Source organism: Triticum aestivum, chromosome 6D, assembly GCF_018294505.1.
Source record: "Triticum aestivum cultivar Chinese Spring chromosome 6D, IWGSC CS RefSeq v2.1, whole genome shotgun sequence".
NCBI lineage: Eukaryota > Viridiplantae > Streptophyta > Magnoliopsida > Poales > Poaceae > Triticum > Triticum aestivum.
The window spans coordinates 375,940,440-376,012,528 of record NC_057811.1 but is presented as its reverse complement, the minus strand read 5'-3'; the positions used below and the strand labels follow the sequence as shown (position 1 = coordinate 376,012,528).

At 45.3% G+C, this 72,089-nt stretch overlaps 3 protein-coding genes across 13 annotated transcripts; 1 reads left to right on the top strand and 2 right to left on the bottom strand.

Moving 5' to 3' along the window:
- The first annotated feature begins 14,249 nt into the window (after window positions 1-14,249).
- Window positions 14,250-22,024, top strand: LOC123145197 (transcription termination factor MTEF18, mitochondrial). 10 transcript variants are annotated; one of them, XM_044564554.1, is made up of 4 exons: window positions 14,250-16,162; window positions 17,454-17,654; window positions 18,208-18,347; window positions 18,617-22,024. In XM_044564554.1, the coding sequence occupies exon 1, from the start codon at window positions 14,320-14,322 to the stop codon at window positions 16,072-16,074; it is 1,755 nt and encodes a 584-aa protein (XP_044420489.1). In that variant the 5' UTR covers window positions 14,250-14,319; the 3' UTR covers window positions 16,075-16,162; window positions 17,454-17,654; window positions 18,208-18,347; window positions 18,617-22,024. The 10 variants fall into 10 exon arrangements, with proteins under 10 accessions (XP_044420489.1, XP_044420480.1, XP_044420485.1 ...); XM_044564545.1 differs by adding an exon at window positions 16,649-16,701 and having other exon boundaries at window positions 14,250-16,564; window positions 17,454-18,347; XM_044564550.1 differs by having other exon boundaries at window positions 14,250-16,701; window positions 18,647-22,024.
- A 55-nt stretch (window positions 22,025-22,079) lies between these two features.
- Window positions 22,080-23,956, bottom strand: LOC123145198 (myricetin 3-O-rhamnoside 1,2-glucosyltransferase UGT709G2-like). Its single transcript, XM_044564555.1, has one exon. The coding sequence runs from the start codon at window positions 23,799-23,801 to the stop codon at window positions 22,362-22,364; it is 1,440 nt and encodes a 479-aa protein (XP_044420490.1). The 5' UTR covers window positions 23,802-23,956; the 3' UTR covers window positions 22,080-22,361.
- Window positions 23,957-25,395: 1,439 nt separating this feature from the next.
- On the bottom strand, window positions 25,396-28,614 carry LOC123145199 (pectin acetylesterase 8). 2 transcript variants are annotated; one of them, XM_044564556.1, is made up of 13 exons: window positions 28,390-28,614; window positions 28,128-28,259; window positions 27,969-28,051; window positions 27,742-27,871; window positions 27,512-27,591; window positions 27,329-27,415; window positions 27,112-27,236; window positions 26,899-26,959; window positions 26,493-26,546; window positions 26,332-26,409; window positions 26,121-26,220; window positions 25,868-26,013; window positions 25,396-25,735 (listed from the first exon to the last, which is right to left on the bottom strand). In XM_044564556.1, exons 2-13 carry the CDS (start codon window positions 28,249-28,251, stop codon window positions 25,619-25,621), a joined length of 1,185 nt encoding a protein of 394 aa, XP_044420491.1. In that variant the 5' UTR covers window positions 28,252-28,259; window positions 28,390-28,614; the 3' UTR covers window positions 25,396-25,618. The 2 variants fall into 2 exon arrangements, with proteins under 2 accessions (XP_044420491.1, XP_044420492.1); XM_044564557.1 differs by lacking the exon at window positions 26,493-26,546.
- Window positions 28,615-72,089: the final 43,475 nt, after the last annotated feature.

Here is a 72,089-nt window from a genome sequence, read left to right as displayed (position 1 = left end):
TGGGGGGCTGGATCAAAATGCGGGCGCAGCTGCCCACTTGGAGCCGCGGGGCTCGGTGATATAGAACCACCCCTGCTGCCATAAATCGGAAGATTTGGTGAAGGATCCTTTCAGCCAAACAGTGCTAGCAAGCTTGCTCACTGTAGCACCACCGCACTCAGCTTGCTCCCCCTCTATCACTTGCGGCTTCACATCGAAGGTCTTGAGCCACAAGCCGAAGCGCGGAGGAGTTCGGAGGAAGGCTTCGCACGTGACGATAAACGCCGAGATAAGAAGAATAGAGTCCGGGGCCAGATCGTGAAAATCTAGCCCGTAATAGAACATGAGCCCTCAGACGAAAGGATTAAGTGCAAACCCTAAGGAGGTGGGACACGAACACGACCCTCTCGCCGGATCTGGGGGTGGGAATAACCTGCCCCTCGACAGGAAGCCGATGATGGATTTCTGTGGTCAGATACCTCGTCGCCCGAAGCTTTGCAATATCTCCCTCCGTGACAGAAGAAGCTACCCACCAGCCTTGACGGCTGGATCCGGACATGATTGGGGCTTGTGGTGACTGAAACCCGGGTGTTGGAACTCGGGGTAGCAAGGGTTGAGGAAGAAGCAAGCGTGAAAGAAAAAGACGGGTCTGTACCCCTATATATGAAGGCTGCGAATATCAAACGTCTCCTCCTGGGCCTCAAAACTTGCCTATTCTGAAGGAGTTGTACCCCAGTGACGGTTGGGTTACCCACGTCCGGGTTGGCAAGAATCCCCTAAAAAAGGGGAGCCATGATCTCCGCTTGGACAAGACATGCCAATAAAACCGCGTCTCGAGACATGGGACGACAGGCCAGCTAACGGTTCAAAGATAATGGCCGAGCAGGCATGATGTCATATTACCAAAAGGTTGTCAGCGGATTGAACTCGTGAAATATTATATCCTGTGCAGTTGTGTATACAGGTCCGGATACAATCATTACACCTGAAGACTATCTTGGAGTTCGGAAGGGAGAACCCACCTTGCAATGCCGAAGACAATCTGCGCGCCGGACTCCTCGTCATTGAAGCCAGGTTCAGGGGCTACTGAGGGAGTCCTGGACTAAGGGGTCCTCGGGCGTCCGGCCTGTTATCCACGGGCGGGACTGATGGGTTGTGAAGACACGAAGGCCGAAGACTGCACCCGTGTCCGGATTGGACTCTCCTTGGCGTGGAAGGAAAGCTTGGTGACCAACGATGAAGATTCCTTCTTATGTAACCGACTCTATGTAACCCTAGATCCCTCCGGTGTCTATATAAACCGGAGGGCGTAGTCCGGATAATATATTCATTACCATAGTCATACAGGCTAGACTTCTAGAGTTTAGCCATTACGATCTCGTGGTAGATCAACTCTTGTAACACTCATATTCATCAAGATCAATCAAGCAGGAAGTAGGGTATTACCTCCATAGAGAGGGCCCGAACCTGGGTAAACATCGTGTCCCTCGTCTCCTGCAACCATCGATCCTAGACGCATAGTTCGGGACCCCCTACCTGAGATCTGTCGGTTTTGACACCGACAGATATTACCTCCATAGAGAGGGCCCGAACCCAGGTAAACATCGTGTCCCCTGTCTCCTATTACCATCGACCTTAGACGCACAGTTCGGGACCCCCTACCCGAGATCCGCCGGTTTTGACACCGACATTGGTGCTTTCATTGAGAGTTCCGCTGTGACGTCGAAGACAGGTTGATGGCTCGCCTTGTTATCAAGGACAGTATCACCGCCGGAGGTGCCCTGACCTCAGGCCAAACCCTCCGGCTGGGCGGCTTCACCTGACCGCCCCTACGGCCGTTAAGCCAACGATGACTTCTCGGGTCATCAAAAACCACCTCCGTGTTAGCTCCGAATACTCTAAGCAGATGGATCCGGCTGAGTTATCCTCTTTGAACGAGCTCCTAGATCGCATCGCCACCCTGGGGGTCTCCACGGACTACGATCGGATTGGGCTTAAACCCGTCCAGAGAGAAATTAAATCTCCGCCGATCACCCACCAGATAGCGGTAGTTGAGGAGCAAGACAACAAATCTTCCTCCATATTAAGGATGAACTGTGTTCGGATTTCCGAGTTCGAAGGGCCGTACACCTACCTTCGGAAAGACAACGCCCGCCCTCCGAACCTAGAATCGGACGACGGGCCTGAAAAATCCGTCAATATCCCGGAGCCCGAGCTATTAAGTTCGGGAATTCTTCAAACTCCGGATTACAAATTGGGTCAGGGTTCAGATTTAAAGCCACCCACCCACCCAGATAGACGCGATCTCACGAACATACGGCAGCAGTCTCAGGAAACAGTCCATCACTTTTGGGCCCGATTCCTCCTGGGCAAAGACAAGATTAAAGATTGCCGCGACGAAGACGCGATCTTAGCATTCTGCAATAATTGCACAGACGAAGGACTCCTCAACACCATCAATCGCCGTTGAGTAGTACACTTCGCTGACTTGGCAACCATCGTACAAAAGTACTGCGCAATGGAAAGCGCCTGGAAAACTCAGGCAGCTCTCTGGGAACCACCGGTTTTCACTCAACCCTTCATTCGGGCAAAAAGGGTGCACCCTCACGGTGCACCAGATCCAATAGTAAAGAAATTTAAGCATGCCACGGGGCGCGGAACCGTTCTGGAAGGATGTCTCGATAGGCCATGCAAAATACATGCAACGCCGGACACCATACCAACCCACAGCCTTAGAGCATGTTGGATACTCCGGCAGTTGGCCAAAAGCGGCCAGGATATCCTCACCAAAAATACACCAGTGCAACACCCCACGGAAGATGGCGACCCCAGCATATTAACAGTCATCGAGACTTTCGCTTTAAATAATCGGCGCAAAAGGGCTTCCCGCAACCTCGCCGAAGTCTGCCAAGTCACGGCAATAAACCCTTGGAACAACACGGCCATAACTTTCAACGCCAGTGACGAACCAAAATTCCGGATAGTCCGGGCACCAGCCGCCTTGGTCCTTAATCCAATTGTGGATGGATTCCGGCTCACCAAAGTGCTCATGGACGGCGGCAGCGGATTAAACCTCATCTACGAGGATACGCTCAACAAAATGGAAATTGACAGGAGCCGCATCGAGCAAAGTAGCACGACCTTCCGGGGAATCATTCCTAGTTGGGAGGCGTGATGCGCGGGAAAAATCACGCTCGACGTGGTATTCGGCACACTGGAGAATTATCGGTCCGAAGAGATAACCTTCCAAGTGGCTCCTTTCAACAGCAGATATCACGCCTTACTGGGGCGAGACACATTTACACGCTTCCAAGCTAGTACCTCATTACGGATACATGAAGCTCAAGATGCCCGGGCCAAACAGTATCATCACTCTTGCCAGTGATCCAGACATAGCACTTCGCGCCGAAAATAACCCCGCATCCCTGGCCCTCGAGGCATTGTCTGAAATACTCGCGGCCGAAGAGCTAACCGCGCTGCGCTCTACTGTGGATAGGGATGACGTAATCCTGGACAAACGACCCAAATCCACCTCCTTTAAACCAGCAGATGAAATAGTCAAATTTCAAGTCCACCCGACGAATCCCAAGAAAACAGCATCCATCGGAGCATAACTCGACCCAACGGTCGACACCGCACTACGAGAGTTCCTGCGTGAGAACTGGGACATATTCGCCTGGCACCCTTCTGAAATGCCAGGAATCCCATGCAGATTGGCCAAACACAACCTCAATATATTAAAGGGACATAAACCGGTCAAGCAAACACTGCGGCGTTTTTCCGAACCCAAAAGACAAGCCATGGGGGAGGAGCTAGCCAAGTTACTCGAGGCCGGATTCATCAGAGAAATAAAACACCCGGACTGGCTAGCAAACCTGGTGATGGTACCAAAGAAGTATAAATCCTGGCGCCTATGCGTCGATTTCAAAGACCTCAACAAGGCCTGCCCTAAGGATCCCTTCCCCCTCCCTCGCATCGATCAGATTATTGATGCGACCGCAGGACATGACTCACTGTGTTTCCTCGATGCATACTCTGGATACCATCAAATCAAGATGAAGGAGTCCGACCAAGCCGCAACGGCATTCATTACCCCATATGGGCCTTTCTGCTTCAACACTATGCCTTTCGGGCTCAAAAACGCTGGCGCCACCTACCAACGCATGATTCAAACATGCCTGGAGAAACAGATCGGCAGGACAGTTGAAGCATATGTGGATGACGTCGTCATCAAAACCAGGCACGTCGAGTCATTGATAGACGATTTGCGTCTCACATTTGACAACCTCCGTACATACGACATCAACCTCAATCCGGAAAAATGTGTTTTCGGCGTCCCCGCTGGAAAACTGCTGGGCTTCATCGTTTCCAATAGAGGAATTGAGGCAAATCCAACCAAAAGCCGAGCTTTGTCACAATTGGCTACGCCAACAGACCTTAAACAGGTCCAAAAACTCGCGGGATGCGTGGTAGCTTTAAGCCGCTTTATCTCCAGATTGGGAGAAAAAGCATTACCACTCTAGCGCCTTCTCCGACGCACCGACCACTTCGAGTGGACGGATGCCGCAACGGCCGGACTGGAGGAAATAAAGGCCTTTTTAGCAAGCAACCCAATCCTGGCCGCGCCAAACGTTGGTGAACCCATGTTATTATACATTTCGGCAACACACCAAGTGGTGAGCGTCGTGCTCGTCGTTGAGCGAGAGCAGGACGGACACAAATTCCTGCTCCAGAAACCGGTATACTACGTATCCACTGTCCTCACACCGTCTTCATGGCATCCCGGAAGCTGCGACACTACTTTCAAGAGTGCTCGATTATGGTGGCTTCCGATGTACCACTCAACGACATAATAAACAACCGCGATGCCATGGGCCGGATTTCTAAGTGGGCCATTGAGCTCCTTCCATTCGATATAACATACAAACCGCGCCGAGCCATTAAATCCCAAGTGCTAGCTGACTTCATCGCCGAATGGACAGAGGCCGAACTCCCTAAAGAGTACGACGCGTATTCCAACTGGGTTATGTACTTCGATGGTTCCAAAATGTTGGTGGGGTTAGGGGCGGGCGTGGTCTTAACGTCCCCAGACGTAGTTCAGTACGTACTCCAGATATTATACACAGACTCCAACAATGCAGCCGAATATGAGGCCTTATTACATGGACTTCGGATGGCCATCTCCATGGGCATACAACGCTTGGAAGTGCGCGGGGACTCAAAGCTTGCAATATCTCAAATAAATGGAGATTTCGATGCCAAAGATCCAAAGATGGTGGCTTATCGTAACGCCGTCCTGAAAATGTCGGCTCGGTTCGAGGGGCTCGAGTTTCATCATGTGGCTAGAGAAAGTAATCAAGCGGTGGACGTCCTCGCTCGCATCGGCGCCAAGCGCGACCCCGTCCCACCTAACATCTTTATGGAAAGGCTTTTTAAGCCGTCCGTGGTCTGGCAAGGGGAGAGCGGCAACACCAGTCCGGATCCAAACACAACCCTAGATTCCGAACACCCCGATATCACCGGGGGCTCAGCCACCGAAATAACACCGTTGGCCCATCTCATCATGGCAGTCATTGCCCCATGGACCGAACCCTTCTTGGCCTACCTTAATAGGAGAGAACTCCCTGAGGATCAGAATGAGGCTCGCCGCATTGTCCGGCGTTTGAAGGCCTACAAGGTTCACGATGGAGAACTCTACAAGAAAAGCGCTACCGGAGTACTTCAAAGATGTATCTCCGAGGAAGAGGGGCAGCAGCTCTTGGCTGAAATTCATGCCGGTCTCGGCGGTCACCACGCACGGCTCGGGCCCTTGTTAGCAAGGCCTTCCATACAGGTTTTAATTGGCCGACGGCCCGAGCAGATGCACAGGACCTTGTCCAACGTTGCGTCGGATGCCAGCTTTTCGCCAACCAAAGCCATATGCCACCCACTGCTCTACAAACAATCCCCATCACTTGGCCTTTCGCGGTCTGGGGGCTTGATATGGTCGAACCCCTTAAAGGAGGAAGCCATAAGAAAAAATATCTGTTGGTCATGGTGGACAAATTCACTAAGTGGATAGAGGCCAAACCAGTTAAAACGGCTGAAGCCGGGCTAGTGATAGAATTCATATCCTGTGTGGTGCACCATTATGGTGTTCCACACAGCATCATCACTGATAACGGCTCCAATTTCACATCCGATGAGGTAAAAAAACTGGTGTGCTAATCTGGGCATTAAGCTCGATTACGCCTCCGTCTATCACCCGCAAACAAACGGCCAAGTCGAACGGGCCAATGGTCTTATTATGAGCGGCATCAAACCCAGACTAGTGTGGTCTTTAAAATAATCAGACAAGCACTGGGTCGAGGAGCTCGACTCCGTACTCTGGGGGTTGCGGACCACACCCAACCGCACCACTGGATATACACCTTTCTTCATGGTGTACGTCGCGGAGGCTGTGTTGCCTTGCGACATTATTCATGACTCACCTCGAGTGCGCATGTATGAAGAGAGAGATGCCGAGCTTGATCGGTAGGACAGCCTAGATGCCCTGGAGGAGGAACGCGATGTCGCAAAAGCCCGTTCCGCATTTTATCAACAACAGGCCCGCAGATATCAAAGCAGAGAAGTACGGGCCAAGACTTATAAAGTTGGCGAACTCGTTCTACGCTTGCCGGAGAAGAAAAAGGACAAACTAATGCCCAAGTGGGAGGGTCCCTTCATCATTGACGAAGTTCTCACTGGAGGAGCGTACCGCCTGCGTGATGCATCTAACAATCGCCTAGAGCCGAACCCCTGGAACGCGGACAGTCTCCGAAGATTCTATGCCTAGCGCCGAACTCTTTGTTCGTGTCCTTCTCCCTATTGTTTCCATTACTTTTTCCTCTCTTTTCGCTTTTTTCCTTTTTAGCCTTAAAGCTCTTCATGCGGCTCAACCGTGCACCTGTGACATACACATACTCAAATATGTACGTCCATTATACCTGGGGGCTTCTTAGACAGAAGCTTATTATTGTTATTTTCGAGCATCAAGCTCATCACATATGCATGTTTTCCCCATATGTACCTTTTCTTCGCCATTATATGCATCGATATGACTTAAGTTTTGGCCAAGCTGGGTTGCCTGGCTCCTGTGCTTATGCCCTACGTTCCCGTTAGTTCGGCTAGGGCATAAAGGGAGCACCTCTGCGATTGTTACTGCCGGGTCATCCGGATGTGTACCTCAGACTGGGTGAAGCCGAAAGCTAGCGTTCTTAAGGGAATATTCGGTCGGCGGACTAAAGATGTTCTTTCATTCACCCCGTTGTGAACCCCCAGACGTTACGTATACTGCGATTTTTTCAATCACAGTTCGGACATGCACATTAACGCATGTATACCCAGGGAAAGGAACCCTTAACGGAACTATTCTCTCTGGAAAATGTTTCTTACAATCACAATGTAATATAACATAGCTAGCTGGATACAACTTGTCTGTTCAAGCAACTATGACCCCTACGCCTAGTTTCCACGCATACCCCGGTCTATTTTTGCCGCTCAGGTATTCGGAAACACTCCGCACCTTCGGGTCCAGAGGTCGAAGCGAAAAGGTCTGCCATGACAATCGTTTTACAATCCGGCTAGGGACAAATATGTCAAGGAAAGTACATAGTCACTTGGACTCAAAAATTTCCTCCTCTATACCGCCTAATAGGCTGTCTAACTTACAATCCTGTTGGGAATATTTGGCGGCTACTTCGACTTGGTCGTATACCAAATTAACGGGAATTTCTTTTCCATCTGACCCTAGAGGTCCGACCTGGGCCATATGATTCGGATCAAGCTTGGTATACCGTGTTTTCACCATGGCCCAGGCTTCTCGTGCACCTTCCCGGCAGGCCGATATCTTCCATAATCGAAAGCGCCGCCGCGCTCCCTTGAATAGTTGTATAAGCTCCTCCATCTTCCTGGAGGGGAGGCGGATGGCCATAAGGCCTTGGCAACACTCGCATCGCCTGACGAGCTTGCTCGTGCATTTGCGACAGCTCTTGTAGCAGATCGCCCGAGAATCCGGACATCTCCTCTTCGGGGCGGCCAGTCAGCACACCTGCAGACATAACTCTGTCAGTCCCCTTTATCTCCGAATTACACGGAGGTAAGTTTGATCACATACTAAATATGCCGCCTCAAAGCCTCTTATTTTCCTTCATGGAGTCAGCCAGCTGGGCCCGTACATCTTTCAGTTCTTCGCCCAGCTGGGTATTGGAATATTGGAGCTTGTTCTTCTCCTCCCTGACTCGTGTCAGCACACGCTCGCCCGCGGCTAGTAGTCTTTTGGTTTCTTGTTCTCCCCCTTGAGCGGCTTTCAGTTGCTCCTGCAGTTGATCTGATGATCCTATCATGAGATGAGCAACAGTGTTAGCATTGTTGGTATTTAATTATGTTTTCTCGATGGAGGGGAACATTACCATGTGACGCCTTCTTGGATTTCTCCAGTTCGGCGTTAGCAGCAGTTAGCTGAGTCTGATACTTTTCTAGTTCCCGAGACAACAGGCTGTTCTTCTCCGTAAGCACCTGGTTATACAATGATCCTTAAATCAGTTGTATCAACTGCTTCAAGTCTCGGGGGCTACTGGTATGTAACTATCAGATTGGTATAATATAAACTTACCCGCATATCTTTCAAATGTTGGTCTGCGGCTCTCGTAAGCCCATCTCGAGAAGCTCGGTTGTATGCATCCGCTGAGCTGAAGCCATCGAATGCATCTTTTGTAAAACCAGGGTCACGAAGAAGGGCCCTCCGACGCCTATGACCCATGGCGCTTCCCACTTCCGAGATGGTGACGGATACATCATCTGAATCCTTGGCCAAAGAACAATCCGACGTCACTCCCGTATCTGCCCTTGTCTTTTTGGCGTGGTCTGGAACCTGGCTGTTGGGAGTATGACCGGCAGTATCCCCGGATATAGTCCGGCGAATGCTTTTCCTAAGAGGGCGCAAGCGGAAAGTGTCACAGTTGGATGTGACTACCAGGGGGCATATTTACGAAACCATACTTCTTCGACGAAGGCTCGACCGGGCCTTCGTTTGCCTTCCTCTTCGAAGGATTGCCCGGCGTGGGTGCCGCTCTCTTCGGAGTGGCCTCTGGTGCGACATGGCGTGCCGAACGCCTCCCCTTTGGAGCACGAGACAGTGCGGTGGGTGAGGCAAAACGAGGAGGCTCTTTTGGAGGAGATGTCTCCTGATTACTTACGTGTGAGGCAGGGAGAAGACCGGGATAGTCGGCGGCAATGGCCACTTCTGTGCCGTCATAGCTCGCCTGGTAGAACACCCCATCCTCGAGCACCACGAATATGTCCGGATCCTCTTCGAATCCGGGATCAAGGTCCCGGTTGTGATCCTCTGGCTGTGGGGCGGGGCTGTATAGCCCCTCGGTGATCTTTCGCCACGTCTGTTACAAATGGATAGGATAATGTTCATTAAAATTGACTCGGGGAGTAGAATGAGTAGAGCGGCGGGGGTGGAACTCACCCAGCTAGGGGGATTGTACATGGAGAATCCATCTCTGCGCTTGATACGAATAAATTCCTCTTCCTCCCCTTTGAACAGCTTGGCCAATATTTTTGCCAAAGCGGCGGGGGTGTCCAGACCCTTCCGACCGCAACGAGAGGTGTCATCTTCTCCATTATAGTGCCACATGGGAAGCCCTCTGTATTGGAGTGGCTGCACCCCTCGCACTATGGAAGTCGCCATTACCTCGACTATTGATAATCCGGACTGGGCAAGCGTCTTTATCTTGCTCATCAGTTGACGGACTTCCGCACTATCTTCCTCCTCGAGGCTCCGAGGACGCCAGCTGTGGCGTTTCTTCAACGGAACACTTGTGAATTCGGGAAGACCCATTCGAACTGGGTCAGGAAGGGCGACATCCTCAATATAGAACCATCCGGAGGGCCACTCTTCGGATGCCTTCTTTGGTGTGCCGGACAGGTATCCGGTCTCGGCGATACGCCATATCTCGGCTCCGCCCACTTCGAATATTGATCCATCTTGGTTGCGAGGGACGAGGCAGAATAGCTTCCTCCACAATTCAAAATGGGCCTCGCACCCCAGAAATAGCTCGCAAAGAGCGACGTAACCCGCAATGTGCAGGATGGAGGCAGGAGTGAAGTTGTGCAATTGAAGACCATAATACTCCAGCAGCCCTCGGAGGCACGGATGGATTGGAAATCCGACGCCTCTTAGCAAGTAGGGGACGAAACACACTCGCTCCCCCGGATGGATTGGGGAAATTCTCGGCCTGAGCCCCGCCGTTGAAGGAAGTCAATCCTGCTCGAACGGGGACTAGATCCGCGGGAGGGAGAAATCCCTGTGTTTGCAGCTTCACCAGCTGACCGTGGGATACGGAGCATCTCTCCCAATCGCCTTTTTCTGGACCATGGGGATGGGAGGAAGAGCTGGGAGCGCTAGCCATGTTGGAGTGGTTTTTCCTAGCAAGCTCTGAGGATTTTTCGCGTGATGTGGAATGGATCTGAGATCCAATCCTTTTAAATAGATGCTCTTCTTACATGGCCGGGGTGTTATATGCAAAAATACCCCGACCTCTCGCATTCGCTCGACACCTGGAAGCTGAAGCTATGGATGCACAGAAGCCGATGGGAACGACATTAAATGGAAGGCCAACTACAGTCCTTTGAAGTCATCGGAGGAGGAACCCGCCTTGCAATGCCGAAGACAATCTGCGGCGCCGGACACATCATCATTGAAAGCCTGGTTCGGGGGCTACTGAGGGAGTCCTGGATTAAGGGGTCCTCGGGCGTCTGGCCTGTTGGACATGGGCCGGACTGATGGGCTGTGAAGATACAAGACCGAACACTCTCACCCGTGTCCGGATGGGACTCTCCTTGGCATGGAAGGCAAGCTATGCATCCTGATATGAAGATTCCTTTCTCTGTAACCGACTTTGTACAACCCTAGTCCCCTCTGGTGTCTATATAAACCGGAGGGCATAGTCCGTAGAGACAGAGAATTATAATCATAGTCATACAGGCTAGACTTCTAGGGTTCTAGCCATTACGATCTCGAGGTAGATCAACTCTTGTAATACTCATATTCATCAAGATCAATCAACAAGGAAGTAGGGTATTACCTCCATAGAGAGGGCCCGAACGTGGGTAAATATCGTGTCCCCTGTCTCCTGTTACCATCGACCTTAGACGCACAGTTCGGGACCCCCTACCCGAGATCCGCCGGTTTTGACACCCACACCCAGCCTGGAGGATTCACCATCTAATCAGGGGGTTCATCTCCTGCTCTCGTCAATCTCATGTGAAGAACCCCGCAGAATCACGGAACTGGCGGACAAAGCCGCAATGGCAGACAAAGCCGCACTGGCGGACGATGCCGCAATGGCGGACAAAGCCGCAACCCCGAGGATGGTTTCCCCGTGCGGAACTGGCGCCGTCCTCGCCGGCGACGGTCGTACGCGGTGGCGGCGGCTGGGCGTCGCCCCGTCTCCGCCAAACCCTAGCGTACCGGTTCGGCATTGTTAGTATAATCCTTTCTGATCGATCTATTGGGCTATTCCTATAAGTGTCACAAACAGCCCTAGAGTTCGTACTAAAATAACACTTTAAGACACACATCAACCAAAACCCTAATGTCACTTAGATACTCCAATGTCACCACAAGTATCCGCGGGTTTGATTATACCATATGCATCACACAATCTCAGATTCATCTATTCAAACCAACACAAAGAACTTCAAAGAGTGCCCCAAAGTTTCTACCGGAGAGTCAAGACGAAAACGTGTGCCAACCCCTATGCATAAGTTCACAAGGTCACAAAACCCGCAAGTTGATTACCAAAACATACATCAAGTAGATCATGTGAATATCCCATTGTCCCACAGATAAGCACATGCAAGACATACATCAAGTGTTCTCAAATCCTTAAAGACTCAATCAGATAAGATAACTTCTAAGGGAAAACTCAATCCATTACAAGAAGGTAGAGGGGGAGAAACATTATAAGATCCAACTATAATAGCAAAACTCGCGGTACATCAAGATTGTGCCAAATCAAGAACATGAGAGAGAGAGAGAGATCAAACACATAGCTACTGGTACATACCCTCAGCCCCGAGGGTGAACTACTCTCTCCTCATCATGGAGAGCACCGGGATGATGAAGATGGCCACCGGTGATGGTTTCCCCCTCCGGCAGGGTGCCGGAACGGGCTCCCGATCGGTTTTTCGTGGCTATAGAGGCTTGTGGCGGCGGAACTCCCGATCTAGGTTTCTTTTCGGGGGTTTCTGTATTTATAGGAATTTTTGGCGTCGAGAACAAGTCGGGGGGGGGGGTCCACGAGTCAACCACAAGGACGGGGGGCGTGCCCTCCACCCTTGTGGAGGCCTCGTGGCTCTTCTGGCCCAACACTTTTGCTTCGGGGCTTCTTCTGGTCCACAAAAAGTCACCGTAAATTTTCAGCTCATTTGGACTCCGTTTGATATTCCTTTTATGCGAAACTCAAAAACAAGGAAAAAACAGAAACTGGCACTGGGCTCTAGGTTAATATGTTAGTCCCAAAAATCATATAAAATAGCATATAAAGCATCCAAGATGGATAATATAATAGCATGGAACAGTAAAAAATTATAGATACGTTGGAGACGTATCACAGCCGTGTAGAAGGCAAGACAGAGTTTGAGCTTTCTTGAGGTGTACCATAACATTAGATATCCCGATATGCATGGAGATCATAAAAAATATCTCATGAAGGAGTGGTGTACATGGCATGGGCAACAAGATTGATGAACTATGTTGTATTGTTTGATGAATAATTTGTGTTAAAGTTGATGTTGTGAAGTGATGAACTATGTAAGTTTTTTGTTGTTGTAGATTGATGGATTTTTTTTCATGTTTGCACTATTTAATTTGTATTAAATTTATATGAGTTTGATATTAATACGCAGTGCGGCTGCTGTTTGAAGAAGAAATATGCAGTGCAGCATGCTGCTGTTGGAGACGTGCTGTCCAAATTTAGGGTGACTATTAGAGATGCACATTTTTTTGTGCCCAAAGGATCGCCTTTTGCTTCCCTAAATTTTATTCCGAGGAATTTTCGGAACCCTAAAGGGTCGCTATCTGATCCCCGGAGCGAACGGCCTCCTACCCTTTAGAGGATATATTTGCTCCTCTAAAAAAGTGTGGTTTTTAACCAATCCCCTAAACTTAACTCTTTAATTTTTCAACAGAAAATTCGTTTATGTTTGTACCATCGAGTTAAACTTCACTACTCAACTGTTTTATTAAAAGACATCTTGGTCACATATTTCACCATTTTTTTCGTGAAAAGAACCGACCAAAAGAAAATTATAAGAAAAAAAACGCACTTCATTAAAAACTCCACTTCCTTAAGTGATTCTACTAGTTGATATTTTCTATTGGCTTCTCAAACTTGCACACTTCTGTCTTGTCTGCCTCCTCAAACTTGGACATTGGGTCCTTTTCAGTCTCATCTCTAGCAACCAATGCACCAACATCTCACTATCAATAGATCAATGTACTTTTCTTCCTAGTAGCAAAACTTGCATCTCTACATACATTTTTAAGCAAACAATGAGTTTCAAATTGCGGCCAATCCAAAGAACAACCGTACAAAATGGCACTCACTTCGTCTTTTTATACTTGTAGAAAACCCATCTGTGGTGTTTGGGCATGCCCGCTACAAGGTGCAGCATCATCCGCCAACGGTGATCATACTTGATGACCGGTGGAGGCTCGTCGACGAGCTCCTAGGCTAGAGCTGAGCCCGGCTAACGGGCATACGTGGCCGTGTCGGCGGTCGGTCAACTGTTGGGATGTGAGCGCCGAGAGGAGAAGAACATACCTAGATGCGGCCCAGAGCGGTCGAGGTGGTTGCGCGGTTCGGTCCCCGTCGAATCCCTTCAAGACGCGTCAACACCGAGAACCGAGTGCATCGAATCCGGCCATGGACGTAGATCCGTCGATTTAGGCGTCAATGATGAGAAGCAACCGAATCGAGGTGTGAAGGAGCGCGGCGGTTGCTATGAGGGGTTGGCGGTGGCGTGTGATGGCCAGCGGAGTAAAGTGGGGCGGCGATGGAATAGATGAGACATGGGGTGAGGACGGTGCAGGTGAGGGGGAGTATTTTTACTCCATAGATGGGAGATTGAGTATATATGAGAGTCCGTCTGTAAACATTACGAGGGACCGGTTAGGTGCAATTTGAAAGAGAAAAACTGAATTTTTACTCGTGTAAAGCTTTACAGGGATCGATTAGGGATGCTAACATAGAGTCTGACAAACCCTAACCCCTCGGGCCGATATCCCCTAGCCCTGGCTCAAGGAGAGCAATGGCGTGGAGCCGGACAGCACACCGGCGCAGCGCCGTCATGCCACTCATACGCGCCGCTCTCCGCCGCTTCCTCTCCACGGAGTCTTCGGGGTTCCCGAAGCTACGGAACCTTCCGTACCGACTCCGCCGCGCCGCCGTCCCCGCTGCTCGCACCGCCGTCTCTGACTACCTCATCTCAACGCGCTGCCTCCCCTCCTCCCACGCCGACTCAATCACTGCGCTCGCGCCGTGCTCCCTCCACACCTTCCTCGCCGGCATCCCGGCCGTGCCCAGTACGCTCCCCTCCTCCGACCTCCCCTCCCTCCTCCGCCGCCACCTCTCCTACCATCCGCTCAACGAGCTTCCCTTCTTCCTCGAGTCCATCGGCTTGCCCCCTTCCACTGATTCCGATCTCATGTTCCTCACTGACCATCCGTCCCTCCTCCCCGCCGTTGCCGCGCTCGCGCATTTCGGCTTCCCGTGGTCCCGCCTCGGCCTGCTATTCCCCAATGTTCTCCTCCAAGTCCCTCCCGACCACATCTCCGCCCGCCTTGTCGCCCTCGAGGAAAGCCTCCGCCCGCTGCCCCGTGCTGCTATCATCGCTGCCTGCCTCTCTTTCCCCTCGCTTATTGAGAACGATCTCTGCAGCAGTGCCCCCCTTGTCGATGATCTTATGAGGGCGTATGGAGGATTGGGTCCGGATTTGGGGGCTACCAATGACATTGATGTGTTCTTGCGAGTGTGCGGCAGGATGCAGATGTTCTACAATGCTGGGGTGAAGATTGGGAGCATCGGGGGGCTTGTTGGGTGCAATCAGAGGGTTTTTCTTGAGCTTAAGGAGGAGCGGATTGGTGAGAGGTTGAAATTCTTCAAGAGGCTGGGGCTGGCAGGGGAGGAGGCAGGGAGCTTCTTACTGAGCAATCCTGGGTTTTTGGATCTTGATTTTGATGATGTTGTGATCTCAGTGCCAGAGTACCTGAGAAGAGTTGGGTTGGCAGATGACGAGGTTGATGTGGCGGTGAAGAAGCACCCGTATGTGGTTGGGAGGAACAGACTGGAGAACCTCCCTGGTGTGCTGCGTGCAATGGGACTGAGTCATCGATTCCTGGAGAAGATTTCTGGTGGCGGTGAGAGCTTGCGGTATTTATCACCAGATTTCGTCTTGGAGGATGCTAGTTATGATATGGAGGTGGAGAGAGCATTCTCAGACAGAATGGTTAAGGTAAAGGTGGAGATGAATGCACAGCATGTGGACACCAAGCTTGAGTTCTTGAAGAGCATTGGGTATGGTGAGAACAAAAAAACCGCACACATACTTCCTGTTCTGCACAGCACTCGGGAAATGCTGAATGAGCGATTTGACTACCTCCTGGAAAGAGGGGTGGAGTACAAGATGCTGTGTCGGATCGTGAGTGTGTTCCCAAAGGTGCTGAACCAGGGCAAGGAGATGCTCAATGAAAAGTTGAACTACATGACTCTGGATCTGGGATACTCTTTGGAGTATCTTGATTGCTTCCCGGCATTACTGTGCTTTGATTTGGAGAACCGGGTCAAGCCTAGGTATGCAATGCTTCGGTGGCTCCAAAGTTATGGCCTTTTTAAAAGACCATTAGCGCCTGCAACTGTGCTTGCTAACTCAGAGAAGAGGTTCATTTCCAACCTCTACAATATGCATCCTGCAGCGCCGAAGCTGTGGCTCGAGTGCTTCTCTTCAAGAATACACATGGAATATTACCTCAAGAATATACAGTCCCAGCATCCAGATAATGAATAATTAGGTATTGAATTATATTGGCATGATTATCAGAGCCGGATGTACAAAGGATTGTCATCTCCAATTGTGGCATGCTTTCCCTCAGAAGGTACTTCTGAGTTGTTATATTATATCTTCCCATTGTGCAAAATTCTTTGCTCAGCGTGTTTTAGCTGTAGACACTGGATGTAGGATGAAATGAAATATATCAATTCAATAGTCAACCATGTAATTCAATTTTGCAAAAATTGTGCTGTACATTGTAGCTCTGAGACTAGTTACATTTCCGCCCTGTTTGGCGGTTATGTATTTCAAGGAAAGACATTCTGTATTGATCCGAGGTGAAAGACTAGCACTGATAATAGTTAACTTTTTGGTTATCGATCGTACCATCATCCTCATATAATTGCATCATGTTGAACTCATGTATAATTCATGATAAGTTCTTCCAAGTGGATGATATTTTCCGGGCTAATCACTCAGCCATGGTATCTTCTCTGGTGACGCAATGGTAAGAACATACTACATTAAACATAGATTGCTCGCTTCTGACAGGAAAAAACTTTGATTTTATTTGTATCTCTCTTCTTAATAGGTGGTGAATAAAGGGGCTTCGCAGGGCCATTGCATTTGCGGCCGTTAGATCTGGTGCTCCCTCTGATCTGAGCTGTCCATTTTTTGCACTGTGTGAGATAAAAGTCCAGCCCACCAGTGGTAGAAAACCCTACCCGCCACTCGGGCCCCTCCTTTCGCGCTCGTTTCCATTGCTTAGCCACCACCATTCTTCTCCTCCATCCTCTCCCCGTGGTAGGTCGGCGCCGCTGCTGCCTCGTTCCTCCGCTCCTCCCTGTCCGCCAGCCTCTGTCTTGAGCAGGGCACAGTTATCGTATACCGTCTAATCAGAACTGGACTGCATTGGCTGAAAATAACAGGTTAATCACCGCTGAAAACATGTCGACTCTAGATCAGGACACCCCAATCCAGAAAGCCATTGTAGAAGAGTTAAGTCACACTGATCATCATGACTGGTAATTAATGGTGGCAGGACATTCGTTTAATAATGCACTTGAAAAGATTTTTTTTCTACATCCATTGCCATAACATCTGAATAACTGAATAGCCAGATGTTGAAAGAGATGCAATCTTTTGTCAATACACAAATGTGCTGTTGTGGTTCTTGATTGCTATTAATTGATTGTACCTAATATTGTTGCATGACGTTATGCAAAAAAGAATCAGAAGTAGTTCTGAGTCAAGTGAGGTTTAACATCAGTGATATTTCTATATGATTGCATTTTAAGTTAGCACCTCCTGCTTTAAAAAAATCATAGCACTATTTTGATTCATTCACACCTTTCTTTCATTACTTCATTAGTCATAAGTATCTTCTGCCGCTCTAGGATTATGGCCAATGGTTATCTATCTATGATACAAGATAGAGTCAAAAGGGACAACATGGTATTCTCTGATACAAGTTCATGGCACCTTGGATTGGATCCATATGGTGCATACCAGGAACAAAAACTTCTTATGGTGCAAAGATTCTAGTGGAGGTATAAATATGTATTTAGCTGCAGAGGTGCGTTTATGTAATTAGTCGGGTATGTACCTTTTCTCTTTCATATCTCACACATCTGTTAACACCTTATATGGTTCCATTCTGTAATTTTTAAATCCTTAGTTTTTTAGCCAGACGGGGAGCATGGGCGCAGCGGTAAAGCTGTTGCCTCCTGCAGGTTCGAGTCCTGGAAACAGCCTCTTGCATAAATGTAGGGAAAGGCTACGTACAAAAGACCCAAAGTGGTCAGACCCTTCCCCCGGACCCTGAGCAAGCGGAGCTACTCAGCAACGTGCTCCGGGCTGCCCTTTTTTTTTAGTTTTTTAGCCAAAACTGTAGAAATTTCTCTTGCTATATTTTCATTGTGTTGTTACTATTACTTATGTTTATATTCTCTTGCTATCCTTTATTTCTAATATCCAGATTGACAACCACTAAAATTTGTACAGATAGTAAAAGTAGCTGTACACACTTAGGTCTTACTCAGCAAGTAACCGAACAAATGAGCATTTGATTTCTTAACTGAAGAAATGACTATTACCATTTTAAATGATTACCGTTTTCTTCCCTTGGTGGTGCTTACGAAATGGTAACAGCAAAAAACAAGTGACGTGAGGCAGAAAGAAGAAGACATTCCTGAGTTGAGATTGCAGGTTGAGCATTACAAATCCCTGCTATCTGAATGTGAAGTCAAGATGAAGTCCAAGGAGGAGCTGCAAAAAAAGACATCCTGCAGGTAACCAAAAAAGGCGATATTTCCTTGCAATTCCTCCTTTCAAGCTAAAGAGTGCACTTTCTTAGGCTGTCATTAGTTTTCACCAGGTCATACCTACTCCATGACACCATGTATGATGATTAGTTTCTATGTAGTCCATCTGCTGCAATCACAGTTAACTGTTGCTTGACCTTAGACTTTTAAACAAGCCCCCCCCCCCCCCCCCCCCCCCCTCTTGGGGCACTCTAGTTGATCTATACTTTAATTGATTCCTTTTATATTTCTGTTAGGAGCACCTTAATGGCAGTTTTCATTTTCAGTGGGCTAATCAAATGCAAGCTATGGGGAACTCAAAGAAGAATGAGGAAAGACATTTAGACAAAAGGATTCTACTCTATAATATGAGGTTTTGATTTTTTTTTCTGTTTCAGATGAAATTATGGTTTTATGGGCCAAGTAATTTCCTATGTGAGTGGTATTGAAGCTCTTTTAGATATTGGGCCAGTTAAGGTTCGTTTAAAATAGTGGATGCACACGTGATTTTTTGTACTTTTCAGAGGTAGAAAGTAAAATGTAATGGTTAATTAAAGCTATTCATTAGTGTATACAGTTTCTACTCTCTGCTTCATGACCTAAACAAAGAATACATAATTAGCTTTTGGCTTTAGGTACAATAGCTTGATCTGCGATATATGGATTGATGTGTCCTGAAAGAAGAGCTGAACGACTGTCAGTTAGCGCATTGTTGTTGTTACTCTGCAATTACCTGGTTGGTATCCGAATAACAAACAGGAAATCTGTGGTTCAAAAACTTAAATCTTTTCCATTATTCAGAGTTAAGAGGATCCTTTTCTAACTGCACCAGAAAATTAGGAAGCTATGAAAAGAAGGAGCTCATTTGTTTTTAGATTAAAACTGCAAATATTGCAATAAAAAAACAGTTGTAGTTTATAAAAATTACTAACATTGATAAGTGACACTGCATTGATGCCTCTCTTTGCTTTTCTAGAATCTTTCTTTTACTCTAAATTTGGAGGATCTTAGGAGAATTTGTCTTAACTTATTTGTATGAGGCGATACAGCTGAGATCTCATATTTGGTCTGTGGGCTACCACGCTTAAGCTTTCTTATCTTACTCTTTCCACTAACGCCTTGCTCCAGTCGCAGTATAAAGAGAGACTAGAACCTACCGGGGAGCCCTCGGCAGAGTCCCTATCGTTGTTGCAACAATTACACACAGAGTTCCGGAATTTCACATTTGTGAGAAGAAAGGGTATGTGTGTTTGAAAGGAGTGTCCTTATCAATAATGCTCTTCTATTTATGTTTCAGGTCATGGTCTTATCAAAATGAGGAGTGAATTTCGACAACCAGTGCGTCTACATGGGCTAGCACTTCTGATATTTATTTATGGATTTCCTTGCTCCTTTCTTCTGTGTTGTGATTGGTACCGGTGGTTTTCTCTATATCAGGCCAGAGTTGTTACTACTTGAAAGTCCATGGTCAGTAATAGCCTCATTCTCTTGATTAACTGCAGATTTATGCTATTCACTGTTGTATTCAGTCAAGTAACTTATAGTATAATTAATGTTAATGGGTCTGTCTAGGGCATGTCTAGATGTGCCCTAATTATTGCACATCTAAGTGACTCAATCAAGTATAAAAATGAAAGGAAAAGAAAAAAAGAAAAAATCCACACGAATCTCCGGGTAAGATCAATGATATAGGACATATCTAGATGTGCCCTAATTATTGCACATCTAAGTGACTCAATCAAGTAAAAAAATGAAAGGAAAAGAAAAAAAGAAAAAATCCACACGAATCTCCGGGTAAGATCAATGATATAGGACTTAGTTGTGCAATACTTATGGCACATATGTGCTTTAGCAAAACTGTTAATTTTATTGGTTCATGATGATTATATATTGGAAGCTCTACACTTGTGTGCACTATAATGGAATTTCTTCTTGTCTTTTATGGAAATCTGCAACACACTGGATGTTTTATTTGTCCATGACAATGGAGTACTCATGTTTTATCTAAAAAAATGCGAAACAATTCTTATTTGTACCTTCTGCGGGCTGATGTAATTGTTGCGAAGAACACTGTCAGTTCAGCGGTTGTCATGATGCAAACAATCTGCTGTTGTTACATAACTGGTGTTTCTCAGTGGATGCAAAATACCATATTGGTGACATATGATGAACGTATACTTTCCATAATGATAATGGACTGAGGAAAGATATGCGTCGTGTCTTTCGAAAGCCACTCCACCTTCTTTTGGCCTGATAGTTGGATCTTCTTCCAACCCCTCTCCTTAACCTTGCCCCACTTATACTCCCGCTCTACCAATCCCACTACTTTGGTCTCGCAACTCATGCAGAACGGATTGCTACCTAACCTGCGAAATTGCATTACCGCGGTTGCCTCTGCCGAGCTAGCTATTGTGTTGTCTTCGTTGCAGGATTTCGACCACAAAGCTGTCGCCGCTAACAGGTACCTCACTCACGGGCTTCCGATCTCCAGCAAGAACACCTACCATCTCCTCATCGGACAGCCCAACCATGACATCAACGCCCGTCTCATTTGGGCAACCCGTGTCCCCATCAAGGAGTAGGTCTTCGGCTGGCTACTCTTCAAGGACCGCCTCAATTCCAAGGTGACCTCTTCCACAAGACCATCGTCCCCGACACCATTTGCACCAGGTGCAGTGTAAGGTTGTTAGTCGTTTTCCATGAGATGGAATCCTTGTGTTGGCTGAGCTTAACTTCTTGAAGAGCAATCCATAGATGGGTGGATTTGCAGCTGAGTTGCGAGGTGATCCTGTGCATAACTTGCATCAATGCTCCGTTCGGGTGCCCTCTGAAAACATCAACATCATCCTGCGACTCAGCTTTTAAAAAAATGTGAAGGCTCAATTTCCATTGGGGCTTTGCCATGCAGCCATCTAGAGATCTAGAAGCTCGTCTTCTTTTTTTAGTTGGGCGACATGGAGGAGTTTGATTCTACATTGCCTATTTGACTGGTACTAGTGCATTGAAGAACTAGTTCACACACTATTGTTCTACAATCAAGTAAATCAAAAGTATGCAGTTGTTGTATTTCTGGGGGAGCAATTGAGCATCAGTCTCTGCAGGAACGTCAGGGTACAAGGATGGATGGGATCGGAGGATAATTGGTGCCACGGCTTTACTAAACACCGATAACGGAGACAATCAAGTTGAGAGGGATACAACAGGGCAATACATTTTTGTATCTGGGTATAACCATGTGCAAAGTACCCTTGAGTATTCTCCACTCTCCTAAGTGAAACGGGAAATGTGTGATATAGGACCGAGCACACTTGGGGCTACATCCATCCCTGAAGGTCCGACAGAGTCACAAAGGGCATGTGTGGTGGCAACATGAGAGATTGAAGCACATGAAAATGGTGTGTGCTTGCCTTGGGATTATCAGGCTTCACGAAAAATCCAAGCAGAAGCAACTTTCTACCCCAACTGTTTTTAGGAATATAGATGTATTAATACAGATTTCTAGGCTTCGGTACCTGATGGAAATACACTGAGTAGTACTGATGTATTAACTGCTGAGATCTTGCGTGCGTGTTCCTGTAATAGTCTTTGAACTTACCAAATATTGTTCACATCTGTTAAAATTAAAACGGAACATATGGAAATGAAGGTTTTGCTTGATTTGTGTATATGACTATGATTTCACACTTGTGATTGTGCCTGCTACCATAGAGGTTCAGTGAGGGGTCTTCGGCTGAACAGGAAGCTGAATTGGGGTGACAGATTCCACCATTGATGTTCGGTGATTGTTAATCATGTAGTAACTGGTAAGCCAAGGTAGTGAGATCTGAGATGTGACACTTGAACATCCTAGCGAATTGTCACAGTGCAATGTGGTATCACAAGGATCTAGCAGCAACAAATGCCATGTCAAATAGGCATTGTCATGTTCGTACTGCCTTTCGGCAAGACTCACACAGCAACATCGAATGATACTAGCAACAATGTGCCAATGCCGGCCGCCCATTATTCTTTGTCTGGACTTGGTGTGGAGCCCCGCGTGCTGATGCTGAGCTCATTGATGAGGCCGACGAGCCGCTTGAACTCCTCCGCCGACGAGCCACCTTGGGCGATGTCCCGTCTCACCTGCTGCGCCAGCGCTTGAGCTGACCTCCTTAGCTCGACGGACTCCATGGCCTCCCTCACCATCCGCTCCACGACGGCCCTCTCGCACACGTCCTTCATGTCCAGCCCGGTGCCCCACACGGCGCCCATGAACCGGCTGTTGGTCTGCTGGTCCACGAAGAAGGGCCAGCACACCGTCGGCACGCCCTCGGTGACGCTCTCCAGCGTGGAGTTCCACCCGGCATGCGTCAGGAAGCAGCCCACTGCCCGGTGGCGCAGCACGTCCCGCTGCGGCGCCCACTCCACGACGCGGGCCTTGCCTTTCCCGGCCGCCCTGATGGCGTCCTGGAGGACGGCGTTCTGGCTCGCCCCGACCATGTCCGGCCTGAGCACCCAAAGGAAGGGGTGGCCGGCGCTCACGAGTCCGGAGAGGAACTCGGTGAACTCCTCGACCGAGATGACGGCGAGGCTGCCCAAGCTCACGTACACCACGGTTCCGTCCGCCTGGCTGTCGAGCCACGCCGTGCAGCCGTCGTCCTCCCGCCACAAGGCGCCGCCGGCCGCCGGCTCCTGGAACATGGCGTGGAGAGGGCCAATGGCGAAGACGTCGCGCATGTGCGGCGCGATGTGCGCGAGCGCCGACCGCTCCAGCGACGCGGTCGTGTTGAGTATGAGCGCCCGCGCGTTGCAGCTGTGTGCGCTGAACTCGGCGATTATCCGAAGCATGGGGTGGAGGCCGCCGGTCCCGTCGTGCCCGCGGCAAAAACTTGGAAGATCGCGCCGCCGCAGGAAACCCTCCATTCCCGGAACGCCACGGACGGGCGCATCGAGGTCGGCGCCTAGCGGGACAGGGACCTCGCCGAGCTCCACGAGCTTGGGCACGAAGAGGTAAGCGAGGAAGCTGCACGCGCTGGCCGTTCGGAAGGCGAGCGCCGGGACGCCGAGCTCCTCGGCGACGTCGATCGCGAACGGGAGGATCCCGTCAGCGACGACGCAGGTCACGGGAGGGAAGCCATCGTCGCGGGGCGCGCCCGCGCGCAGGGACGCGAGCAGAGCACGGTAGGCGACCCTCGTCGTCGTCATCATGGACTCCACGAGCGCGACGAGGTCACCCGCCGTGCGGGGATTGTCGTCCGGGAGGCCGTCGGTGACGGACAGGAACCGGAGCCCCGGCGAATCGGCCTCCGCCTTGACGGCGGCAAGGCCTAGCCTCCGCCGGTTGTGGTCGGTGTGAAGGAAGGTGACGTGGAGGCCGGCGTCGAGGAGCCCTGCGGCGAAGTGGAGCATGCAGTTGATGTGGCCCTGCGCCGGGCACGGGAACACCAGCACGTGCGCCGCCATGCCGTCGCTAGCTTCGCCTGCACCTGCGCGCGCTCACCTACGCTACTACTCCGCGCGCATGCAGTGACGCAGCTGGGTTTCTCTTCTTCCGGCTTTCAGTAGTGAGGCTGGCATGGGCGCATGCCGCATGGTGCACCTATAGAGAGAGAAGGGTGCAGGCGCAGCAGCACACGTCAGCAGTTACGTGTCGGAGGAGACCGGTGGCGGCGGCTAGCGCTTGCAAGCCTCAGCTACTAATTACCTTAAATAATTACTCCCTCCGTTCCTAAATACTTGTCTTTTTAGGCATTTCAAATGAATATCACATACGGATGTATGTAGACATATTAGAGTGTAGATTCACTCATTTTACCCCGTATGTAGTCACTTGTTGAAATGCCTACGTAGCTGATGCCGTCATCACCGAGCAAACGGGGTGGATCGATAAATCGATTTGACATGTGACGAGTTAGCTAACGCAAGCGTGTGGAGAGAGAATGAAACAAAGAGAAACTGCCCCGCAAGATTCTAATAAGACCTTGTACAATGCAATTTGCAAGGTGCTTAGAAAAGATACTTGGAGAAATAAATCAGACTTTTTTAAGCATTCGTACTTGTTTGTACGGAGTAGACGCTTAATTAGGCATCTTTTCTGTAGAAATAGACACTGATGCTTTAGAAAAATCTGATTTATTGTTCTAAACATTTAGCATCCGGATTGTGTAGCTTTAGGTTTTAGGCCCTAGTAGCTTAGATTTTTGGGTCATCCATCGTCTTGTCTTTGGCGGTGGCAATGACGATGCTAAATAAAGAAGTTTCAGATCCTTCCCTGACAAGGCGATCGGTCCTATGGTCGGGAATGAATTTGAAAACCAGTCTGTTCAAGCAAGGATGGCGCGGCGGCGGCGACATCCTCGTAGTGGACTTGTATCCTTGGGCTTTGCCGTGTGACAGCGTTTGCTCCAGCGCCGGCGCGGAGCTTAGGAGGTAGTCCAGGAGGAACAAATGCAAATTGTGGTATGCAACGGTGGCATCCGGAAGATGGTGGATCATGTACTGGGTTTGTGGTTCGTGGCTGGCAGGTATGGTTTCCTCCTCTTGCGACTTAGTCATGCAGGGGAGCCAGATCTGGAGGATGGCGTGTTCGGCGTGTTGCTCCGGTCTGGTTCGTTGAACGGCAATGGCTTCACCATTGATGAGTTATCTTGGAGGTTTGTAAAGCTGCATATCAACGATAGAGCTGCGTCGAGCTTAGGTAAGGAGGTGATCCGTCAATTTTTCCTCTGGTGGTGCCGAAGGCAGGCGACATGCGCTTTGGTGTGGAACTCAAGGGTTTCTTTGGTCTTGCTTGTAATTTTCTTTCATCGATGGTGTTCATTTGTGCAAAAGCTAGCATTCTGTTGTCTTTTCAGTTTTGTGAGGCCAGTTTCTAGATAGCTTGTATTATGATCTTACGATATAAATGAGACACATATTATCATGAAAAAAAAGTTTAGAAGCCGGCATCTTCACTTGTTATTTCCTGTAAGGGTGTGGCTAGCTTAGCCGACGACCGAGACTTAACTAAGTCTCAATCAAGTGAAATGTATAAGAAAGAAAAAAGGAAAAACTAAGATAAAAATTGCACGAATCTTCATGCAAGATCTCACGAATATAGATCCAACCAAGTCTCAGTCGACATTTAGCAACACTATTCCTGTAAACAAAATCAATGGCCGGTTACCAGGCCGTGCCCTGTTGCGAGCACGGAGCACCAATGGCGGTGCACCAATCAAATGTAATAGCAACAATAATGTGATCAATGGGAACAGTAGTACGAAGCGAGGCCGCTGCACTTGCTACGTGTGGGAGGAGTTCTTGAAGACATGGCAGGTGGAGTCACAAGGGTAAGGGCAGTCCGTCTTCTGAAACCAACTGCGGCCGTAGAACCAGTCTCCAACCGCGCTTGCTATTCTCTGCGACAGAGAGTGAGACAGAAGGAGCTCTCGTCAGATAAACAAACACCAGGCCGTCGCCGGCTGAGCCCCGGGAAAACTTGTATGCACACGAAATTCAGCGGTACAAGAGAAGAGGGCGAGGGTGTTCACTTTGTCTCCGAGCACCGGGGAGCCGGGCGCGAACCAGATCTCCTGTATCTCGGACTGGCAGTGCGCGAAGCACGAGTTTATGAACAGCCCTCTGGTGGGTGAGTCCCCTTGTGCCTCGATTGCTTCCAGGAAATGGTCCCTGAATCCTGCGTCGGCACCATCTGTCGGTGAGTATACACAGGACTGAATACACACACACATAACACACAGAGGTTCATAGCTAGCCTGTCAATCAAAGGGCAGTAGCACTTACCCTGCAAGATCTTAAGTTGCTTCGCCGAGCACTGTTTTATATCGTGCTTGCAGCTTCGCCAACGAGGATCAGAACCTCCCGGCACCAAAATGTTCCGTACCTGCGGGCACGTGGAAGTAGAGACCAAGATTAGTGCCTTGATGGATGATCGGATGGTAGTGTCAACTGTCAAGCATATTGCAGGAGGAAATGGTTTATATCTGATGATAACCTGCCATGAATCATATGCTGCATTCAGGATGAACAGGGGTGTCTGAATCTGTTTCACCTCGTTCTGAGGAAAAAGGCACTGCATCCAAGCAACATGTTTCTGTAAGGGGAGTGCAATCTGATCCCTAGATGTGCATTGTGGCTATTGCAAGTGCATCTTACCATGCCTGCAGGCAACTTGGAAGTGCACAAAGATGGTAAATTCTTTACCGAGCCCTACAGTATTTGTACACAACACGATCAGGTACAATTCTTCTAGTAGTTGTTACAGGACACTGTGGTTTCTGATATATGGAAATCGGAGAGGACGATCTCTTTTTAAAAAAAAGGTACAATTCAAAACAGCATAACTATAGCTGCAAAGCATTTTATTTTATTTTGCAACATGAGATTTATTTTACTGATGCCACTTTATGCCACAGTTTGAACTCGAAACTTATATTATCTTGAAATAAACTATATAAAGTGTCTTGTTTTAGGCATCGGTCATTGATCAGTTTTCATGTCATAGTTCATAGTTATGTGCACACAATCAGGTAGAAAGAGCAGTAAAATGAAATGTGCATACATGAGTCTTGACTACATCACTGAAAAAGGCCGCAGCATGGTTCACTCCAGCAATGTCCTTCCTGTAAGAGCAAATTAAGACACAAAGTGTTAGATAAGGGACTAATTATTCAGAAAGGTAATGTACTTTCTTCTATATATCTCCAAAGTGGAAAAAGCAGATAGCATGATTTTCCTTTTCTCCCAACTGGCTTCAGTGCTAGCACTGGCTTACACATTGATGAAGAAACCAGCATCAGAAAGGCATTTAACATTGGCCGCCGCCGGCAGAAGCCGATGAAATCTGTCGCAGTGCAGTATCGAAGTTAATCCACCAGCAGAACATCCCGAAATCAGAGCCTGCCACATCCTTGAAATAGAAGGAAATTAGAGCCTGCTACAGTTCCATTAGTCACATGCCACAGGCATATTGTGCTGATAAGAATGCATACATTTTCAGCTTTGTTCATTCCTTTCGCGAGCAGATCTTCCATAACTGCTTGCCATACCCTCGCACCTCTGTAGTGTAGATTTGTTCTCTGTCAAGATTGCAAAATCACACAGAAACCTCAATTCAGACCGGCAGTAATGCCTTCAGTAGGAGGAAATCATGGCAGCTTGGAGTATGGGCTCACAGGATCAACTTCTTCCTTGTTGCCGGTGAAAGACGAGCCATCGCAGTACCGGACCCGGACCTTGTTCCAGTTGTAGAAGTCTACTCTTTGTCAAATTGCAGTGCACACACATTAAGCACATGAATGTAAATTTAGGCAGTCTCGAGCTTGGAACTGCCACTACAAACCTGACAAAGAGAAGCAGAGCACAACAACTTATGTGATGGCCGGGTGGTGAAACTGAAGTATACCTGGGTTGTACTCCGGGGCGTTGCTCAAGATCCCGGAGAAGGCAACCTGCTTGGCCATCTCCTTGGAGGACCCTAACCGGGTGTGCGACCGCTGCAGGCAGGTCGTCACGTTGTTGCACCATCCTCCTCCCTGCCGCCAAAATTTGCATACAGAATCAAGCTGAGCGTTCCTTGGCATGAACTATTCTATACGTGCTCCGGTGTCGGGAGTGGATTGTATAACTGACCTCAAAATGAACCAACCAGCTGCTCGCCCCGGAGCCGGAGCCACGGGCGAGATGGTACGCAGGCGGGCTCCCGTCCAGACATACTACGATTCGCAGAATCATACGTCAGGCTAGATTGGCGAGAGGCCGGGAAGGAGAAGCAGCAATGGTGTGACTGACCTGCCCCTTTGGCCACGGCGCTCTCGACGTAGGTAATGTCCACGAAATAGCCGTCCGCCTCGAGGACCGCCAGCGCGCAGGCGAACGCCGAGCACCATAGCCGGAGCTTGCTTCGGTTCCCCATACCCGTGGCTGAGTCCGGGAGCAAGAGAAGGAAGAAATGGTGGGAATGCAAGGGTCAGGGAAGCACACACGTACCCGGCGGCCAACAGGAAGCTAGCCATGGACCATGGTAGTGACGAGGAGGGAGACCGGAGCGAACCTGGTGGAACGGAAGCCGCCGCCTCGTGATAATCTCGCAGCCAGGGCGGCCTCTCCCTCCCTCTTGTGCGGCAGGGCAGGAGAGACAGCTACGAGCGAGGACGGGGGCCGAGGCCGAACAGACAGAGCGACGTCGCCGATGCTTCGAGCTTCCCAATGCGAGCTGCTGTGCCTGTGCCTGTGCGTGCCGGCTCACGTCTGTTTTTCCACGCCGGCAGTGGCAGTGGGCCGGGATGGGACGCCGGACCGGACGCGTCTTTTCCTTTTTCTTTTGGCTCGCTCGCGTCCTTGTGCGTCAGTAATTCAGTAATCAACGCCTCTGCCGTCTATCTATCTGTCTGTCTGTCATACTCTCTCTGTTTTTATTTACTCCGCATCTTCAAAGTCAAACTTTGTAAACTTTAACAAAGTTTATGGACAAAAATAATAACTTATACAATAACAAATCAATACCATTAATTTATTATTGAATATACTTTCACATCATATAGATTTGCTATTGTAATGTTTTTTTTTAATGAAAGGGGTTGCCCCCCTGCCCCAATTTTATAGATCGAAGCAGATAAAGCAGTCACAACCAGTTTTTCACAGCGCCTAAGTAGGGAATAAAACTACTCTCCATGAGACTACGCTACCTAGAACTCGAGAGCAGAAGTTCTCTCCAACATAACAGGAACGAAATCTAGATACTTATTATTACATAGCCACATCAGAAGGAAAGGGAACAACGATAGATTTTTCCACTGGTCGCCCCCCTCATGCTCCCCTCCCACACCTCACTTCCAGGCGATCCGCATCAATTCTCCACGTCGCTTGTCCAACAGAAGGATGCACCTTTGCAGCAGGGTTGCTTGAGCATCGTCACAGAGAACCTTCCACTGGTGCAAATAACAGCTTAGTTTTGCAAGAATGCAGTTCACGTTTCTCCATTTCTGCCCCTGAAAACAAATTTTGTTTCTTAGTCTCCACAAGCTCCACAAGGAAGCAGCAATAACCATGTTAAGCATAGGCTTTTTTTATGTACTCGTCAAAAAGCAAAAATATTGTCAAAGCTGGTAATTCTATCAATCTCAAAGAAATCAGATATAAAGCCCCACACATGTTGTGCCACCACACAATCAAACATCAAATGTTGCACAGATTCGAACTCCGCACAAAAAAGACAGGAAGGGTCCTCCACCTCCCTCCTTTTAGCAAGATTATCCCTAGTCAGGATTTTGTTATGAGCACACAACCACAAAAACACATGTATTTTCTGAGGACACATAATTTTCCAAAGGTCATCTTTGATAGCAGAAGCTATCCCCCTAAAGTTGATGCTTTTGTAGAAGGATTTCACAGAGTATAATCTATTAGATTTCAAAGACCAACTTGGTATATCAGATTCATCCGATAGTGTACACTGCTGAACAACCCTCGACAATAGTTCCCATCTATCAAGTCCATTTTGGTCAATGCATCTCCTAAAAGTTAACTTAAGTTCACGCCCGTCCCACACCTGAGCAACAGTACACTCCGTTTGGTTACAAATACAGCATAAATCCCAGAATTGTACCTTCAGGGAACAATCCCCGACCCAGGTATCATGCCAGAAGCTAATTAACTCACCATTCCCCAATTTCCATCTGTAAAAGTTTTTCGCGGCAGCTAACGCCCAGATGATGCTCTTCCAGAAGGTAGAACCACCATCACCTTTTGCCCAAAGTAGGTTAGGAGCATTCACTCTATATTTGAAACGGATGATCTTTTTCTAATCTGAATCAGACTCATCAAAGAACCTTTTGCCCCAAGAAGCTAGCAAGGCCATATTATATTCTTTGATATTAGGAATCCCCAAACCTCCATACTCTTTCCTCCTAGTAACAAAGCCCCAATTAGCTAGGTGGTATTTGTGTTGGTCCCCAATAAATTTGCTCAAATTTTATAAAGTTTGACTTCAGTCAAACCTAATATGCAGAGTAAATAAAAATGGAGGGAGTAATATGGCGGCCGGGCGTGGATGCTGTTGGGGGGTGAGCTGAAATGAATGATGGGGATTAAAAAGCTGCGGTGCACTGCGGGACGGCCAGCGGTACCACCCGTGTTCCGCCTCGCAAAAGTCCTCGGTGACGCTGGTAGTGCAATGAATGTCTGCCCATTTTCCTTTTGCCATGGACATGGGAACGCATGAAACATTCAAAAAAGAAAATGGAAAGGCAATGCAAATCTATAGAAAGCAGCAAGAATTTTTTTGTTAGAAGGTTTAAAATGGAGTAGTACAGTTCAGCTAGAGAAGCAGAGTTCATCTTTTCTTTATAGAGAAAAAGGCGTGCTTATGAAACCAAGCGTACTGTGGCGGCGTTTCGATGCACCTACGGCAGCACCACCGATGCTGTGATGAATGGGCTGTAGCTCTGCTACCAGTGCTGTACCCCATGTCACGTGCATCTTTTAGAGAAAAACGATGTCACGTGCATTTCAAGACGACAACAATGTCTACCGGGCGTGTATTCGGCACGGCATGATAAGGTAGTTTATCTTGCGAATCTAGCTGGATTATCTCACGGAATGTCTGTCGGTTTTTGTGATTTCATTTTTCTAAGCTAAGCGGACAAGATCGAACTACATATGGTGTGGGCCGCATAGTTCTTGACTTTAATTATTTTTCAAAACAGAGGCAAAAATTAATTAAACCAAAAAATTGCCCCGTTAATTAATGAAAAAACGGAAAACATACAATCAACCACATGCGGACTACTCACAGAGTATGTAACCCTAGCATTGCACGGCCAGCCGTACAATCATACCTAAGACGCAACGATCACCAAACCCCACACTATTACATCGCAGAACCCCTAATGAGAGTATCTCGGCCCAAGACCACGAACACCAATAATTCCACATAGACAAGTCATGCCATATGGACCACCCAAAAGACTAATTACCATCCATCAAGCAGTTGCAGACGTCTTTCCTGTGACGCCGCTCTTCTTGTTTTTGTTCCTGAGAGTGCTCGAACCAAGTTAATCGTCTAGTTTACCCCAAATCTTACAGGCGGACACACCCGCTCGTTCGGTACTCTAGGCCCGCCAAACTGTTTTTTTGTGACGGTTTGTTGGTTTTTTTCTTTCTTTATTACATTTTTCATTCTTTTTCCTTTTTATTTTTTATAAAATATTCATGAAATTTTTAGTTTTATGAACTTTTTGAAAATCACAATAAAAAATCAAAATTTTGAAACGTTATTCAAATTTGCAAAAAAAAAATCATAAAGTTTTTCGAATTTGTGAACTTTTTTCATTTTCGCAAACTTTTTTCAAGTTAACTTATCTCAATTTTTGTGAACCTTTTCAAATTCATAAGAAAATCATTTTCATGAACTTTTTTCAAATTTATGAACTATTTCAAGTCATCGGTCAACTCAGTCGCCGATCAATGGTTAACTGGTCCACTTGTCAATTGTCAATTGGTGAAGGAGTCGGCGGGAACGTGCTTATTTTTCTTTCTTACACTGGCTCACCCTTCTCGTGTTTTGTTGGGCGGCCCGTGCACCTGTCCGTGTGAGCGCCAGTTAGGAAGCGGGCACCATCGCCACCAGCGTCATATAGGAGGTATCTGGGTTTGGGGGACCGATTAGTTGGTGGATACCCCTACGGGTCGGTTGAAGCGGGTGCGCGTGGGCGTGCCGGGATGTGCCGCGTGATGCGCTCAGCCGCTGCCACGTGTCATGGGCTACACAGACGTTGTTCTTTTACCTCGACATGTGTATTTGGTTCTGAGCCGCCGCCGCTAGTCTTTGTCATCATCATCATAGCCATCTATATCAACCTTAGCCACCGCCATTTCCCATCTCCATAGCCACAATGTCATCACCACCATAGTTCTCAGCAATCTAGTCTTTTTTTTATGTGTTCTTCATGTGATCTGATCTTCATGTGTCAATAGTTTGGTAAGGTCATGGGTTGAGGCAAGGGCATTGCAACCCGATGTATTTGTTGGAAGGATCAATGGAAGTACTTTGAGTTAAGCGTATCGTATGTGTAACATAAAATTGTTCTATAGTTGTTAGGGCATATTTCTCCCTTACAGATTTTGGTGATTGATGACAACGCTTTTGCGGACTAATCGTGTGCATTGAGCATTTCAAATATTCGATCATATGGCACAAGACGATTTATTCCCCTCGGTGATATAGAGTGAAGACGGTTGTTTCTGGCGTTTCTTTTCGGTGGATTTGAGTCGTAGAAAACCATACTATTAAGAGGGATCCGCTTCAAAAAGGTTTGGGTGAAATCAACATGTACACATACTCTTATGCACCCACTCTCCTTTCCCGCAACTTTAGAGTTTCCACTGTTTTCCGTCTTAGGAGTTTTTGAATCTTCTAAGCTGGGGCGGTAGTCCCGCTTGTGCGGTACTTCCGCAGTCTAGTGTCGTGGACACTACCGCTCATCTTTAGGCTACTGGACTCCTTCTCGCTTCACGGTAGTTGGGTGGTAGTAGAGCAGTAGTACAGCTCGCGCGGTACTATGGCGCTACTACTACCCCACTACCGATGTCTTTTTTTATAGTACAGAGGTTTAAGCGGTAGTTGGACGGTAGTACCGCTCGTGCGGTACTTCCGCTTTCTTATTACCACACGCACTTCCGCTTATCCGAATGGATTCTATACTCCTTTTCCACTCCAAGATAGTAGAGCGGTAGTAAGGCGCGGTAGTACCGCTTTATGCGGTACTGCCGTCCTACCCGTCATCTACTACCGCTAGTTCTCTATGTCCTCAGACACTTAGCGGCAGTACCGCTGGTGGGGACGGTAGTACCACTCCGGTGGCACTACCGCTCCTGGACTTGAGTTCTCTCAGTGCTACACCTAGAACTACCGCTTGTGTGCGGGCTGTGGGCAGATAACGGTTGGATTTGCCCCACCTATATAAAGGGGGTCTTCTTCCCAAGGAGACTCACCTCTTATCCCCCAAGCTCCATTGTTGCCCTAAAGCTCATTTTCGCCCGATCGATCTCCCTAGCCAATAAAACTTGTTGTTGCTCTAGGGTTTGGAGGAGAAGGCATTGAAAGATCGAGGATGCCGCCTAGAGGGGGGCGCTTTAAAATAATTACGGTTTAGGCTTGAACAAATGCGGAATAAACCTAGCGGTTAATTTGTCAAGCACAAAACCTACAACAACTAGGCTCACCTATCTGTACCAACAACTTATGCTAAGCAAGATAAACAACTAAGTGATAGCAAGATATATAACATGAAATACTATGGCTATCACAAAGTAAAGTGCATAAGTAAAGGGCTCGGGTAAGAGATAACCGAGGTACCTGGAGACGACGATGTATCCCGAAGTTCACACCCTTGTGGATGCTAATCTCCATTTGAAGTGGTGTGGAGGCACAATGCTCCCCAAGAACCCACTAGGGCCACCGTAATCTCCTCACGCCCTCGCACAATGCAAGATGCCGTGATTCCACTAAGGGACCCTTGAGGGCGGTTGAGGGAGTCCTGGACTAAGGGGTCCTTGGGCGTCCGACCTGTTGGACATGGGCCGGACTAATGGGCTGTGAAGATACAAGACCGAAGACTCTACCCGTGTCCGGATGGGACTCTCCTTGGCGTGGAAGGCAAGCTTGGTGACCAAATATGAAGATTCCTTTCTCTGTAACCAACTTTGTACAACCCTAGTCCCCTCCGGTGTCTATATAAACCGGAGGGCTTAGTCCGAAGAAGGATAAGGGTAGTCATAGTCATACAGGCTAGACTTCTAGGGTTTTAGCCATTACGATCTCGTGGTAGATTAACTCTTGTAATACTCATATTCATCAAGATCAATCAAGCAGGAAGTAGGGTATTACCTCCATAGAGAGGGCCTGAACCTGGGTAAATATTGTGTCCCCCGTCTCCTGTTACCATCGACCTTAGACGCACAGTTCGGGACCCCCTACCCGAGATCCGCCGGTTTTGACACCGACATTGGTTCTTTCATTGAGAGTTCCGTTGTGTCGTCGTCAAGAGGTTCGATGGCCCCGTCAATCATCTACAACAACATTGTCCAGGGAGAAACCTTCCTCCCTGGACAGATCTTCGTATTCGGCGGCTTCGCACTGCGGGCCAACTCGCTTGGCCATCTAGAGCAGATCGACAGCTACGCCCCTGGCCATCAGGTCAGATTCAGAAGCTTGAACTACGTTGCGGACATCCGCGGAGACTTGATCTTCGACGGGTTCGAGACTGCGGCGGTCGCTCCCTGTCACCTCGATGAACATGACTTAAATCTGTCATCAGACCACATCCAGGAGATAGCGCCTGCAACTGCTCTGGCCCTAGATCCAGAGCAGATCACGCCACCCGAGGACGGGAGGCTCAACCCCGCCACGGAGGCCGCAGATTCAACGGTGTTGGAGCCGCACACAGATCCAGCCTCAAAAGAGATCTGTGTTACCGGAACCTCAGACATGTTTCCGGCTATAGGTTCCGAGGCATGTGCGTCCGCGCACGACGAGCTTGATCGGGCGTCGATCGTCGAATTCAGCTCCGCGGACATCTTTTGGCACTCGCCTTTAGGCAATGTGCTAAACTCATTAAGAACACTCTCCTTAGTGGGGGAATCACAGCCGAATTATATCCGGTTCAAACCGGAGGCTGATGACGGAGAATTTTGCTTCCCACCCACTGCCCACTTCATAGTCACTGTCGAGGACCTAACTGACATGCTCGATTACGGCTCCGAAGACATCGACGCTATGAACGACGATGCCGGAGAAGAGGAGGCCCAAAACCCGCCGTTTACCGGACGTTGGACGGCCACCTCCTCGTATGACCTATACATGATGGACACACCTGAAGAGAACAAGGGCGACAACAAGAAGGACCCAGCTGAGGATAAACCTCCTGAGATACCACCAAAGCGCCGGCGTCAATAGCGCCGCTCTAAATCACGCCACAACAAAGATAGTAACACCGGCACAGGAGAAGATAACACTCCGGACGGTGCCGAAGATAATGAAGACCCCGTTAAGGCAACTTCTGAACGAGAAGAACAGGAAGACGGGCAAGTTAGCCCTGGTGAACAGGCCACACACGAAGACTCGGAGGACAGTAATTATCTTCCGCTCTCCGAGGATGAGGTGAGCCTCGGCACCGAAGATTTTATCATGCCTCAGGAACCTCTCGAGCAGGAGCGCTTTAAGCGCCAGCTAATAGCAACTGCAAGGAGCCTGAAAAAGAAGCAGCAGCAGCTTCAAGCTGATCAAGATCTGATCAACGATAGATGGACCGATGTCCTGGCAGCCGAGGAATACGGCCTCAAGCGCCCAGCCAAAAGTTACCCGAAGCGCAAATTGCTACCTCAGTTCGATGATGAGGCGCTGAAGCCCGTACCATCATCGCGCAATGCGGCTGACTGACCACCACGTGGTCGGGATAAAGCGGCAACTCAAGCCGAACACCAGCCGTAAAGGCAGAGATAAAACAGCTCGGGGACATACATACGACCTACGGCAAGACTTGGACAACAGAGCAGGTCAGAACAGATCAATCTATGGATCACGGGGACGTGCCCCGACACGCGACAACGGCTACCCGGCCAGACGCAACAATTATACCCACGCCCGGGCTGAGAACCGTAGACGGACTTCATCCGAACTACGTCGTGACGTGGCCCGATATAGAGGTGCCGCACACCCCCTTTGCTTCACTGACGAGGTAATTGAGCATGAATTCCCAGAGGGGTTTAAACCCGTAAACATCGAGTCATACGATGGGACAACAGACCCCGCAGTATGGATCAAGGATTTTCTTCTTCACATTCATATGGCCCGCGGTGATGACCTCCATGCCATCAAATACCTCCCACTAAAACTCAAAGGACCAGCCCGACATTGGTTGAACAGTCTGCCCGAAAACTCCATCGGCAGCTGGGAGGACTTGGAAGAGGCCTTCCTTGACAACTTCCAAGGTACATATGTTCGACCTCCGAATGGCGATGACTTAAGTCACATAATTCAACAACCCGGAGAGTCAGCCAGGAAACTCTGGACTAGGTTCTTAACTAAAAAGAACCGGATCGTCGACTGTCCGGATGCCGAAGCCCTGGCGGCCTTTAAACACAGCATCCGAGACGAATGGCTCGCCCGACACCTCGGCCAAGAAAAGCCGAAGTCCATGGCAGCCCTTACGGCACTTATGACCCGCGTTTGAGCGGGCGAAGATAGCTGGCTAGCCCGTAGCAATAACAATGCAAGCGAACCTGGCACTACGAAAGCCAGAAAGAGCAACGGCAAGCCGCGACGCAACAGACACAAGCGTCAAAACAATGGTGATAATACCGATGACACAGCGGTCAACACCGGATTCAGCGGCTCCAAGTCCGGCCAGCGGAAGAAGCCGTTCAAAAGGAACAGTTCGGGCCCATCCAGCTTGGACCGCATACTCGGTCGCCCATGCCAGATACATGGCACCCCCGACAAACCAGCCAATCACACCAACAGAGACTGTTGGGTTTTTAAACAGGTCGGCAAGTTAAATGCCGAGAACAAGGAGAAGGGGTCGCAAAGCAAAGACGATGACGAGGAGCCCCGACCACCGAACACAGGGGGCAGAAGAAGTTTCCCCCCAAGTAAAAACGGTGAACATGATATACGCTACCCACATCCCCAAGAGGGAACGCAAGCGCGCGCTCAGGGACGTCTATGCAATGGAGCCAGTCGCCCCAAAGTTCAACCCATGGTCTTCCTGCCCGATCACTTTTGATCGCAGGGATCATCCGACCAGTATCCGTCATGGCTGTTCAGCCGCACTGGTCCTCGACCCAATCATTGATGGATTTGACCTCACGCGGGTCCTTATGGACGGTGGTAGCAGCCTGAACCTGCTCTATCAGGATACAACGCGCAAAATGGGCATTAATCCCTCAAGAATTAAGCCCACAAGGACTACCTTCAAAGGAGTAATACCAGGTGTAGAGGCCCGCTGCACAGGCTCAATCACACTAGAGGTTGTCTTCGGATCTCCGGACAACTTCCGAAGCGAAGAACTGATCTTCGATATTGTTCCCTTTCGCATCGGCTATCACGCACTGCTAGGACGAACCGCATTCGCGCGCTTCAACGCGGTGCCACACTATGCTTATCTTAAGCTCAAGATGCCCGGACCACGCGGTGTCATAACAGTCAATGGAAACACGAAATGCTCCCTCCGTACCGAGGAGCACACCGCTGCGTTAGTAGCAGAAGTACAGAGCGGCCTTCTCAAACGGAACCTTAGTTCGTCGGCCGAGCTCCCGGACACCGTCAAACGAGTCTGGACTACTCCGCAGCTAGACAGCCCAGCTCGTCAAGAGCTCGACTAGCAAATTGGCCTCCGTCCCAGTCCCACCCAAGTGGCGGCATTCGTACCGCGCGTACATAATTACACACTCAAAAAACCATGGGCGTAGACGGAGGCATAACTAGCTTGTGATCCATAATACGTCTCGACCACTCCTGGACACACATACTTTCAATTTTTCTTTCTTTTCGGTCTCTTTTCCGCAGGTTTCTTCTGGCGACCTGATCATCGGTCCTCTCGACAAGATGGATACACCAAGATGGCGAGAAGCACTAGTGTACAAGGGAATTCCTAGGTGGTCTCTTTAACGATCACTCTACCTACTTTCAAGACCCGCACGCAGCTCTCCCTTGGTTGTGGCATGTTAAATAGCCCGGATGCTTATCGCACCACTTGTAAAAATACGCTTTGACGTATTAATGAAACTATAATGGAAACAGTTAGCGGCCCAACTTCTGCGGCACTAGCTTACTATCCCTTTTTCCTTTTTTCTTCTTGAAAATCTTTTCAAGTTGCGCCCGTACACTTTGGTACGCTTTAATCTGCCAGGGGCTTCATTGCGGCCCATAATACGGCAACAAAGTCCGAACACTCTTTACAGAAGAGTTCGACACCCCGAATTTAGCATTATATGCATTGGCTCCGAATCATGTCTTTGGTCAATAGTTGGGTTGCCCGGCTCCTGTGCTTACTACCTTACGTTCCGCTATATTGGCTAGGGTAGTAAAGGGAGAACTACTGCGATTGTGTCCCGGTTTATCCGGATGAGCACCTGAGTAGAGAAAGCCAAAAAACTGACTGTCATGATGCGGCGAGAGCCGGTCAGCTCTTCGGAGGTTTCAAATCTTTAGCGATTTTTCCGCATTATGCGAGGAATCGGCTCTTACCCGACCACGTGTTTACAGTACCCTAGTTCGGATACTAGGGGCTGCGCCTAAATTTTCATTGTCAAACTCATATGGCTAAGTGAGGGTGATAAAGCCAAATAGTCTGATTGCCTGGTTCGTTGCGCTAAACACCTCCTTCAAGGACCAAACAATTGGATCAAGAGTGTTTAGATTTCATCTCGAACACCCCCGTACTACCTACGTGGGGGCTGAAGCCGACGACTGGGCAACTCTCAAAATTTCATAAACACGGCTGCACAGGAGGTAAAATAGTAAACAGGCATTATATTACATAGTCGAACTTGTTTCATAATACAGAGCGAGATAATACGAATGTATTCATTCAAAGATTACATCTCTCGTACATTGCTCCGCCACAATGCGGGATCCCTCCAGGACATCGCTGAAATATCGGTCGGGCGTGTGGTGCTCCTTGCCTGCGGGCGGTCCCTTGATCGCGACCGTGACATCATTCATCTTCTCCCATTGCATCTTGACACGGGCGAAGGCCATCCGCGCACCTTCGATGCAGACCGACCGCTTGATGGCGTCAAGCCGAGGGCAGGCATCCACTAGCCGCTTCACGAGCCCAAAGTAGCTGCTGGGTATGGCCTCGGCAGGCCACAACCCGGATTATTAAGTCCTTCATGGCCAGTTCGGCCACCCTGTGCACTTTGACCAGCTGTTTCAGCTGATCGCTAAAGGGCACCGGATGTTCTGGCGGAAGGTATTGCGACCAGAACAGCTTCTCTGTCAAGCTCCCTTCTTCGGCTTGGAAGACTTCCGCAGCGTCAGACACGCTGCACGGCAGATCCGCAAACGCCCCTGGAGAACTCCAAATCCTGGTCAGTAAGAGATATCTCTTCTTCACATACTTGCTTTGCATAATAAAAGCCTTACCTGCCGCGATCTTCTTGGCCTCTTGGATTTCTTGGAGGGTGCCTTGGGCTTTGGCCCGGGCCTCTTGCGCGCTTTGGCGGGCCTTCGCGAGTTCGGACTCCTGGCCCGCATACTGGCTCTCCAAGGAGTCGTACTTCTTCAAGGCGTCCTGGAGCTCCTGTTGGACCTCCTCAACCCTGGCCTCGTGCTTCTTCCGGGCAGGTTGTTCCTTCGCCACCCTCTCCTCGGCCTCGGCCAGCGCCTTCTTGAGGGTTTCAACCTCAGTGGCCGCTCCTACAAATATCATAGCACAATGGTCAGTACACATCATTTATTCTTTTTCTGAACATACAGCAAGCGATCACATACCTTGCTCCTTCTCGAGCTGTTTCTTTGCTTGGCCGAGCTCTTCCTCGGCCCGCTTCAGACTCTGCTTTAGTCCAGAGACCTCAGTAGCATGAGAGGTTGCGGCTAGCAACGACGCCTGCTTATTCACATAATACATATTTAGTTAGTTTCCTGCGAAAATTACTTGATCCTTGATACGTCTCCAACGTATCTATAATTTATGAAGTATTCATGCTATTATATTATCTGTTTTGGATGTTTATGGGCTTTACTAAACACTTTTATATTATTTTTGGGACTAACCTATTAACCGGAGGTCCAGCCCAAATTGCTGTTTTCTTGCCTATTTCAATGTTTCGAAGAAAAGGAATATCAAACGGAGTCCAAACGGAATGAAACCTTCGGGAGAGTTATTTTTGGAACGGAAGCAATCCAGGAGACTTGGAGTAGACGTCAGGGAAGCTTTGAGGAAGCCACGAGGCAGGGAGGCGCGCCCCCACCCTCGTGGGCCCCTCGTGGCTCCCCTGACCGACTTCTTTCTCCTATATATGTCCATATACCCTAAAAACATCGGGAAGCAGAATTGATCGGGAGTTCCGCCGCCGCAAGCCTCTGTAGCCACCGAAAACCAATCTAGACCCATTTCGGCACCCTACCGGAGGGGGGAATCCTTCTCCGGTGGCCATCTTCATCATCTCGGCGCTCTCCATGACGAGGAGGGAGTAGTTCACCCTCGGGGCTGAGGGTATGTACTAGTAGCTATGTGTTTGATCTCTCTCTCTCTCTCTCGTGTTCTTGAGATGGTACGATCTTGATGTATCGCGAGCTTTGCTATTATAGTTGGATCTTATGATGTTTCTCCCCCTCTACTCTCTTTTAATGGATTGAGTTTTCCCTTTGAAGTTATCTTATCGGATTGATTCTTTAAGGATTTGAGAACACTTTATGTATGTCTTGCATGTGCTTATCTGTGGTGACAATGGGATATTCACGTGATCCACTTGATGTATGTTTTGGTGATCAACTTGCGGGTTCCGCTCGTGAACTTATGCATAGGGGTTGGCACACGTTTTCGTCTTGATTCTCCGGTAGAAACTTTGGGTCACTCTTTGAAGTTCTATGTGTTGGTTGAATAGATGAATCTGAGATTGTTTGATGCATATCGTATAATCATACCCACGGATACTTGAGGTGACATTGGAGTATCTAGGTGACATTAGGGTTTTGGTTGATTTGTGTCTTAAGGTGTTATTCTAGTACGAACTCTATGATAGATCGATCCGAAAGAATAACTTTGAGGTGGTTTCGTACCCTACAATAATCTCTTCGTTTGTTCTCCGCTATTAGTGACTTTGGAGTGACTCTTTGTTGCATGTTGAGGGATAGTTATATGATCCAATTATGTTATTATTGTTGAGAGAACTTGCACTAGTGAAAGTATGAACCCTAGGCCTTGTTTCAACGCATTGCAATACCGTTTACGCTCACTTTTATCCTTAGTTACCTTGCTGTTTTTATAATTTCAGATTACAAAAACCTATATCTACCATCCATATTGCACTTGTATCACCATCTCTTCGCCGAACTAGTGCACCTATACAATTTACCATTGTATTGGGTGTGTTGGGGACACAAGAGACTCATTGTTATTTGGTTGCAGGGTTGTTTGAGATAGACCATCTTCATCCTACGCCTCCCACGGATTGATAAACCTTAGGTCATCCACTTGAGGGAAATTTGCTACTGTCCTACAAACCTCTGCACTTGGAGGCCCAACAATGTCTACAAGAAGAAGGTTGTGTAGTAGACATCAAGCAGTTTCTGGCGCCGTTGCCGGGGAGGTGAGTGCTTGAAGGTATATCTTTAGATCTTGCAATCGAATCTTTTAGTTTCTTGTTTTATCACTAGTTTAGTCTATAAAAGAAAACTACAAAAAAATGGAATTGAGGGTGCCTCATATGCTTCATCTTTTTAATATCTTTCATGAGAATAAGGATTCCGACAATAGTGCTCAATTGCTAGAGGAAGAATTCATTAGAATGTTTGGCACTAAATCTTTGAATGATGAGCATGATTGCAATGTTGTTAGTATGAACTCTTTGAATATCCATAGTACTAATGATGATTGCACTAGTCCTGATGAAAATGTCTCTTATAAGCATGTCAACTTTTGTGGAGTGCATAGAGTTTGCAAGTACACACCAAATAGGGAAGATAGATTTTGCAAGAGGTATAAGTATTTAGAAACTAAATGGTTGCAAGAGAGGCTAGATGTTTGTGCTGAAAATTTAAAATTTCTTCGCCATACTTGTGAACTTTGCAATGAACATGGTCATTTAAATCTCCAATGCAAATTGTTTCATGATCGTATCGTGTCCAAAAATTGTGATGATTTGATTTCCCTTGCACATCATAATGAACTTAGTTTGCTTTTGGGTTATGAAGAAATGAAACGTATAACTAAGAATATTCCAGAATATAACCTTGAGAAATTCCTCGATATTGATCTAGAAGAATTTTTTATGTATTGTGCGGTGAATTGCATTGAAAATCCTTATATTGCCAATTACATAAAGAAAAGAAAACAAATAGAGATGAAGAGAATACTAATGAAAGGGAAGAGACTTCCCAATATCCTCCTATTATTTCTTATGATGAATCAGGTAACGAGGAGGAGCCTTCTATTCAACCAATCTCATTAATAAGGAGCTCCAAAAAGAGGATTGAACCCACACATAATGTGAAGAATAAAAAGAAAAGACAGAGTAGCAAAGGTGAAAAGGTATCCCTCCCAAATGATGTTGCTCCTATTACTCTTTGAATATCCATGGTACTAATGATAATTGCTATACTATTGGTGCTATCCATACTATTAATGATGAGAGTGATTATGCTTATGATATGAAAAGGCCCAAGCTTGGGGATGCTATGTTTGATGAGAATGAAATGTTTGAGAATATATTTGCTGAAATTAATGTTTGTCCCAAGCTTGGGGATGCTATGTTTAATGATGATGATATTTTTAGCCTCCCAAGTTTTGATATGCAAATTTGTTATGATGATAGCATGCCTCCTACTTATGATGATTATATTGATGAAAGTGGGTTTGGAAGAGTGTCAACTTTAGGAAGTAATGATCCCACTATTTTGGAGGATGTTGAATCTTATTGTGATAATTACGAAAGTGGATTTGAAGAGGTCATGACTTTATTTAGTAATGATTCCACTATCTTGGAAGAGGTTTCAATTGTTTATGATGAGAACAAAGTTGCTACCTATGATGATTATTGTGATGACACTTATGCTATAAAAAGTAGTGATGATTATATTTATAAAACTTGTCATGATTATGATTACCCTTTTTCTGAATGTTATTCTTTCAATGTGGAAACAATTTATAGTATTCGGGTTTCTTATGATACTCCCACTATTCCGAATGAGAAGAATTTTGCTTATGTGGAGAGTAGTAAATTTTCTATGCTTGTAGATCATGAAAAGAATGCTTTAGGTGCTGGTTATATTGTTGAATACATTCATGATGCTACTGAAAATTATTATGAGGGAGGAATATATGCTTGTAGGAATTGCAATAATATCAAGCTTCCTCTCTATGTGCTTAAAGTTTTAAAGTTATGCTTGTTTTGCCTTCCTATGCTAGTTGATTATTGTTCCCATAAACTGTTTGATCACAAAATCCCTATGCATAGGAAGTGGGTTATACTTAATGTGCTAGTCATATTCTTCATGATGCTCTCTTTATGTTTCAATTCTTATCTTTTATGTGAGCATCATTGAAATCATCATGCCTAGCTAGGGGCGTTAAACGTTAGCGCTTGTTGGGAGACAACCCAATCTTATTTTTGTTCCTTGATTTTTGCTCCTTTTTAGAAATAAATAATCTATCTAGCATCTGGTTAGATGTGGTTTTATGTTTTAATTAGTGTTTGTGCCAAGTCGAACCTTTGGGAAGACTTGGGTGAAGTCTTTATGATCATGCTGTAAAAAACAGAAACTTTAGCGCTCACGAGATTATATGCCATTTTTTTATTGGAGAGTTATTTTAGGTTGATTCTTTTTGAAGATGATTAATAGACAAATTCCTCACGTCCACCAATTTATTTCAGAATTTTTGGAGTTCCAGAAGTATACGTTTGATACAGATTACTACAGACTGTTCTGTTTTTGACAGATTCTGTTTTCATTGTGTTGTTTGCTTATTTCGATGAATCTATGAGTAGTATCGGAGGGTATGAACCATAGAGAAGTTGGAATACAGTAGATATAACACCAATATGAATTTATAATGAGTTCACAACAGTACCAAAAGTGGTGATTTATTTTCTTATACTAACGGAGCTTATGAGTTTTCTGTTAAGTTTTGTGTTGTGAAGTTTTCAAGTTTTGGGTAAAGATTCGATGGACTATGGAATAAGGAGTGGAAAGAGCCTAAGCTTGGGGATTCCCAAGGCACCCCAAGGTAATATTCAAGGACAACTAAGAGCCTAAGCTTGGGGATGCCCCGGATGGCATCCCCTCTTTCGTCTTCGTTCATCGGTAACTTTACTTGGAGCTATATTTTTATTCACCACATGATATGTGTTTTGCTTGGAGCGTCAATTTATTTTGTTAGTATTTTCTTGATGTTATTTAGAACAATGTTTTGCATCTTTTACTTCAATAAAAGTGGCATTGATAGCCTTTACTATGCCTATTTTACAAGTCTTCATGTTGCTGTTTGAAAACAGAAAGTTTACCGCTGTTGCAAAAATTCCCTAGAAAATTAAGAATGTGATAAAATGTTGAAACCTTTTTCATAATAAGCTCTGATAAATTTACTACATTGGGAATTTTCTTTCATAATTTTTGGAGCTAGGGAAGTATGGATCTTGCTGCATTCTTTACAGACTGTCCTGTTTAGGCAGATTGCTGTTATGTTTGCATTGTTTGCATATGTTTGCTTCTTTAATGATTCTATTTAAGGATAGGACTATTAAATATGCAGAGGCATTTAGTATGCAATGTTTAATAATAATTTTAGTGATTTGCTACAGTAGAGTATGATAAGGTTTTTGCATTGGTTTTTACTAACTTATCTCATGAGTTCTTGTTGAGTTTTGTGTGGATGAAGCTTTTGAGATTTAGGGAGACCGTGATATGAGAGGAATTAAGGAGACACAAAAGCTCAAGCTTGGGTATGCCCAAGGCATCCCAAGATAATTTTTCAAGAAGTCTCAAGCGTCTAAGCTTGGGGATGCCCCGGTTGCATCCCACCTTTCTTCTTCGACAACTATCGGTTAGTATCGGTTGATCCTAAGTTTTTGCTTCTTCACGTGACGTTTGCTATTCTTAGAATGTCATTTTATTTTGTTTTGCTTGCTGTTTGAATAAAATATCAAGATCTGAAATTCTTAAATGAGAGAGAGAGTCTTCACATAGCTACATAATTATTTAACTACTCATTGATCTTCACTTATATCTTTTTGGAGTAGTTTGTCATTTACTCGTGTGCTTCACTTATATCCTATGAGTAAATAGTTGAATGATTTGAATATCATAAATCTGAAATTATATATGTTTCATATGCTTATCCCATGGGGAGTGATGACTTCACATATAAGAAGTAGATGTGGTAAATTTATTGAAGGTTAGCAAACATTGTATTGGTCACTTGAACAATTCATGAAATAATATTGAGGGAAGAGAGATTTCACATATAAATATACTATCTTGGACATCTTTTGTAATTGTGAGCACTCATTAAAATATGACATGTTAAAAGGTTGGTGTTGGACAAGGAAGACAACGTAATGGGTTGTGTTTTCTTATATCTGAAATAAAGTATATTGTCATGGATCATCCAACATGTTGAGCTTGCCTTTCTCCCTCATGCTAGCCAATTCTTTGCACCAAGTAGAGATACTACTTGTGCTTCCAAACATCCCTTAAACCAGTATTGCCATGAGAGTCCACCATACCTACCTATGGATTGAGTAAGATCCTTCAAGTAAGTTGTCATCGGTGCATGCAATAAAAATTGCTCTCTAAATATGTATGATCTATTAGTGTGGAGAAAATAAGCTTTGTACGATCTTGTGATGTGGAAGCAATAAAAGCGACGGACTGCATAATAAAGGTCCCTATCACAAGTGGCAATATAAAGTGACGTTCTTTCGCATTAAGATTTTGTGCATCCAACTATAAAAGCGCATGACAACCTCTGCTTCCCTCTGCGAAGGGCCTATCTTTTATTCTTGTCTTATGCCTTATGCAAGAGTCATGGTGATCTTCACCTTTCCTTTTTACATTTTATCCTTTGGCAAGCACTATATATATATATATATATATATATATATATATATATATATATATATATATATATATATATCCAATTGGATGTGAGGCATCATGAACTATTATTGTTGACATTACCCTTGAGGTAAAAGGTTGGGAGGCGAATCTATAAGCCCCTATCTTTCTCTGTGTCTGATTAAAACTTTGAACCCATAAATATCATGTGAGTGTTAGCAATTGTGAAAGATTAAATGATAGTTGAGTATGTAAGTTTGCTGAATCAAAGCTCTGACATAGACCCTTCCTGAAAATAAGATGAATTGTAATTGTTTGATGACTAATAACACGGTTTGTTAGTTTTCAAGAAAGTTTATGATCTATACTTTAACATGTGAATAGTTTGTTACTTGATCATGAAAAGTCTTATGAGTTGAGCTACTGTTATGATATATAATGATGCTAGAAAAGGTGATTGAAATTATCATTGATCAAACTTGTGCACCTGCTAGCATTCACACTTTATAAATTAGTTCTTTTATCATTTACCTACTCAAGGACGAGCAGGAATTAAGCTTGGGGATGCTGATACGTCTCCAACGTATCTATAATTTATGAAGTATTCATGCTATTATATTATCTCTTTTAGATGTTCATGGGCTATACTAAACACTTTTATATTATTTTTGGGACTAACCTATTAACCGGAGGCTGATAACCCACAAGTATAGGGGATCAATTGTAGCCTCTTTCGATAAGTAAGAATGTCGAACCCAACGAGGAGCTAAAGGTAGAACAAATATTCCCTCAAGTTCTATCGACCACCGATACAACTCTACGCACGCTTAACGTTCGCTTTACCTAGAACAAGTATGAAACTAGAAGTACTTTGTAGGTGTTTTTGGATAGGTTTGCAAGAATATAAAGAGCACGTAAATAAAAAGTAGGGGCTGTTTAGATAAAGACACAACTAAATTAGTTTTAGTAAAGAGCTTTTTGTCACGAGAAAGTTATTTGTCCCTAGGTAATCGGTAACTAGAAGGTAATCATTATTGCAATTTTATCTGAGGGAGAGGCATAAGCTAACATACTTTCTCTTCTTGGATCATATGCACTTATGATTGGAACTCTAGCAAGCATCCGCAACTACTAAAGATCATTAAGGTAAAACCCAACCATAGCATTAAAGCATCAAGTCCCCTTTATCCCATACGCAAACAACCTACTTACTCGGGTCTGTGCTTCTGTCACTCACGCCACCCACCATAAGCAAATCATGAACATATTGCAAACCCTACAGGGGGGATCCCTCACGCTTGCGCGACACGGAGAGCACCATAGGACAACACCAGTAATAAAACATGCAACTCAAACCAATCACGATCATCAATTAACCCATAGGGCAAAACGGATCTACTCAAACATCATAGGATAGCCATACATCATTGGGAAATAATATATAGTGTTGAGCACCATGTTTAAGTAGAGATTACAGCGGGTAAAAGAGGGGTTACACCGCTGCATAGAGGGGGGAAGAGTTGGTGATGACGGCGGTGAAGTTGTTGGTGTAGATTGCGGTGACGATGATGGCCCCGGTGGCACTCCGGTGCCACCTGAAGCGAGGGGGAGAGAGCCCCCCTCCTTCTTCTTCTTCCTTAACCTTCTCCCTAGATGGGAGAAGGGTTTCCCCTCTAGTCCATGGTCTCCATGGCATGGGAGGGGCGAGAGCCCCTCCGAGATTGGATCTGTCTCTTTGTCTCTCTCTGTTTCTGCGCTATGGGATTCTGCCCTTTCACCGTTTCTTATATATCCGGAGATCCGTAACTCCGATTGGATTGAAACCTTCGCCCAGATTTTCTCCGAAAATTAGCTTTCTTGCGGCCAAAGAAGAGCAGCAACCGCCTTACAGGGGGGCCACGAGGGTCAGGGGCGCGCCCCCTGCCTTGTGACCACCTCGGGCACCGTCTCGCGTTGATTCTTCTTCCGATATTTCCCAAATATTCCAAAAATATTCTCCGTCTGTTTTTATCCCGTTTGGACTCCATTTGATATGGGGTTTCTGCGAAACAAAAATATGCAACAAACAGGAACTGGCACTAGGCACTGGATCAATATGTTAGTCCCAAATATAGTATGAAAAGTTGCCAAAAGTATATGAAATTTGTATAATATTGGCATGGAACAATCAAAAATTATAGATACGACGGAGACATATCAGCATCCCCAAGCTTAATTCCTGCTCGTCCTCGAGTAGGTAAATGATAAAAAGATAATTTTTGATGTGGAATGCTACCTAGCATAATCTTGATCATGTAATCTAATCATGGCATGAATATTAAGACACGAGTGATTCAAAGCAATAGTCTATCATTTGACATTAAGACAATAATACTTCAAGCATACTAACCAAGCAATTATGTCCTATCAAAATAACATAGCCAAAGAAAGCTCATCCCTCAAAATCATATAGTGTGGCTATGCTCCATCTTCACCACACAAAGCATTCAAATCATGCACAACCCCGATGACAAGCCGAGCAATTGGTTCATACTTTTTAACGCGCTTCAGCCTTTTCAACCCTCACGCAATACATGAGCGCAAGCCATGGACGTAGCACTATGGGTGGAATATAATATGATGATGGAGGTTTGTGTGATAAGACAAAAAAGGAGAAAGTCTCACATCGACGCGGCTAATCAACGAGCTATGGAGATACCCATCAATTGATGTCAATGTGAGGAGTAGGGATTGCCATGCAACGGATGCACTAGAGCTATAAGTGTATGAAAGCTCAAACTGAAACTAAGTGGGTGTGCATCCAACTTGCTTGCTCATGAGGACCTAGAGCATTTGAGGAAGCCCATCATTGGAATATACAAGCCAAGTTCTATAATGAAAATTCCCACTAGTATATGAAAGTGATAACTCAAGAGACTTTCTATATGAAGAACATGGTGCTACTCTGAAGCACAAGTGTGGTAAAAGGATAGTAACATTCCCCCTTCTCTCTTTTTCTCTCATTTTTTTTGTTTTTTTCTTTTATTTTTCTTTTCTTTTTTTGGTGGGCTTCTTTGGCCTCTTTTTTTATTTGGGCTTCTTTGGACTCTTTTATTTTTTTAAAGTCCGGAGTCTCATCCCGACTTGTGGGGGAATCATAGTCTCCATCATCCTTTCCTCACTGGGGCAATGCTCTAATAATGATGATCATCACACTTTTATTTACTTACAACTCAATATTACAACTCGATGCTAGAACAAAGACATGACTCTATATGAATGCCTCCGGCGGTGTACCGGGATGTGCAATGATCTAGCGTAGTAATGACATCAAAAAATGGACAAGCCATGAAAACATCATGCTAGCTATCTTACGATCATGCAAAGCTATTTGACAATAAATGCTCAAGTCATGTATATGATGATGATGGAAGTTGCATGGCAATATATCTCGGAATGGCTATGGAAATGCCATGATAGGTAGGTATGGTGGCTGTTTTGAGGAAGATATAAGGAGGTTTATGTGTGATAGAGTGTATCGTATCACGGGGTTTGGATGCACCGGCGAAGTTTGCACCAACTCTCAAGGTGAGAAAGGGCAATGCACGGTACCGAAGAGGCTAGCAATGATGGAAGGGTGAGAGTGCGTATAATCCATGGACTCACATTAGTCATAAAGAACTCATATACTTATTGCAAAAGTTTATTAGCCCTCGAAGCAAAGTACTACTACGCATGCCCCTAGGGGGATAGATTGGTAGGAAAAGACCATCGCTCGTCCCCGACCGCCACTCATAAGGAAGACAATCAATAAATACCTCATGCTCCAACTTCGTTACATAACGGTTCACCATACGTGCATGCTACGGGACTTGCAAACCTCAACACAAGTATTTCTCAATTTCACAATTACTCAACTAGCACGACTCTAATATCACCACCTTTATATCGCAAAACTATTGCAAGGAATCAAACATATCATATTTAGTGATCTACAAGTTTTATGTAGGATTTTATGACTAACCATGTGAATGACCAATTCCTGTCATCTCTCTAAATAGATATAAGTGAAGCAAGAGAGTTTAATTCTTTCTACAAAGATATGCCCACGCTCTAACAAATATAAGTGAAGCAAAAGAGCATTCTACAAATGGCGGTTTTCTATGTGAAGAGAAACAGGCAATCCAAACTTCAAATGATATAAGTGAAGCACATGAAGCATTCTATAAAGCCATACTCAAAAGATATAAGTGAAGTGCAAAGAGCATTCTATCAATCAACCAAGGACTATCTCATACCAGCATGGTGCATAAAAGAAAAGTAAAAACTAAATGCAAAAGACGCTCCAAGATCTGCACATATCACATGAATGAAACGAATCCGAAAACATACCGATACTTGTCGAAGAAAGATGGGATGCCTTCCGAGGCATCCCCAAGCTTAGACGCTTGAGTCTCCTTGAATATTTACTTGGGGTTCCTTGGGCATCCCCAAGCTTGAGCTCTTGCCTCTCCTTCTTATCCTCATATCGAGACATCCTCGATCTTCGAACACTTCATCCACACAAAACTCAACAGAAAACTCGGTAAGATCCGTTAGTATAATAAAGCAAATCACTATTCTAGGTACTGTTGAAAACCAATTCATATTTTGTTTTTGCATGGTATCTACTGTAATATAACTTTTCCATGGCTTAATCAACTGATAGAAATTGATAGTTTCATCAAAACAAGCAAACTATGCATCAAAAACAGAATCTGTCTTAAACAGGACAGTCTGTAATAATCTGAACATTCACCATACTTATGGTACTCCAAAAATTCTACCAAAATTAGGAAAAATAAAAACTTTGTATAGAAAGACAGTGCAAAAAGTTTCAGAACCATTTGACGTTCCAGTAAAAAATTTAAAATCGCGCACTACAGCCAAAGTTTCTGATTCTGCACCGCACAAACCAACAAGCAATGTAAACATCCTAAAGGAAAATCTTGGCACATTATTTTTATAATGCAATGGAATTGTACAAGGGGATAACTATTTTTGTTGAAAAGTTTCTGTAATCAAGAGTCACAAAGTTTCCATGGGCATGAACAAAGTTCAAGGCTAGCTCCCATTTTAACAATGCTCGTCTTTCTCACTTTCGCTTTTCTTTTTGAAAAAGTTTTAGGTTCCCCTATTTATTTTTTTGTTTTTAAACTATATAAAAGCACTCAACAAAAATAAATGACTCTCTAAAACTTCCGGGTTTTCTCCCTGGCAGCGCTTTCTTTAAAGCCATTAAGCTAGGCATATAGTGCTCAAGTAATGGATCCACCCGGATCCCAAGGTATATCAAATCCAATTTTAATTGGCAATGATTTGGCATTTAGTAGTGAGCACAAAGCAACATATATCAAGCAATGACGAAGTCTAACTCTCTTCCTATGCATCGGCATATAATACAAGAACAATTCATGCACATCAAGTAAAGGCCAATACATAGTATAAACAGTTTCTTGCAATTTTATCGTGTTGGAAACATAGAGAGGTGGAGATGTAGTCTGTCTCTCATAATAATTGCAAGTAGGAGCAGCAAGCACATGCATATTACATTCATCAAAATCATCATGTGCAACGGTAAAATGCAACCCATCAACATAATCCTTAATAAGAGCAAACTTCTTCGATATAGTGTAGTTTGGAGAATTCAAAAGGATAATAGGACTATCATCCGAGGTTGCAATAGCAACAATTTCATGTTTAACATAAGGAACTATAGCAAGTTCATCTGCATAAGCATAATTCATATTGGCATCTTGGCCACAAGCATAGCAAGCATCATCAAAAAGGCATATTTCAAAAGAATCAACGGGATCATAACAATCATCCTTCGGTAAGCATGAAGGGAAATTAAACAATGTATGAGTTGAAGAGTTACTCTCATTAGAAGGTGGGCACGCGTAGCTAATCCGCTCTTCCTCCTTTTGTTCTTCGCTCTCCTCATCATCCTTTTCATCCAATGAGCTCACAATTTCATCAATTTCTTCTTCCATAGACTCCTGCAAAATATTAATCTCTTCTTGGACAGCGGAGACTCTCTCAATAAAATCATCAATATCGGAATTGAATTCATAATTCTCATAGCAATATTTAAGGATAGCTAAATTTTCAGGTCTATAAACTAAATCATCAAGATTTTCACACTCTTTAAACAAAGACTCGATTTCATAAGCACCCATAAAAGCAACGAATTCTTCTATTTGTTCCACATCATAGTAATCATATATACCATTAGCATAAGAAGCCAAGGTTTTATCATCATTAAATTTGCATGAAAAGGGAAGGTGTGGAGCCTTCATCCTAGAGCAACAAGTGGAATCATATCTCAAGCATAGTTCCCGAGCATACCAATGCAACATATGAATTTGATCCCATAATAGTTTCCCTTTTTGAGTCAAGCGATAATCCCTAAAGTATTCACGTTGATCCAACGTGTTTACATAATTGAACGGGGTTTTCTCAGGATTATCAAAGTAGTACATAATATTTTTCACATAACCAACATCGAGGGTTTTAGGAGGTTCCCCATCTCCATGAGTAGCAAGTACACCTAATTTTTTTGGTATTTCGTGTTCCATATCCATAACTAAAGATAGAGAACAACTTAGAACAACAAATAAAAATTACATAGTGATAAAGCAAACAAGCACACACGAGAATATTCACCCCACGCTATAACTCCCCAGCAGCGGCGCCAGAAAAAGGTCTTGATAACCCACAAGTATAGGGGATCAATTGTATCCTCTTTCGATAAGTAAGAGTGTCGAACCCAATGAGGAGCTAAAGGTAGAACAAATATTCCCTCAAGTTCTATCGACCACCGATACAACTCTACGCACGCTTAACGTTCGCTTTACCTAGAACAAGTATGAAACTAGAAGTACTTTGTAGGTGTTTTTGGATAGGTTTGCAAGAATATAAAGAGCACATAAATAAAAAGTAGGGGCTGTTTAGATAAAGACACAACTAAATTAGTTTTAGTAAAGAGCTTTTTGTCACGAGAAAGTTATTTGTCCCTAGGCAATCGATAACTAGACTGGTAATCATTATTGCAATTTTATTTGAGGGAGAGGCATAAGCTAACATACTTTCTCTTCTTGGATCATATGCACTTATGATTGGAACTCTAGCAAGCCTCCACAACTACTAAAGATCATTAAGGTAAAACCCAACCATAGCATTAAAGCATCAAGTCCCCTTTATCCCATACGCAAACAACCTATTACTCGGGTCTGTGCTTCTGTCACTCACGCCACCCACCATAAGCAAATCATGAACATATTGCAAACCCTACTGCGGGGATCCCTCACGCTTGCGCGACACGGAGAGCACCATAGGACAGCACCAGTAATAAAACATGCAACTCAAACCAATCACGATCATCAATTAACCCATAGGACAAAACAGATCTACTCAAACATCATAGGATAGCCATACATCATTGGGAAATAATATATAGTGTTGAGCACCATGTTTAAGTAGAGATTACAGCGGGTAAAAGAGGGGTTACACCGCTGCATAGAGGGGGGAAGAGTTGGTGATGACGGCGGTGAAGTTGTTGGTGTAGATTGCGGTGACGAAATGGCCCCGGTGGCACTCCAGTGCCACCAGGAGCGAGGGGGAGAGAGCCCCCCTCATTCTTCTTCTTCCTTAACCTTCTCCCTAGATGGGAGAAGGGTTTCCCCTTTGGTCCATGGTCTCCATGGCGTGGGAGGGGCGAGAGCCCCTCCGAGATTGGATCTGTCTCTCTGTCTCTCTCTGTTTCCGCGCTCTGGGATTCTGCCCTTTCACCGTTTTTCATATATCCGGAGATCCGTAACTCCGATTGGATTGAAACCTTCGCCCAGATTTTTCTCCAAAAATTAGCTTTCTTGCGGCCAAAGAAGAGCAGCAACCGCCTTACAGGGGCCCACGAGGGTCAGGGGGGCGCCCCCTGCCTAGTGGCCACCTCGGGCACCGTCTCGCGTTGATTCTTCTCCCAATATTTCCCAAATATTCCAAAAATATTCTCCGTCTGTTTTTATCCCGTTTGGACTCCGTTTGATATGGGGTTTCTGCGAAACAAAAATATGCAACAAACAGGAACTGGCACTGGGCACTGGATCAATATGTTAGTCCCAAAAATAGTATAAAAAGTTGCCAAAAGTATATGAAAGTTGTATAATATTGGCATGGAACAATAAAAAATTATAGATACGATGGAGACGTATCAGAGGCCCAGCCCAAATTGCTGTTTTCTTGCCTATTTCAATGTTTCGAAGAAAAGGAATATCAAACGGAGTCCAAACAGAATGAAACCTTCGAGAGAGTTATTTTTGGAACGGAAGCAATCCAGGAGGCTTGGAGTAGACATCAGGGAAGCTTCGAGGAAGCCACGAGGCAGGGAGGCGCGCCCTACCCCCCTGGGCGCGCCCCCACCCTCGTGGGCCCCTCGTGGCTCCCCTGACCGACTTCTTTCGCCTATATATGTCCATATACCCTAAAAACATCGGGAAGCAGAATTGATCAGGAGTTCCGCCGACGCAAGCCTCTGTAGCCACCGAAAACCAATCTAGACCCGTTCCGGCACCCTGCCGGAGGGGGGAATCCTTTTCCGGTGGCCATCTTCATCATCCCGGTGTTGGGGAACGTAGTAATTTAAAAAAAATTCCTACGCACACGCGAGATCATGGTGATGCATAGCAACGAGAGGGGAGAGTGTTGTCCACGTACCCTCGTAGACCAACAGCGGAAGCGTTATCACAACGCGGTTGATGTAGTCGTACGTCTTCACGATCCGACCGATCAAGTACCGAACGTATGGCACCTCCAAGTTCTACACACGTTCAGCTCGATGACGTCCCTCGAACTCCGATCCAGCCGAGTGTTGAGGGAGAGTTTCGTCAGCACGACGGCGTGGTGACGATGATGATGTTCCACCGAGGCTTCGCCCAAGCTCCGCAACGGTATTATCGAGGTGTAATATGGTGGAGGGGGCACCGCACACGGCTAAAATATCATATATCCAGTGTGTATAGAGGTGCCCCCTGCCCCCGTATATAAAGGAGCAAGGGGGAGGCCGGCTGCCCTAGGGGCGCCAAGGAGAGAGGGGGAGTCCTCCTCCTAGTAGGAGTAGGACTCCCCTTTCCTAGTCCTACTAGGAAAAGAAGGGGGGATGGAAAGAGAGGGAGAGGGAGAGGGAAAGGGGGCTGCGCCCCCCTCTCCTAGTCCAACTAGGACTCCTCCTGGGAGGGGGCGCACCACCTCCTGGCTGCTGCCCTCTCTCTCCCCTAAAGGCCCACTAAGGCCCAATACTTCCCCGGGGGGTTCCGGTAACCCTCCGGCACTCCGGTTTAATCCGAAACTTCTCCGGAACACTTCTGGTGTCCGAATATCGTCGTCCAATATATCAATCTTTATGTCTCGACCATTTCGAGACTCCTCGTCATGTCCGTGATCACATCCGGGACTCCGAACAACCTTCGGTACATCAAAACATATAAACTCATAATATAACTGTCATCGTAACTTTAAGCGTGCGGACCCTTTGGGTTCGAGAACTATGTAGACATGACTGAGACACCTCTCCGGTCAATAACCAATAGCGGGACCTGGATGCCCATATTGGCTCCCACATATTCTACGAAGATCTTTATCGGTCAGACCGCATAACAACATACATTGTTCCCTTTGTCATCGGTATGTTACTTGCCCGAGATTCGATCGTCGGTATCTCGATACCTAGTTCAATCTCGTTACCGGCAAGTCTCTTTACTCGTTCCGTAATACATCATCCCGCAACTAACTCATTAGTCACAATGCTTGCAAGGCTTATAGTGATGTGCATTACCGAGTGGGCCCAGAGATACCTCTCCGACAATCGGAGTGACAAATCCTAATCTCGAAATACGCCAACCCAACAAGTACCTTTGGAGACACCTGTAGAGCACCTTTATAATCACCCATTTACATTGTGACGTTTGGTAGCACACAAAGTGTTCCTCCGGTAAACGGGAGTTGCATAATCTCATAGTCATAGGAACATGTATAAGTCATGAAGAAAGCAATAGCAAACATACTAAACCAGCGGGTGCTAAGCTAACGGAATGGGTCAAGTCAATCACGTCATTCTCCTAATGAGGTGATCTCGTTAATCAAATGACAACTCATGTCTATGGCTAGGAAACATAACCATCTTTGATTAACGAGCTAGTCAAGTAGAGGCATACTAGTGACACTCTGTTTGTCTATGTATTCACACATGTATTATGTTTCCGGTTAATACAATTCTAGCATGAATAATAAACATTTATCATGATATAAGGAAATATATAATACTTTATTATTGCCTCTAGGGCATATTTCCTTCAGTCTCCCACTTGCACTAGAGTCAATAATCTAGTTCACATCGCCATGTGATTTAACATCAATAATTCACATCACCATGTGATTAACACCCATAGTTCACATATCTATGTGACCATCACTCAAAGGGTTTACTAGAGTCAATAATCTAGTTCACATCGCTATGTGATTAACACCCAAAGAGTACTAAGGTGTGATCATGTTTTGATTGTGAGATAATTTTAGTCAACGGGTCTGTCACATTCAGATCCGTAAGGATTTTGCAAATTTCTATGTCTACAATGCTCTGCACGGAGCTAGTCTAGCTAATTGCTCCCACTTTCAATATGTATCTAGACCGAGACTTAGAGTCATCTAGATTTAGTGTCAAAACTTGCATCGACATAACCCTTTACGACGAACCTTTTGTCACTTCCATAATCGAGAAACATTTCCTTATTCCACTAAGGATAATTTTGACCGCTGTCCAGTGATCTACTCCTAGATCACTATTGTACTCCCTTGCCAAAATCAGTGTAGGGTATACAATAGATCTGGTACACAGCATGGCATACTTTATAGAACCTATGGCCAAGGCATAGGGAATGACTTTCATTCTCTTTCTATCTTCTGCCGTGGTCGGGCTTTGAGTCTTTACTCAATTTCACACCTTGTAACACAGGAAGAACTCTTTCTTTGACTGTTCTACTTTGAACTACTTCAAAATCTTGTTAAGGTATGTACTCATTGAAAAACTTATCAAGCGTCTTCATCTATCTCTATAGATCTTGATGCTCAATATGTAAGCAGCTTCACCGAGGTCTATCTTTGAAAAACTCCTTTCAAACACTCCTTTATGCTTTGCAGAATAATTCTACATTATTTCCGATTAACAATATGTCATTCACATATACTTATCAGAAATGCTGTAGTGCTCCCACTCACTTTCTTGTAAATACAGGCTTCACCGCAAGTCTGTATACAACTATATGCTTTGATCAACTTATCAAAGCGTATATTCCAACTCCGAGATGCTTGCACCAGTCCATTGATGGATCAGTTTTGTTTATCCATTTGCCAGATTTCATAAAATGCGGCAATTGCTAACATGATTCGGACAGACTTAAGCATAGATACGAGTGAGAAACTCTCATCGTAGTCAACATCTTGAACTTTTCGAAAACCTTTTTGCGACAATTCTAGCTTTGTAGATAGTGACACTACTATCAGCATCCGTCTTCCTCTTGAAGATCCATTTAATCTCAATGGCTCGCCGATCATTGGGCAAGTCAATCAAAGTCCATACTTTGTTCTCATATATGGATCTCATCTCAGATTTCATGGCCTCAAGCCATTTTGCGGAATCTGGGCTCATCATCGCTTCCTCATAGTTCGTAGGTTCGTCATGGTCAAATAACATGACCTCCAGAACAGGATTACCATACCACTCTGGTGTGGATCTCACTCTGGTTTACCTACGAGGTTTGGTAGTAACTTGATCTGAAGTTTATATGATCATCATCATTAACTTCCTCACTAATTGGTGTAGGAGTCACAGGAACAGATTTCTGTGATGAACTACTTTCCAATAAGGGAGCAGGTACAGTTACCTTATCAAGTTCTACTTTCCTCCCACTCACTTCTTTCGAGAGAAAGTTCCTTCTCTAGAAAGGATCCATTCTTAGCAACGAATGTCTTGCCTTCGGATCTGTGATAGAAGGTGTACCCAACTGTCTCCTTTGGGTATCCTATGAAGACACATTTCTCCGATTTGGGTTTGAGCTTATCAGGATGAAACTTTTTCACATAAGCATCGCAACCCCAAACTTTAAGAAACGACAACTTTGGTTTCTTGCCAAACCACAGTTCATAAGGTGTCGTCTCAACGGATTTTGATGGTGCCCTATTTAACGTGAATGTAGCTGTCTCTAATGCATAACCCCAAAACGATAGTGGTAAATTGGTAAGAGACATCATAGATTGCACTATATCCAATAAAGTACGGTTATGACGTTCGGACACACCATTATGCTGTGGTGTTCCAGGTGGCGTGAGTAGTGAAACTATTTCACTTTGTTTTAACTGAAGGCCAAACTCAAATATTTTACCTCTGCGATCATATCGTAGAAACTTTTATTTTCTTGTTACGATGATTCTCCACTTCCCTCTGAAATTGTTTGAACTTTTCAAATGTTTCAGACTTGTGTTTCATCAAGTAGATATACCCATATCTGCTCAAATCATCTGTGAAGGTCAGAAAATAATGATACCTGCTACGAGCCTCAATATTCATCGGGCCACATACATTTGTATGTATGATTTCCAACAAATCTGTTGCTCTTTCCATAGTTCCGGAAAACGGCGTTTTAGTCATCTTGCCTATGAGGCACGGATCGCAAGCATCAAGTGATTCATAATCAAGTGATTCCAAAATCCCATCAGTATGGAGTTTCTTCATGCGCTTTACACCAATATGACCTAAACGGCAGTGCCACAAATAAGTTGCACTATCATTATTAACTTTGCATCTTTTGGCTTCAATATTTTGAATATGTGTATCACTACGATCGAGATCCAACAAACCATTTTCGTTGGTGTGTATGACCATAGAAGGTTTTTATTCATGTAAACTGAACAACAATTGTTCTCTAACTTAAATGAATAACTGTATTGCAATAAACATGATCAAATCATATTCATGCTCAACGCAAATATCAAATAACACTTATTTAGTTTCAACACTAATCCCGAAAGTATAGGGAGTGTGCGATGATGATCATATCAATCTTGGAATTACTTCCAACACACATCATCACCTCGCCTTTTACTAGTCTCTGTTTATTCTGCAACTCCCGTTTCGAGTTACTACTCTTTAGCAACTGAACTAGTATCAAATACTGAGGAGTTGCTATAAACACTAGTAAGTACACATCAATAACATGTATATCCAATATACCTTTGTTCACTTTGCCATCCTTCTTATCCACCAAATACTTGGGGTAGTTCCGCTTCCAGTGACCAGTCCCTTTGCAGTAGAAGCACTTAGTCTCAGGCTTAGGACCAGACTTAGGCTTCTTCACTTGAGCAGCAACTTGCTTGCCATTCTTCTTGAAGTTCCCCTTCTTCCCTTTGCCCTTTTCTTGAAACTAGTGGTCTCGTCAACCATCAACACTTGATGTTTTTTCTTGATTTCTACCTTCGTCGATTTCAGCATCACGACGAGCTCGGGAATTACTTTCGTCATCCCTTGCATACTATAGTTCATCACGAAGTTCTACTAACTTGGTGATGGTGACTAGAGAATTCTGTCAATCACTATTTTATCTGGAAGATTAACTCCCACTTGATTCAAGCGATTGTAGTACCCAGACAATCTGAGCACATGCTCACTAGTTGAGCGATTCTCCTCCATCTTTTAGCTATAGAACTTGTTGGAGACTTCATATCTCTCAACTCGGGTATTTGCTTGAAATATTAACTTCAACTCCTTGAACATCTCATATGGTCCATGACGTTCAAAACGTCTTTGAAGTCCCGATTGTAAGCCGTTAAGCATGGTGCACTAAACTATCAAGTAGTCATCATATTGAGCTAGCCAAACATTCATAACGTCTGCATCTGCTCCTGCAATAGGTCTGTCACCTAGCGGTGCATCAAGGACATAATTTTTCTGTGCAGCAATGAGGATAATCCTCAGATCACGGATCCAATCCGCATCTTTGCTACTAACATCTTTCAACATAATTTTTCTCTAGGAACATATCAAAAATAAACACAGGGAAGCAACAACGCGAGCTATTGATCTACAACATAATTTGCAAAATTCTATCAGGACTAAGTTCATGATAAATTTAAGTTCAATTAATCATATTACTTAAGAACTCCCACTTAGATAGATATCCCTCTAATCATCTAAGTGATTACGTGAGCCAAATCAACTAAACCATGTCCGATCATCACGTGAGATGGAGTAGTTTCAATGGTGAACATCACTATGTTGATCATATCTACTATATGATTCACGCTCGACCTTTCGGTCTCTGTGTTCCGAGGCCATATCTGCATATGCTAGGCTCGTCAAGTTTAACCTGAGTATTCCGCATGTGCAACTGTTTTGCACCCGTCGTATTTGAACGTAGAGCCTATCACACCCGATCATCACGTGGTGTCTCAGTACGAAGAACTTTCGCAACGGTGCATACTCAGGGAGAACACTTTTATCTTGAAATTTTAGTGAGAGATCATCTTATAATGCTACCGTCAATCAAAGCAAGATAAGATGCATAAAGGATTAACATCACATGCAATCAATATAAGTGATATGATATGGCCATCATCATCTTGCGCTTGTGATCTCCATCTCCGAAGCACCGTGTTCGTGATCTCCATCTCCGAAGTACCGTGTTCGTGATCTCCATCTCCGAAGCACCGTGTTCGTGATCTCCATCTCCGAAGCACCGTCATGATCACCATCGTTACCGGCGCGACACCTTGAGCTCCATCGTAGTATCGTTGTCGTCTCGACAACTAATTGCTTTTACGACTATCGCTACCGCTTAGTGATAAAGTAAAACTATTACATGGTGATTGCATCTCATACAATAAAGCGACAACCATATGGCTCCTGCCAGTTGCCGATAACTCGGTTACAAAACATGATCATCTCATACAACAAATTATATCACATCATGTCTTGACCATATCACATCACAACATGCCCTGCAAAAACAAGTTAGACGTCCTCTACTTTGTTGTTGCAAGTTTTACGTGGCTGCTACGGGCTTAGCAAGAACCGTTCTTACCTACGCATCAAAACCACAATGATAGTTTGTCAAGTTGGTGCTGTTTTAACCTTCGCAAGGACCGGGCGTAGCCACACTCGGTTCAACTAAAGTGAGAGAGACAGACACCCGACAGTCACCTTTAAGCAACGAGTGCTCGCAACGGTGAAACCAGTCTCGCGTAAGCGTACGCGTAATGTCGGTCCGGGCCGCTTCATCTCACAATACCGCTGAACCAAAGTATGACATGCTGGTAAGCAGTATGACTTATATCGCCCACAACTCACTTGTGTTCTACTCGTGCACAGCATCAACGCATAAAACCTGGCTCAGATGCCACTGTTGGGGAACGTAGTAATTTCAAAAAATTTCCTACGCACACGCGAGATCATGGTGATGCATAGCAACAAGAGGGGAGAGTGTTGTCCACGTACCCTCGTAGACCGACAGCGGAAGCGTTATCACAACGCGGTTGATGTAGTCGTACGTCTTCATGATCCGACCGATCAAGTACCGAACGTATGGCACCTCCAAGTTCTACACACGTTCAGCTCGATGACGTCCCTCGAACTCCGATCCAGCCGAGTGTTGAGGGAGAGTTTCGTCAGCACGACGGCGTGGTGACGATGATGATGTTCCACCGACGCAGGGCTTCGCCTAAGCTCCGCAACCGTATTATCGAGGTGTAATATGGTGGAGGGGGGCACCGCACACGGCTAAAATATCATATATCAAGTGTGTATAGAGGTGCCCCCCTGCCCCCGTATATAAAGGAGCAAGGGGGAGGCCGGCTGCCCTAGGCGCGCCAAGGAGAGAGGGGGAGTCCTCCTCCTAGTAGGAGTAGGGCTCCCCTTTCCTAGTCCTACTAGGAAAAGAAGGGGGAAGGAAAGAGAGGGAGAGGGAGAGGGAGAGGGAAAGGGGGCTGCGCCCCCCTCTCCTAGTCCAACTAGGACTCCTCCTGGGAGGGGGTGCACCACCTCCTGGCTGCTGCCCTCTCTCTCCCCTCAAGGCCCACTAAGGCCCAATACTTCCCCGGGGGGTTCCGGTAACCCTCCGGCACTCCGGTTTAATCCGAAACTTCTCCGGAACACTTCCGGTGTCCGAATATAGTCGTCCAATATATCAATCTTTATGTCTCGACCATTTCGAGACTCCTCGTCATGTCCGTGATCACATTCGGGACTCCGAACAACCTTCGGTACATCAAAACATATAAACTCATAATATAACTGTCATCGTAACTTTAAGCGTGCGGACCCTTTGGGTTCGAGAACTATGTAGACATGACCGAGACACCTCTCCGGTCAATAACCAATAGCGGGACCTGGATGCCCATATTGGCTCCCACATATTCTATGAAGATCTTTATCGGTCAGACCGCATAACAACATACGTTGTTCCCTTTGTCATCGGTATGTTACTTGCCCGAGATTCGATCGTCGGTATCTCGATACCTAGTTCAATCTCGTTACCGGCAAGTCTCTTTACTCATTCCGTAATACATCATCCCGCAACTAACTCATTAGTCACAATGCTTGCAAGGCTTATAGTGATGTGCATTACCGAGTGGGCCCAGAGATACCTGTCCGACAATCGGAGTGACAAATCCTAATCTCGAAATACGCCAACCCAACAAGTACCTTTGGAGACACCTGTAGAGCACCTTTATAATCACCCATTTACGTTGTGACGTTTGGTAGCACACAAAGTGTTCCTCCGGTAAACGGGAGTTGCATAATCTCATAGTCATAGGAACATGTATAAGTCATGAAGAAAGCAATAGCAACATACTAAACGAGCGGGTGCTAAGCTAACGGAATGGGTCAACTCAATCACGCCATTCTCCTAATGAGGTGATTCGTTAATCAAATGACAACTCATGTCTATGGCTAGGAAACATAACCATCTTTGATTAACGAGCTAGTCAAGTAGAGGCATACTAGTGACACTCTGTTTGTCTATGTATTCACACATGTATTATGTTTCCGGTTAATACAATTCTAGCATGAATAATAAACATTTATCATGATATAAGGAAATATATAATACTTTATTATTGCCTCTAGGGCATATTTCCTTCACCCGGCGCTCTCCATGACAAGGAGGGAGTAGTTCACCCTCGGGGCTGAGGGTATGTGCTAGTAGCTATGTGTTTGATCTCTCTCTCTCTCTCTCTCTCGTGTTCTTGAGATGGTACGATCTTGATGTATCACGAGCTTTGCTATTATAGTTGGATCTTATGATGTTTCTCCCCCTCTACTCTCTTATGATCTTATTCGTGAACTTATGCATAGGGGTTGGCATACGTTTTCGTCTTGATTCCCCGGTAGAAACTTTGGGGCACTCTTTGAAGTTCTATGTGTTGGTTGAATAGATGAATCTGAGATTGTTTGATGCATATCGTATAATCATACCCACGGATACTTGAGGTGACATTGGAGTATCTAGGTGACATTAGGGTTTTGGTTGATTTGTGTCTTAAGGTGTTATTCTAGTACGAACTCTATGATAGATCGATCCGAAAGAATAACTTTGAGGTGGTTTCGTACCCTACAATAATCTCTTCGTTTGTTCTCCGCTATTAGTGACTTTGGAGTGACTCTTTGTTGCATGTTGAGGGATAGTTATATGATCCAATTATGTTATTATTGTTGAGAGAACTTGCACTAGTGAAAGTATGAACCCTAGGCCTTGTTTCAATGCATTGCAATACCGTTTACGTCACTTTTATCGCTTGTTACCTTGCTGTTTTTATAAATTCATATTACAAAAACCTATATCTACCATCCATATTGCACTTGTATCACCATCTCTTCGCCGAACTAGTGCACCTATACAATTTACCATTGTATTGGGTGTGTTGGGGACACAAGAGACTCTTTGTTATTTGGTTGCAGGGTTGTTTGAGAGAGACCATCTTCATCCTACGCCTCCCATGGATTCATAAACTTTAAGTCATCCACTTGAGGGAAATTTGCTACTGTCCTACAAACCTCTACACTTGGAGGCCTAACAACGTCTACAAGAAGAAGGTTGTGTAGTAGACATCAATCCTCTGTCCGGCTTTTCTTTCCGAACACCAGAGAGTGTCTCAGTCTATACTATGACTTTTTTGCGTCCCTTACCTCAAAGCCTGTCAGCAGGCTGGTGCAGGCTTCGGTCAGTCCACTCTTGACGGACTGAACCCTCTCAACCACTGTACCCATAAGGGTATAGTGTTCTTCCACGATGGAAGCGCCTCATAGCGCTTCCAGCAGATTATCTGGTGCCTCTGGATGGACAGAGGTTACCGGCGGTACAGGCACACCTCCTCCCTTCGGAGGAGGTTGCTTGCTTGGCTCCGGAGCTGTGTAAGTCTCCGGGACTGTATCCGGCTGGGGGCCGAATTGAATCTGGCCCCCATCGCCAGTCTCCATGGGGGCTTTCCCCCCGAGGTGTCCGGCGGCCGAGGAGTCATCCTCTGGCACCGCCCTGACGGCCTCCTGAACCTCTCCCTCGCCAGGGAAGGTCGTCCGGGATAGGACCTCGGCGTCGCCCTTGGCCCGGGGAGAGTAAGTCGTCGGTGGTGACTCGCTGGCCATCGCCTTCGAATCCAGCGAACCCCCTGAGGAGGACCGTAGGGAGCTGTCGTGGGCCGGACTGCAATTGCATAATTCAAACATGTTAAAGCTATGAAGTAGAGGTGCCAGATATACAGACGCATCAGGGTTTTTAACACTTACGATGCGGCCAGGGGCTTGCGTCGGGGGCGCGGCTTTGGGCTGCTGTCAACGTCCCACACGGAGTTTTCCGCGAGGGGACCCTTCCCCCTCTTGGACGCCTCTGCCTCCAGATTTGTGGAGGCCGCCCTCTTCTTCCTTCCCCCCCTCAGGGGGAGAGCTGTTCTCCTCTTCCTCCTCCCTGTCGTCTTCGGCAGCGGAGGAATGAGTCTCGTGGTCTTCGGACGTCATGTCCGAAGTTCCTTTGTAGCGGGGGCCACTCCGGACCCCCGGGCCTTCTTCTTGGCCTTCTTCTCCGGCGCCTTGTAGGGCACCGGAACCAGCATCTTCGTCAGAAGAGGAATTGCTGGTTCCTCTGGCAGCGGAGCCGGACACCGAATCCGCTCCGCTCTCTCAGTCCATTCCTGAAAATATATATAGTGGAGTTTAGATATCTGCCTCGAATAAGCAAGTAAAGGATACACCTTGGAACGCGAAAGACTTACCGCACTAGCGGGATGGGCCAGATCATGCCCACGGTCCTCGGTGGTGTCCGGCGGCGTCTCATTGCCCTTAAAGAGCAACTTCCAGATGTCTTCGTGCGTGGTGCCGAAGAGCCTTGCCGAGGTATGGTGCTTCTCCAGATCGAATTCCCATAAAGGGCAGGCTCGGCTCTAGCATGGAAGGATCCGACGAACTAGCATCACCTGGATCACGGTGACGAGCTTGATGTTTTTGTCCACCATGCTTTGGATGCGCATTTGCAGCGCTATCAACCCGTCCGACAAAGACCAATTTGGGACCTTCTCTATCCAGGAGGTGAGCCGCAATGGGGCGCTGGACTTAAACTCGGGAGCCGCGGCCCTAGTGGCATCGCGGGGCTCTGTGATATAGAACCACAGTCTCTGCCACTCTTTGACAGTCTCCATGAAAGTACCTTTGGGCCATGTGAGATTGGGCAGCTTGCTCACCATGGCGCCTCCGCACTCCACATGTTGGCCATCCACTACCTTTGGCTTCACGTTGAAGATCTTAAGCCACAATCCGAAGTGGGGAGGAATGCGGAGGAAGGCCTCACACACGACAATGAATGCCGAGATGTTGAGGAAGGAGTTTGTGGCTAGATCATGGAAATCTAGCCCATAATAGAACATAAGTCCGCGGACGAAAGGGTGGAGAGGAAATTGCTACCTCTTGAGCACTGCATTGTTTTTCCCTTAAAGAGGAAAGGGTGATGTAGCAAAGTAGCGTAAGTATTTCCCTCAGTTTTTGAGAACCAATGTATCAATCCAGTAGGAGGCCACGCTCGAGTCCCTTGCACCTACACAAACCAATAAGAACCTTGCAACCAACGCGATAAAGGCGTTGTCAATCCCTTCACGGCCACTTGCAAAAGTGAAATCTCATAGAGATGATAAGATAATATTTTTGGTATTTTATGATAAAGATTAAAAGTAAAGATTGCAAAGTAAACAAAGATAGAAATAGCTTGTTGATGGAAGATTAATATGATGGAAAATAGACCCGGGGGCCATAGGTTTCACTAGTGGCTTCTCTCAAGATAGCATAAGTATTACGGTGGGTAAACAAATTACTGTCGAGCAATTGATAGAATTGAGCATAGTTATGAGAATATCTAGGTATGATCACGTCTGTGACAAGTAGACCGACTCCTGCCTGCATCTACTACTATTACTCCACACATCGACCGCTATCCAACATGCATCTAGAGTATTAAGTTCATAAGAACGGAGTAACGCTTTAAGCAAGATGACATGATGTAGAGGGATAAACTCATGCAATATGATATAAACCCCATCTTTTTATCCTCGATGGCAACAATACAATACGCGTCGTTTCCCCTACTGTCACTGGGATCGAGCACCGCAAGATTGAACTCAAAGCTAAGCACTTCTCCCATTGCAAGAAAGATCAATGTAGTAGGCCAAACCAAACTGATAATTCGAAGAGACTTGCAAAGATAACCAATCATACATAAAAGAATTCAGAGAAGGTTCAAATATTGTACATAGATAATCTTGATCATAAACCCAAAATTCATCGGATCTCGACAAACACACCGCAAAAAGAAGATTACATCGAATAGATCTCCAAGAGAATCAAGGAGAACTTTGTATTGAGATCCAAAGAGAGAGAAGAAGCCATCTAGCTAATAACTATGGACCCAAAGGTCTGAGGTAAACTACTCACACATCATCGGAGAGGCTATGGTGTTGATGTAGAAGCCCTCCGTGATCAGTGCCCCCTCCGGCAGGACGCCGGAAAAGGCCCGAAGATGGGATCTCACGGGTACAGAAGGTTGCGGCGGTGGAATTAGGTTTTCGTGGTGCTCCCCGATGGTTTGGGGGTACGTAGGTATATATAGGAGGAAGAAGTAGGTCGGTGGAGCCACGAGGGGCCCACAAGGGTGGAGGGCGCGCCCAGGGGGGTAGGTGCGCTCCCTGCCTCGTGGCCTCCTCGATGATTTCTTGACGTCCACTCCAAGTCCTCTGGATCACGTTTGTTCCAAAAATAACTCTCCCGAAGGTTCCATTCCGTTTGGACTCCATTTGATATTCTTTTTCTGCGAAACACTGAAATAGGCAAAAAACAACAATTTGGGCTAGGCCTCCGGTTAATAGGTTAGTCCCAAAAATAATATAAAAGTGTATAAATAATCCCATTAAACATCCAAAACAGAATATATAATAGCATGGACCAATCAAAAATTATAGATATGTTGGAGACGTATCAAGCATCCCCAAGCTTAATTCATGCTCGTCCTCGAGTAGGTAAATGATAAAAACAGAATTTTTGATGTGGAATGCTACTTAGCATATTCTTCAATGTATTTCTCTCTATTGTGGCATGAATGTTCATGTCCGAAAGATTCAAGATAAAAGTTTAATATTAACATGAAAATAATAATACTTCAAGCATAATAACAAAGCAATCATGTCTTCTCAAAATAACATGGCCAAAGAAAGTTATCCCTACAAAATCATATAGTCTGGCTATGCTCTATCTTCACCACACAAAGTATTTAAATCATGCACAACCCCGATGACAAGCCAAGCAATTGTTTCATACTTTTGATGTTCTCAAACTTTTTCGATCTTCACGCAATATATGAGCGTGAGCCATGGACATAGCACTATAGGTGGAATAGAACGGTGGTTGTGGAGAAGACAAAAAGGAGAAGATAGTCTCACATCAACTAGGCGTATCAACGGGCTATGGAGATGCCCATCAGTAGATATCAATGTGAGTGAGTAGGGATTGCCATGCAACGGATGCACTAGAGCTATAAGTGTATGAAAGCTCAATAAAAGAAACTAAGTGGGTGTGCATCCAACTCGCTTGCTCACGAAGACCTAGGGCATTTTGAGGAAGCCCATCATTGGAATATACAAGCCAAGTTCTATAATGTAAAATTCCCACTAGTATATGAAAATGACAACATAGGAGACTCTCTATCATGAAGATGATGGTGCTACTTTGAAGCACAAGTGTGGAAAAAGGATAGTAGCATTGTCCCTTCTCTCTATTTCTCTCATTTTTTATTGGGCCTTCTCTTTTTTATGGCCTCTTTTTTAGTCCGGAATCTCATCCCGACTTGTGGGGGAATCATAGTCTCCATCATCCTTTCCTCACATGGGACAATGCTCTAATAATGATGATCATCACACTTTTATTACTTACAACTCAACAAATTATAACTCAATACTTGGAACAAATTATGACTCTATGTGAATGCCTCGGACGGTGTACCGGGATATGCAATGAATCAAGAGTGACATGTATGAAAGAATTATGAAGGTGGCTTTGCCACAAATACAATGTCAACCACATGATCATGCAAAGCAATATGACAATGATGAAGCGTGTCATAATAAATGGAACGGCGGTAAGTTGCATGGCAATATATCTCGGAATGGCTATGGAAATGCCATAATAGGTAGGTATGGTGGCTGTTTTGAGGAAGGTATATGGTGGGTATATGATACCGGCGAAGAGGTGCGCGGTATTAGAGAGGCTAGCAATGGTGGAAGGATGAGAGTGCGTATAATCCATGGACTCAACATTAGTCATAAAGAACTCACATACTTATTGCAAAAATCTATTAGTTATCAAAACGAAGTACTACGCGCATGCTCCTAGGGGGATAGATTGGTAGGAAAAGACCATCGCTCGTCCCCGACCGCCACTCATAAGGAAGACAATCAATAAATAAATCATGCTCTGACTTCATCACATAATGGTTCACCATACGTGCATGCTACGAGAATCACAAAGTTTAGAACAAGTATTTCTCAAATTCACAACTACTCAACTAGCATGACTCTAATATCACCATCTTCATATTTCAAAACAATTATCAAGTATCAAACTTCTCTTAGTATTCAATGCACTTTATAGTTTTTATCTTGGATGCCTATCATATTAGGACTAATTTTATAACCAAAGCAAATTACCATGCTGTTCTAAAGGACTCTCAAAATAATATAAGTGAAGCATGAGAGATCAATAATTCCTATAAAATATAACCACCACCGTGCTCTAAAAGATATAAGTGAAGCACTAGAGCAAAAACTATATAGCTCAAAAGATATAAGTGAAGCACATAGAGTATTCTAACAAATTCCAAATCATGTGTGTATCTCTCAAAAGGTGTGTACAGCGAGGATGATTGTGACAAACTAAAAAGCAAATACTCAAATCATACAAGACGCTCCAAGCAAAACACATATTATGTGGTGAATAAAAATATAGCTCCAAGTAAAGTTACCGATAGACGAAGACGAAAGAGGGGATGCCTTCCGGGGCATCCCCAAGCTTAAGCTTTTGGTTATCCTTGAATTTTACCTTGGGGTGCCATGGGCATCCCCAAGCTTAGGCTCTTGCCAATCCTTGTTCCATAATCCATCAAATCTTTACCCAAAACTTGAAAACTTCCCAACACAAAACTTAACAGAAAATCTCGTGAGCTCCGTTAGCGAAAAAAAAAACACCACTTCAAGGTACTGTAATGAACTCATTCTTTATTTATATTGGTGTTAAACTTACTGTATTACAACTTTTCCATGGTTCATAAACTCCATTACTAGCCATAGATTCATTAAAGTAAGCAAACAACACGCGAAAAACAGAATCTGTCAAAAACAGAACAGTCTGTAGTAATCTGTAACTAACGCAAACTTTTGGAACTCTAAAAATCTACCAAAATAGGAGGACCTAGATAATTTGTTTATTGATCTGCTGCAATTTGAATCAGTACTATATCACGTTCTGGTAATTTTTAACAATTGTTTTCGTGAATAGAAAGTTTCTGGAATTTTCAGCAAGATCAAATAACTATCATCCAAGAAGATCCTATAGGTTTAACTTGGCAAAAACACTAATTAAAAAACAAAACCACATCTAAACAAAATATAGATGGATTATTTATTCCTAAACAGAACCAAAAAGAAAGAAAATAAAAATAAAATTGGGTTGCCTCCCAACAAGCGCTATCGTTTAACGCCCCTAGCTAGGCATAAAAGCGAGGATAGATCTAGGTATTGCCATCTTTGGTAGGCAATCCATAGGTGGCTCTCATAATAGATTCATATGGTAATTTAATTTTCTTTCTAGGGAAGTGTTTCGTGCCTTTCCTTAGCGGAAATTGGAATCTAATATTCCCTTTCTTCATATCAATGATTGCACCGATCATTCTAAGGAAAGGTCTACCAAGAATAATAGGACATGATGGATTGCAATCTATATCAAGAACAATGAAATCTACGGGCACATAATTCCTATTTGCAACAATAAAAACATCATTAATTCTTCCCATAGGTTTCTTAATGGTGGAATCCGCAAGGTGCAAGTTTTAAGAACAATCATTAAATTCACGGAAACCTAGCAAATCACACAAAGTCTTTGGAATCGTGGAAACACTAGCACCCAAATCACACAAAGCATAGTATTCATGATCGTTAATTTTAATTTTAATTGTAGGTTCCAATTCATCATAAAGTTTTCTAGGGATAGAAACTTCCAACTCAAGGTTTTCTTCACAAGATTGCATCAAAGCATCAACGATATGTTTAGTAAAAGATTTATTTTGACTATAAGCATGAGGAGAATTTAGCACGGATTGCAACAAGGAAATACAATCTATCAAAGAGCAATTATCATAATTAAATTCCTTGAAATCCAAGATAGTGGGTTCATTGCTATCTAAAGTTTTAACCTCTTCAATCCCACTTTTACCAATTTTAGCATCAAGATCTAAAAACTCCGAATTTTTGGGACGCCTTCTAACTACAGTTGACTCATCTCAAGTCCCATCATTATGAAGATTCATATTGCAAAACAAGGATTTAATAGGGGACACATCAATAACTTTTAGATCTTCATCTTTATTCTCATAAAAATTAGAAGAAGACGCCTTCACAAAGCAATCTTTCTTAGCACGCATCCTAGCGGTTCTTTCCTTGCACTCATCAATGGAAATTCTCATGGATTTGAGAGACTCATTGATATCATGCTTAGGTGGAATAGATCTAAGATTCAAAGAATCAACATCAAGAGAAATTCTATCCACGTTCCTAGCCAATTCATCAATCTTAGGCAATTTTTCTTCAAGCAAATCATTGAAATTCTTTTGAGAAATCATAAATTATTTAACACTAGTCTCAAAATCAGAGGGCATCTTATTAAAATTTCCATAAGAGTTGTTGTAGGGATTATCATAATTATTAGAGGAATTACTAGGATACGGCCTAGGATTAAAGTTTCCTCTATAAGGGTTGTTACCAAAATTATTCCTACCAACAAAATTCACATCCATAGATTCATTATTATTCTCAATCAGGTAGACAAGGGCATATCATTAGGATCATAAGCAACACTTTTATTAGCAAAAAAATTCATAAGTTCATCCATCTTTCACTCAAAACATTAATTTCTTCAATTGCATGCACCTTTTTACTAGTAGATCTTTCAGTGTGCCATTGAGAATAATTAACCATAATATTATATAGGAGTTTAGTAGCTTCTCCTAAAGTGATTTCCATAAAAGTGCCTCCCGCGGCCGAATCTAAAAGATTTCTAGAAGCAAAATTCAATCCGGCATAAAAATTTTGTATAATCATCCACAAATTCAAAC

Excerpts from the sequence above, each read along its gene's own strand:
- LOC123145197 (XM_044564554.1), top strand. The coding sequence starts at position 14,320 with ATGGCGTGGAGCCGGACAGCACACCGGCGCAGCGCCGTCATGCCACTC.
- LOC123145198 (XM_044564555.1), bottom strand. The coding sequence starts at position 23,801 with ATGGCGGCGCACGTGCTGGTGTTCCCGTGCCCGGCGCAGGGCCACATC.
- LOC123145199 (XM_044564556.1), bottom strand. The coding sequence starts at position 28,251 with ATGGGGAACCGAAGCAAGCTCCGGCTATGGTGCTCGGCGTTCGCCTGC. Across the intron at positions 27,416-27,511 it reads ACAAGGAAGAAGTTGATCCT|AGAACAAATCTACACTACAG; the intron begins GTGAGCCCATAC and ends CAATCTTGACAG. Across the intron at positions 26,014-26,120 it reads GCAACTTAAGATCTTGCAGG|GATTCAGGGACCATTTCCTG; the intron begins GTAAGTGCTACT and ends GTGCCGACGCAG.